Source organism: Eptesicus fuscus, chromosome 3 (genome assembly GCF_027574615.1).
Source record: "Eptesicus fuscus isolate TK198812 chromosome 3, DD_ASM_mEF_20220401, whole genome shotgun sequence".
Classification (NCBI taxonomy): domain Eukaryota; kingdom Metazoa; phylum Chordata; class Mammalia; order Chiroptera; family Vespertilionidae; genus Eptesicus; species Eptesicus fuscus.
In genome coordinates this window covers 99050777-99122865 of record NC_072475.1, presented here as the reverse complement: position 1 = coordinate 99122865, position 72089 = coordinate 99050777, and positions in this window count along the sequence as shown.

Below are 72089 nucleotides of genomic sequence, written 5' to 3'. Positions count from 1 at the left end.
TCACACCCACTGCCATTGCTGGAGCCACAGCTCGCACCCACTGCGGCACTGGCTCCACTCTCACCCGCAGCCAGCACCGGAGTCACTGCTCGCACCTGTTGCTGGCACCTGGCGCAGGTCCTGATCACTTGGTGCCATCAGCGGGTGCAAGCAGCAGCTGCCAGCCCCAATCACCCTTGGGGGCACCTGGCCCACTTGCACCCACTGCTGGCGCTGGCCCCGATCACTCCACACCGTCAGTGGGTGCAAGCGGGGCCGGGGCCCTCAGTGTGTGGGAGCCGCGGCGGCAGGAGTGGGGCTGCAGGCAAACAGGGGACTGAGGGCCACGGTGGGAGGGGCCGGGAGGGGGCGTGGAGGATGGGCCAAGACCCGACCCTGTGCCCACCGTAGTCTCGTGGCCCACAGTTCCTTTCAAGATGCATGAATTCATGCACTGGGCCCCTAGTACTAAAATAAACTCAGCAAGGCCTGTTTGCTAAAATTATTCTTGCTATTCCTTCATCTTCAGAGATAAAACTTCTTCCTTCCACTGGGTATAGGGAAAGCACCTCTACCGGAAGGTTTTAAGACCTGTTTCAAGGAAGAAGGGCAATGAAGGGAGGAAATTAGAGTCACCTTTCTTCTTTTGTTGTTGCTGTTTTTCATTTTTGTTTATTTTTTTTAAACTCTTTCTGTTTAAACTATTCAATCTTCCAAGGCACTATATTTTGGGGTAGCAAGTCCTGAATCCGATCAATAATAGTTATTAAAGCTAAAAATGAGCAAGGTGTATATTTATTGCATATATTTTTCAAGACATCTCTGAAGTCAACTGAATGATTCCTCTGTTGGCAAAGTCTAGCTTGCTTCCCTAGTTTCATGTTTGAATAATTTAGTTTCCATAAATCCTTAAATGAGTACTTCCTATTCAAGCACCCTTTTCATTGAAATAAAATTAAGACTAATTAATTTATAAGGGAAGATTAAAGGTACAAAATATGTAAACTAGAGCTAAGTACCAAATGAGACACAGGATAATGATTGTTTACAAGTGTGTAAAGGTATAAAAAAGACTAAAACACTACTTAACATAGAACAAGATTTTGGTGAAATTAAAAAACTCAAATAATATTGACAGGATCTGGACCATGAATAAGATTTCATGGAGCAGAACTATTTTTGGAAATGAGATTGAAAATTTCCTCTCCTAATTAAAAGACAAGATACAATACAAAAGTTCTCTTGGCAGTCAGAAGGCCCTGAGAGAACTGAGCTAAACAAGTATTAATAGTTGCTTTTGACTTGGCAATAAGTCATTCCTTTTCCTTCTGATCAGGGATTCTGCACACTATTGTTATTCTCAATAGCTCATAAGATCTTTTAATAACCTTTGAGGTACAAGAAAATAATGTCAAATAAAACAGCTCTGTACCATGTACTTGGCTCACTGGGAATGTCCTTGTATACCATTTTTCCAGTGGAGGCTTAGCCACACCAACAATGTTTAACACTCTCCCAACACTATACTTTTGTAGTAGTCAAGAATGGAACTTAGAACTCCTCCATGTGTGAATACCTAATTTAAAAAAGAGTAATTACATTTCTTATGACTCTACAATGGCAAAATAGTAAAATTTTAAAAATGTTTACTGTATTTTATAAAGCAGTTGAACTTTTCTTATACCAAAATCCTTTCTGATGATAACAAACAAGTGACAGAATAATAATTTAAAACAGGATTTTATTTTCTCTGTAATATATGGATTTATGAATCAGTGAATCTTACCATTCATCTTACAGACTATATATCTATGAGGTTATTCCTACTGATCAAAAATCTAGTAGAACTGTCCCAGATGGTTTGGCTCAGTGGATAAAGCATCGGCCTGTGGACTGAAGGGTCCTGGGTTCGATTCCAGTCAAGGGCACCTGCCCGGGTTGCAGGCTCGATCCCCAGTAGGGGGCGTGCAGGAGGCAGCCAATCAATGATTCTCTCTCATCATTGATGTTTCTGTCTCTCCCTCTCCCTTCCTCTCTGAAATCAATAAAAACATATTAAAAAAATCTAGTAAAACTGAGAGAGACAAAATGGCAGCAGAATAGGCAGATGTGTCCTGTGACTTCTCATGGAGCAGATAGAAGAAACAACTAAATCGAATAACATCCACCCAGAATTAAACAGAGCTGGTGAGACCATCTGCAGCCAGAAAGAACAGAAGATGCCTGGAGAATGGTAGGATCAGGGATCTGGGCTGGAGAGAGAGACGCCTGACTACTGGGACGAGAGGGTCAGAAGGAACCTGTGCTGCACCAAGTCTGCATCCCTTGGGGACACACATAACACTCAGCTGTTGAAGGAGGGCCACAGGGCTGCTGGCAGCCAGGGAACCTGCGAGAGGCTGCACCCAGAAAGGCAGCCTGAAGAACTGCCCCAGCTGCGCAGTACCAGGTGGAGAGCAACTCGCAGTGGCGGGACTGTTTTGCCTTTATAGTTTCCTACTTTTACTCGCTAAACCCCGTTCATAGGACCTTTCAATTACAAACACTCACTGAGGCTGCAGTTCAGGTGGAGGTGCAGTTTTGTGGAGGCTGTGGAGAGGAGCATGACAGGGAGAGGTGACCAGGAATCTGGCACTGGAACATTCCGGACCCTCCAACCTAAGCAGCCCTTTTTCTCCTGAGGAGCCAGCCCCTCCCAGCAGCCTCAGGGCAGCACGTGCAGCCGCACCCAGCCTCGAGCTTTGCAGGGGAAACCAAGAATCTGAATAGCCTCAGGGAGTGTGTGGGAGCCGAGGCAGGAGTGGGGCTGCAGGCAAACAGGGGACTGAGGGCCACAGTGGGAGGGGCTGGGAGGGGGCGTGGAGGATGAGCCGAGACCCGTCCCTGTGCCCACCATATTTATTGCATTTATTGCAAAATGCCCCTTAGGGACTGGGTTGAGGGGCATTTTGGTCCCAGAACTAATTAATACAGCAACACCCTGACCTAAAGCCCGTGTCAGAAATAGATGCTTCTGTAAATACGACTGAAAGCAGGCAGACAAACAAAGTGGGCAGATTGGTCCCGCCTGCCTGGGACCGAGGCTGTGGAGACAGACTCAAAGGAGCGGTGGATCCCTGGAAACTTCAACACGGTGCGGACTACCTAACAGGAAACAGAAGTGGCAGACAGTAGAGAGTCCCCAGGGAACATTAAAACTCAGCTGAAGCGAATGACACTTCACATTTTTATTTTTTTATTTTACTTAAAAAATTATTTTATTTTATTATTTTTTTAACCTTTTATTTTTTTTGATTATTTTTCTTCATTCTATTTTTATGTTTTATCATTATTTTACTTTACCTTATTTTTTCTATTTTGCCATCCTTCTCTTCCTCACTTCTCCCTTTTTCATCCTATTTCTCTTCTCCTATTTCTGCTTTAGTTTTTCTCTCTTCTTTCTTTTTACCCCATGTTAAAAATTGATCTGCTTCATTGATGTGTTATTATTATTGTAGTCTCCATTGGTTCACTCATATATCTAATTTCCTCTTCCCTGTTCCAAGTCTATGAACCCTTCTCTTTTCTCTTTCTTCGCTAGTCAATTTTTTATGCTTTTGTTTTCCTCTCCTCTTGCTGTCTTCTTCTCCTAATTGCTTAATTAGTTTCACTCACTAAACTCAAACCTGTCTGCTCTCTCCTCTATTCACCTTTTACAAAAATAGATGAATATATAGATAGATAAATTAAAAACACAAAAATATTTTTTATTTTTTTAATTTATGATTATTTTGTTTTTTACTTTTCTTTTTATCCAATTGTTCTCTTTCTGCTTCTTCTATACTGAACCATGGCCATTCCCTTACTCATTAAATTCCTTTATCTTACTTTCTGGAAATAAGCTCTGCCTCTACAGATTCAGTCCCCCACCCCCACCCCCTTTTTTTTTCTGGGGGTTTGTTTTTTGCATTTTTAGGTTTATTGTTTGTTCTGTGGAGTTTTCTCCCTATATATGTATATTTTCCCCTTATTTTTTCTTCTTTTTCTTTTCTCTCTTACCTTTTTTTTTTTTTCCTTTTCTCAATATAATTTCTGCTCTCTTATCTCTCTCCTAATTCTCTTTTCTCTGGTGGTCACTTTTATTGGGGTTATCGGTATCGTGAATACATTCATGTTTTGTTCCCTCTGTGTCATGTCTTGTCGAGTTGTATTTTGTGCTTTTCAGTCAACATGGTAGAGAGTGAGCCACATTAGCAGACACCCTGAGAAGAGACTCCATCCACAAATGGGACAATAACTCTCAAGACCCAACAATACCAAGAGAACCCAAATATTCCAAGGGGCATCCCTAGAATAACCAGCCCAGAAGACCTGAGAGATTGCACCACTGGGTCCCACAAAACATCTAATATATAAGACAAACTCAAAAAAGTATGGGTGACAGAGAAGTTTGATCTAATACATAGAAACAACCACATAAAAACAGGAAAAATGGAGAGACAAAGAAACCACCCCCATATGAAAGAATAGAAGGAATCACCAGAAAATTAAATGGAGGCAAGCAATTTGTCAGAGAATGTATCAGAGCAATGGTCATGAGGACACTGAAAAGGATGGAATAAAAATTCAACAACATGTGTAAGAATCAAGAGGAAGTGAAGAAGAACTAAGCAAAAATGAAGAATGACATCACTGCAATAAAGAACACAATGGAAAGTATCAACAGTAGAGTAGAAGAAACTGAGGACTACATCTGTGAGTTAGAAGACAGGTAGAAAAAACACCCAAGAAGAGCAGCAACTGGAAAAAAAATAAAAACATAAAAAGCGGGTGAGAGTCTAAGGGAGCTATGGGACAACACGAAACGAAACAACATCTGCATAATAGGGGAGCCAGAAGGAAAGGAAACTGAGCAAGGAATAAAAAATCTGTTTGAAGAAATAATGACAGAAAACTCCCCTGATATCAGGAAGAAAAAACTCACACAAGTCCAAGAAACACACAGAGTCCCAATCAAGATGAACCCAAAAAGACTGACATCAAGACACATCATAATTAAATTGTCAAACACCAATGACAAAGTAAGAATCTTAACCCTTTGCACTCAGATGTCAAGTGTGACTCGACACGGTTAGCAGTAGAATAAAGGAATCGAAAAAAGCAAGTGAGTGCAAAGGGTTAAAGGCTGTCAGAGAGAGACAGAAACTTACCTATAAGGGATCTCCCATTAGACTATCAACTGATTTCTCAACAGAAACACATTAGGCCAGAAGGGAATGGAATGAAATATACAAAGTGATGCAAAGCAAGGGACTGAATCCAAGAATACTATACCCAGCAAGGCTATCATTCAAAATTGAAGGTGAAATCAGGAGCTTCACAGAGAAATAAGGGCTAAGGGAGTTTATTACCATCAATCCAGAAGTATAAGAAATGCTAAAGGGACTGTTATAGAAAGAAGAAATAGGAAGGGAAGAAGGAACACAGGCATGAAGAATAAAAATGGTGACAAACAAGTACCTATCAAAGAACTTAAGCGTAAATGGATTAATACTCCAATCAAAAGACAAAGGGTAGGTAAATGGATTAGGATGAATGACCCATATATCTATTGTCTACAAAGGACTCACACAGAATGATTGGAAATATTTTTCAGGCAAATGGAAATGAAAAAAAGCTGGGGTAGCAATACTTATATCTGACAAATTAGATCTCAAAGTGAAGGACATAACAAGAGATAAGGAAGGCCACTTCATAATACTAAAGGAAGAAATCCAACAAGAAGAAATAACACTGGTAAACATATATGCACCCAACACAGGAGCATCCAAATACAGAAAAAAATCTTCTGGAAGATATCAAGGGTGAGATTGACAGTAATACAATCATAGTAGGGGAATTTAATATGACATTGGTACCACTGGATAAATCCTCTAAAGAAATATCAGCAAGGAAACATCAATACTGAATAACTCAGTAGAGCATATGAAATTAATTGACATCTTCTGAACATCTCACCCCAAAGCTACATAATATATATTCTTCTCAAGTGCACACAGGACATTTTCAAAGATAGATCACATATTGGGACACAGGCAAAGTCTCTTCAAATTCAAGAAGATAGAAATCATATCAAGCATCTTCTCAGATCACAATGGCATAAAACTAGAAATCAACTACAATAAAAACAATGAAAAAAATCAAACACTTAGAGGCTAAATAGCATGCCATTAAACAATGATTGGGTTACCAAAGAGATCAAAGAAGAAATAAAAAGCATCCTGGTAAGAAGTGACAATGAAAACACAACAATCCAAAATCTATGGGCCACAGTGAAAGTAGTCCAAAGAGGGAGGTTCACAGCTCTACAGATCGACCTCAAAAAAACACACAAAAATGGTTATAAATTATCTACCTCTACAACATAAATAATTATAAAGAGAGCAATAAGAAAAGCCCAGTGTAAGCAGAAGGAAGGAAATAAGAAAGATCAGAATGAAAATAAACAACATAGAGACAAAAATAAAAATAAAACAAAACAAAATATCAACAACAAAAAAAGGATGCAAAAGACCAATAAAACCAAGAGCTGGTTCTTTGAAAGGATAAACAAGATTGATGAACCTCTAGCCAGTCTCACCAACAAACAAAGAGAAAGGACCCAAATAAACAAAATCAGAAATGAAAGAGGTGAAGTAACAACTGACCCCACAGAAATACAAAGGATTGTAAAATACTATGAACCACTCTACTCCAACAAACTGGACAACCTAGATGAAATGAACATATTCTTAGAAAAATACAAGCTTCCAAAACTCAATCAGGAAAAATAAAAAACCTGAATAGGCCGATAACCACTGAAGAAATTGAAGCAGTAATCAAAAATCTCCAGCAAACAAATGCCCTGGACTGGATACAGGGGAGTTCTACCAAATATTCAAAGAAGAACTAAAACCTATCCTCCTCAGACTATTCCAAAAAATTCAAGAGGAAGGAACAGTATGGCTTTTTTATACAGCACTAATGAACTCACAGAGAGAGAAACTAAAAAAAAAAAAAAAAAATCTCATTTATCATTGCAGCAAAAAAATTCAGATACTTAGGAATAAACTTAACTAAGGAGGTAAAAGACCTATACTTGGAAAAACTACAGAACTATAGCACATTTTACAATAGTTAAGTTCTGGAAACAGCTCAAGTGCCCATCAATAGATGAGTAGATAAAAAAAGTTGTGCAGCTACTGTGGAAGACAGTATGGAGTTTCTTCAAAAAGTTAAAAATGGAACTCCCATTTGATACTTCTGGGACTGTATCCCAAGAAACCAGAAACACCAATCAGAAAGGATATATGCACCCCTATGTACATAACAGCACAATTTACAATAGCTAAGATTTGGAAACAGTCTAAATGCCCATCAGCAGATGAGTGGATTAGAAAACTGTGGTACATCTACACAATGGAATACTATGCCGCTATAAAAAAGAAGGAACTTTCACCATTTATAACAGTATGGATGGAACTGGAGAGCATTATGCTAAGCGAAATAAGCCAGTCAAAGATAAATATCACATGATCTCACACATATGTGGGATATAATGATCAACATAATTTGATCAACATAAATAGATCTGAGACAAATAGTAAGGGAAGTGGGGGTGGGGGTTAGAGGGCAACCAAAGGACTTATATGCATGCAACCAATGGACACAGACACTGGGGTGGTGGGGGGTCTTGCCCAGGGTGAGAATGGCTCTGGCGGGGGGGGGGGGGGTCAATCAGGGAAAAAGGAGACATAAGTAAAACTTTATACAATAAATAAATAAAATAAAATAGCTATCATAAAAAAAGGCAAGTGCTGGTGAGAATGTGGAGAAAGGGAAACACTTGTGTACTGTTGATGGAAATATAAATTGGTGCAATCACTAATGTAAAACAGAATGGAGGTTCCTCATAAGGTAAATTAGAACTATTATTTAATCCAGCAATTTCACTTTTGGAATTGGAATCTTAAGGAAATGAAAACACTAACTTTAAAAGATAGATGCACCCTCATAGTCATTGCAGCATTGTTTACAATAACCAAAAGAAGGCATGGAAACCATCTACGAGACATCAGCAAGTGAATGGATAAAAAATGTGATATATATAATTTATATATAATAGAATGCTACATAATAATGGATATTATCTTGCCATTTGTGACAACGTTAATGTACCTCAGGGGCATTGTGCCAGGTGAAATAAGTCAGACAGAGAGAGACACATAGGGCGTGAGTTCACTTCTATGTGTAAGCTCAAAAAACAAAACAAATGAACTAACAAAATGAAACAGAAACAGAATCATAGACACAGAGAACAAACTGATGATTGCCAAGAGGGGGTTGGGGTTGGGAATAAGCAAAACAGGTGAAGGGGATTAAGAGATAGAAACACCCAGTTATAAAAATATAAGACACAGGATGTAATGTACAGCATAGAGAGTATAGTCAATATATTCATAGTAACTTTGTACAGGGACAGATGGTTACTAGACTTATTGTGGTAATCACTTTGTAATCTGTATAAATGTCATATCACTGTGTTGTACACCTGAAACTAATATAATAATATATATATATATGTCAACTATATTTTAATAAACAAACAAAAAATATTTTGCAACCATAAGAAGAATTTTGTCTATTAGTCATGAAATTTATATTGTTTCAATTATATGAGGATGAAATCTTTGACAGCTTTCTTAAATAAAGATGCATTTCTACAATGTAAGTTTTTATTGTTTCCTCTTCTCGCTTCTTTAAGAAATAAATATTATTTTCATTCCATTAAGAACTAAGCAGGTATTCTAAGAGGTCACCTAAAAATAAAATTGATACTTAGGGTGGTAAAGACACAATGTAATATACAGGTAAAGTATTAAAGAATTGTATAACTAAAATATATATAATTTTATTAACCAACTAGAGGCTCAGTGCACAAATTCGTGCATGGGTGGGGTCCCTCTGCCTGGTTGGTGATTGGGGCCAATTGGGAGGCTGACTGACTGGGGGGAGGGACCGCGGGAAGTTGTCCGGCCAGCCACAGGAGGTTGGCCAGCTGCGGGAGTTTGGCTATGGGAGTGCACTGACCACCAGGGGGCAGCTGCTGTTTTGAATGTCTGCCCCCTGGTGGTCATTGCGTGTCATAGCAACCGGTAGACTGGTTGTTCTGTCATTTGGTCGCTTCGGCTTTTGTATATATAGATGTCACCCCAATAAATTCATAAAAAAGAAAAAAAAAAGAATTAATAAAAAACATTCATATCTATCATAAAGAACTTTAATTATTCTATTTGCTCTGTTATTAAAATGTAAAAGTCTAAATAAATAAATATAAGCAAAGTCATATTGAGCATCAGCTTCAATGAACCAAATTTCCTCTGAATTTTCCAGATAATTCAGCACCTGTAAAGACATTTTTCCCCAGTTAATAATAGTACAGCACAGTCAGAGTTAATTAAAATGTTGATACTTTCAAATTTTGTGAACATAAAACAAGAAAATGTGAAATGCACCTTTGATGAAAACATAGCCAATTATATTTTTAAAAATTAAGACCATCTTTTAGAAAGCACTCTACATGAAAATAACAGGGCATAGTATAGGGAGCAATGTAATCAATATGGCAATTAAAGGTATACAAAAAATATTAAGAATAATTATTTTTTATTTATATTAGTACTTAATTCTCCAATAATTAATATGTTTTGAGGATTTTTTCAATATGCATGAGTTTTGTTCTTTTTTATTTTTTGAAAGTACATTAAAATGATTTTTGTATACAACTCTTTCATAAACTATCAATATAATAAAATAATATGTTGGTTCATATTAAAATAAAGTCAATATATAGCTGTAATTGTTTTGAAGACTTTGTTGAATGTCAGGCCAGACAAAAAATGTGATTATTTTTGGGTAACTATAGTATTTTTCAGTATTCTCAAGACCAACTTGATGAATGAGTAAAAACCTACCTAAAATAACTGATGTAAAATCATGTTCGTACTTCATTAGCTAGTCATATTTATGAAACAGCCATTAATTCTGAGATTGGTGGCAAATACTATTCAGATCAACTGAAACATTTAGTGGAAAACTTCTTTAAAGAACACAGGTATCCTATCAATTCTCTAAAGTTTTTTAGCATTTCAATCTACAGTTATTTATTTCCTGAAAGTTCTTACAAGTTTACATGAAATTAAAGACACCTCAAGATTAAAAAGTTGTCAATACCTATTCTAGGCTCAAGTATTTTTTCTTGGGATTTTGAAGGTTTTTCTGAAGCAACAAGGTGTAAGCTATAAATCCACTGAGTACATGATCCTTTTCAGCTCCATAGATTTCAGCCATATGACCTATGATTTGCAGTAAATAGAAAACCTTTTCTCTGTCTTGCTTGACTTGTCTTTTCAATTATTATTCTCCAGTAAACATACAATTTCTGGGCCACAGCTTTTATTTGCCATATTTGGACAATTTAAAAAAATAATTTGTTTCTCTGGAAAATACCTATGTGCCCATTTCATTCTATTTTGCTTATTAAAATATTCTTATAAAAGGCCACAGAGAATTCAGGGGCTTATAATTCTCATAAATTTTGGATTCACATGCCACCTCTGTTTCAGAGACTCCCCAGCTCACAGAGGCCCGCTGGCTAGACACTCTTCCCTTTCTCTTCCCCCTCCCAACCTCCCCACCTGCTGTACTTCAGAGGGGAACAATGCATATGTCCTCGAGTCTATGGGCCCATGAAAATAGTTCTTACTTTAACCCTGACAGCTGTAAACTGAGATAACATTCTCAGTAGATTGTTATGAGTTGCTTTTTATTCATAAATCTGCAAATACTAAATTTAAAAAATCTGACTATGGTCTTGACCTCTGAGTGAAAATGTATTGGCCCTGGGGCTTAACCTTTACACAATAGAAATAATTTTACATATGCTAAAGGAAGGACATTTTAAGATAAGTTTCCTCAAGAATAGAAAGAAGAGTAGAAAAAAGAGTATGCCAGCAACAGATTAGAGAAGGAGCTGAAAGTCAAGAGCAGGTAGAATATGATTGAGAAATGGAAATGACAGACTCACTTCAGAGATAATTGCAGGGAGTGCTGTCGTATTTTGAATATATTTGAATCTCAGGTATTTGTTGGAATTCTGAAAATAAGCAGTTTCCAGAGAAGGGGAAGCTGGTAGTTTATTTAAAGTAGCAAAATAGCAAGAGTGGTTAACCTATCAACAGTAACAGACTAACAGAGTGCATGTTGTAGGAATTTGTAGCTAAATATAACAGTATCTAAACATATTGACTATTTGTAGATTTGACTAAGTCAGGGCAGCAAATAAGACCCACTGTTTTTGTACTGTTCAACTAGAACAAAAAGTGGAAAGCAGGGTGATTCCTCTCTAATGAAAGAGGGCCAGATTAATGAAATAAGCATGCATTCCCCTGAGTGGGGATAGAGTGAAGTAAATAGTTTTGATGCCTCTTTGGGAATAGATGTTAATGAACTCTGTGTGTGGAAGATGGGGAATTCAAAATGACTCATAGGTGTTTGGTTTGAGATAATGTGTGCTTGATGATAGACAGATAAGGCAGTAAAATCAAGAGTTCATTGTAAACATTCTAAATTTGAAATGGCAAACAGATATTTATTGGGGATGTCAAATAACATGGCATCTCTAGCTATAAGGAGAGATAAGGATGACAAAGTGTTTTGAGAGTCATCAATAGCAAGATTTAAAGTAATGGGAATGAATGATATCACAGAGGAAGAGCTGAAAGAGAAGTTACATTGACCTTTCAACATGTAAACATAGGATATGGAATAAAATGTATTTGGAGCAGAGACAGGCTTGAAGTGAGCTAGGCAGAGATGGCGTAAAGCAACAGGGAGATTTGTTGTTGTTTTCCAAGAGGGAATAATCAATTGTATCAAACATTTCTGTGAGATTGATAATGAAGCCAAGACATGAAGATCATTGCTGATTTTGATGCTTCAGTGGAGTTTTAGGGAGGGAAACCAGATTTGAAGGATATGAGAAATAAATTATTGCTTAAAAAGTGGGGCAATAGGGTAAAAATATCTCAGTGTGAGGGTTGCAAAAGTTCAGCAGTAATCAGAAGTGATATAAAGTTACATAAAGTTTTTAGATGAGAGATACTAACACATAGTAGCAGGGATGTAATGCAAATATGGGGGATATACTCTGATACTTTGGATTTTTTTTTAATAAAGATACAGCATTAGAGAGTGTGAATTCAGCTGTAGCTTACTGAAAAAGAAATGAATACCTCTTCCAAGCTGCACCTGTCAGAGTGTCACTCCTAAAAGCTGGAAGTGGAATATAAAATAACCACGCATGAGTGCTCTGTATACTGCAATGCCAGTAGTTTTGTTCTGAGTGCCTCTTTTTTGTTTGAGTTAATTTCTCAATAACAAAGATCACCAGGAACACTAAGTTAATGTTAAGCTTTCCTGAAATACTCCACATTGATAATATGCTCTTTTACATTGTGAATCTTCAGTAAACAGACAGAACTACAGGGTTTCCCAATGTATTTGACCATAAAACACTTTTTAAAAGAATATTGCAAGGGACTAATGTTCACAAAAAACAACTGGCAATATTGCCTAGGTCTTGCCTTTATCTCGATTTACTTGGAGGTTCATCTTCATGTTATGCTTCTGGGTTGGCTTCATTCTGATTTTATTTCTGCACTCATCACTTCACCTTCCGCCTATTTCTATCAAACACCATATACCAAACCTGTACTCTTCACTAATTTTACTCTCAACCCCTCTGAAACTTTGGGAAACTCCAAAATCACTCAGAGATTTGCCATTTGAGATGAGAAATTCATTGTCTACCATAAACCCTCTCATTTATGTTCTTGCAAGTATCCCCTCAAAATAGTTATACTAAATTTTGAAAATTTAAGTAATAACAACATTTATATTTTCCTTAGTAAAAAAGAGTTAACATAAAATACACTAGCCTTCTATTTTCGATTTTCTTTAAGCAAAGGCTACACATTCCCTATTATAGAACCTCAAAATGCTCTACTTTGATACCTTCAGAAGCTTAGAATGCCCATAAATATAGTACATGCTCAACACAGATTTCTTTTAACTATGAGATGATGTTTGGCATTGCACTGCATAGTTACTTGTTTCCCTTTTAATAAGGTTTGAATTTAGAATAGCAATTGAATTTCCTTTCAAATACACTATTTTGAAATTCCACTTGCTTACCCACATCTCTTACTAAAAATTCTTAATACTCATGGTGAGGGGAAAAATAATTAAGAACTTCCTAAAATGTACTTCTCAGTACTAATATGTATATCAAACATGTGTTACAATGATACATGTTTTGCATTTCAAACCAGAAACCCTGGCTTATATATATTTCCCATGCGTGCATAGCCTTAATCAAGACAGAACCCATTTGGCTTCATATAGCAATAAAAGCACAGAAATAATTCAGGATTTTGCTAAATAGACCCCTAAATTTATTACATTTTACCTCTTGTTTTGGTGAGGAGAAGCTATTATTTCTGCTGCAAGCTATTGATCTCCCCAGGAATGGAAATGAGCATCTGTTGTAGAACAGAACAGGATGGGAAGTCCTGGAAATGGGAAGGTGGAGAGAAGGAAAAATGGGAACCAACTCTGGGAGCAGAAAAGCTTTCATGCAGAAAGTTCTTCACCCTAATCAGCTATAACTATCTCAAAAGGTTTCAAGAGCTCACTCAATTGGTTAGAAGTTAGTAAATTCAGTTTCTACAGGAAAGGGAAAAAGTGGTGTACATAGCAAATAAGATGTACAGAATTTAAGATAGTAGAGAGTGAAGCAGGAAATGGAGAGGAAAGGGGAGCATGAGAAAAGAGGAGAAAGAAAAGAAAACAATTAATGAGGGAGAGTCATGAGGTTTTATAGACAAGTCTCACCTTAAGACAACTGGGAAAATGGTTGATCACAATCTTAATGGTTGATCACAAGTCTCACCTTAAGACAACTGGGAAAATTACCTGATCACAATCTTAATGGGCATTGAAGATGACTTATGGCTACATGACTAATTTGACTACACTGTAACTATTTGGACTAGACTAAATCATTTTAAGATTATCATATGTTAGTGGGCCACCTAAGACTTATGTGAAGGTGATGATTTACTTTAGGAATAACAGAAAATATTTTCATTTGTTTTAAAAAACTATGATTGAGCATATTAAGAGAAATAAGGATATGTCTCACCCTTGCATTTATGTGCATACATATACACCCATACATATATGTATGTATCCTATCTAATAAAAGAGTAATATGCAAATTAACCATCACTCCACAACAAAGATAGTGGTGCCCATAGTGTCCAGGGCGGAATGCTGGTGGCGTCGCCCCAGCAACGCGAGCATAGCATTCGCGCCCCGGCTGCGTGGAGAAAGGGGAGGGGAGGGGCCTCGGCCCAGAAGCAGAAGCCAAGAGTGTGGGGAGCACCTCAGGAATTCTGGGAATCGTGGTTCTGGTTGTGGACGTGTTGCATGATCTCCTAGACACTCGAGGGACATGAGCCTGGAGCAAGTTACTGTTGTGGGTGGGGGATGGAGGGAAAGCAAAGGTGAGAGACATAAGTCAGAATGTGGAGGAAAAATTAAATGGAAGCTATCCTGCAACTTCTAGGAAATCTCCACAAATGGAGCAAAGAAAAAAAAAAAGAGCTCTATTATTCTGTTAGCACCAAACCAAACTGGGCTGGGATCTCACACAATTTGCTCATATGATTGCAAAGACAGACAGAAACTTCACTCTTTCATGTACCCAGGCAGATACAATGCACGACATACACGTTTTCATGGAAGAGGACTTAACAACACCGTTTGCTATACACCCTTTGGTAAGTCACCTTTTTGGTTGTCATCTGTGTTAGTTAATTGCCATAATCAAGAGTAAAAATTAAAACTTTTATATCTCTATGGCAAGCAGGTCCTTACAACTTGGAGCAAGGCAACTATCTATAATAATAAAAGTGTAATATGAGGGGCAATGAGGCAGGCAGGCAGAGGCAGTTAGGGGTGATCAGGCAGGCAGTCAGAGGCAGTTAGGGGTGATCAGGTAGGCAGGTGAGCAGTTGGGGCAATCAGGCAGGCAGAGTGGTTAGGGGTGATCAGGCAGGCAGAGGCAGATAGGGATGATGAGGCAGGCAAGCAGAGTGGTTAGGGGCAATCAAGCAGGCCAGCAGGCAAGCGGTTAGAAGCCAGCAGTCCTGGATTGTTAGGGGGTGCAAGCAGGGCTGAAGGACCACACCTGCCCCCCATGCATGAATTTTGTGCACCAGGCCTCTAGTATAAATATAAATATGCATACACATGCACATACACACATGCTCATGAAGGTCTCTGAAAGAGTAGTACCCTGTGTATGTAAGTTTTTTTCTTCTTCAAAAAATGTTTAGCTACATTGAAATACTATTGACAAGTATTCTGACACTTGGATTTTTATTCATGTGATTTTTATAGTCTTTGAAGTTAATATTTGCTCTCTTTTTATCTAAAATAGACTGTTTTTTAAAAAGCAATGTGCTCCTTCATTAATATCCAATTCAGTAAGAAAGTGGCTGACTTTGATTTATATGAAACAATATTTCAAAGTGTCAAAATTAACATAGCTCCTTAATTTCTTTAAATTATTCTTTATAGAGAAAATAAAGAATTAAAATCAAAAGATAAGGTTGACTTTGATCTTCAAAGCCAAGCTGAATGCTTGTTGCATGAGACCTTCAGGAAAATATGCACACCTTCTCAGATTACTATTTATAACACTAATCAGGATTTTAGATAAATTAATTGATTGCGATTCAAATGCATAGCTTACATGTTGAGGTTTCATTGGGACAAATAAATGTATATTAAAAAGTATGGTGAAATCTAAAGATTAAAGTTGAAAAACAGAACCTAGTTCTTACTAGCTGTGTTTATATCTTTCTCATGACCTACACACACACACTTACCCATACATATGCACACACAATATAATCACAATATTTCCGACTCATTTTACTCTTTAAATGTAAGATTCACCTAATATTTCATAATAGGTCATTCAGCTGATCTAATTCCTCACTGACATAGTCAAGACTCATTTAATTTCAAGAGTCTGAAACAGTGGAAACAGTCTGAGCAAAATAGAAAAATACATTTGACTCACATAATTGGGAAAGTCAGGAATGAAACTAGTATACAAATATCTGGGACCACTCACTAGCTAAATATCAGGAGTATCTTTCTCATGTTCTCACACTTTCGATTTTCTCGGCACAGAGCTGCATTTCTCTCTTGCTGCTGATGGGCTTTTTTGTTTTTCCCCCTAAATGGGGTAGACAGTGGCTTCTAAAGGCTGATTATTTTCACATCATTATAGTGATTTTCTCTATGCCTCCCCTCCCCCAAATGCCTGGTTAGTGTTTTCATTAAACCACCTGGATCATATGTGTGTGTTTATTTCTGGAGCAGTCACTGTGTCAATGATCATGAGGCCTTCTGAGCCATTCCATGAGCCACTCTGATATAGGTCTCTGTACCAGTAGCCAGAGCATGATCTTATCGGTAGAAAGGCAAAAAGTGAAGACAGTAAAAGAGAACGGACATACATTCATGATCACAGCAATCATTTCTCCTTTTTATGGAATAATATGGTTCTCCAGTGTTTATAACATCTATGTGATCAACTCAGAAACTAAATATTATTGAATAATAGCTGTGAATCACCACAACTATAGCCATCGCACACATACACAATAAGTTACTTCTTATTCTATTTAAGGGCAAACCTGCAAGGTATTTTTCATATTAACTCATGTGATTCACCTCCAAACGTTATGAAAACTATTTTGATTTTACATAATGAGAAAACTAAAATTGTATGTGAACAGCTCAAACAATCTACAAAAATAATATAAAGTGTATTCATTTTTAAGTGTTTGTAGATCATCTGAAGACAGCAAAAGCAGTAGTAGGAAACATGGTGACAGTGTAGCATCAATTTGAATCCTCTGGGGAACTTAAATACTTGCAATGTTGATGTTGGCAATACCAAAAAACAAAAACAGTGATAATGATAATGTAGTCATCATTTTATATATAAAATTAGGTACAACTGAATTTGACCGAATGTGAAATAATGGTAACTTACTAAGACACAATCTGTTTTTTTCTTCTTTTAAGCTAAAGTTATTATTTTAATTTTTTTTAAGTTTTATTGCTTTCAGAGAGAAAGGAAGAGGGAGAGAGAGATAGAAACATCAATGATGAGAGAGAACCATTGAACCTGCCTCCTGCACACCCCTTCTGAGGATTGAGCTTGCAACCCTGTGCCCTTGACAGGAATCAAACCTGGGACCCCTCAGTCCACAGGCCAATGCTCTATCCACTGAGCAAAACCAGCTAGGGCATACTAAGACACATGTTTTCCTCACATAAACAAAGTCTGGGAGAGAAGGCACAGTCCATTTTGGAACAGTTACTTTATAATCATCAGAGATCTATCTATAGTGCTTACTTTATTTTCTGTTGACTAGTATTTTCTATTCAGTAGACATCTGTAACATCCCAGTTATCAGAAAGATGTAGAGAGCATATGAGGTGTGTCCCTCTATCTTTAAAAACAATTTTTGTCAGCACATATCATATAGGCACACCTAGGTACAAAGGAGGCTTTTATATAAAGTCTTTATTCCATTTAGCCATGTATGCCACTAAAAATCTGAGGCTCTCTAATAGATGAAGGGGAAATGGATATTGAATCAGGGAGCTTGGAGTCTCTGCCAAGGACTCGCTCATACTCTCTCTGTAATACATCACTGCTATCACTCTTGGAGCACACCTGTTGTTACCCTGGCCAGGTTTCTTTATGTAGTCAAAGGGTAAAATTCTTACCTATTACATTAAAAATAAGATTTTCCTCTGTGCTTCTCCTTTGTAAATTTGAGCAAATTGTGTCCTCTCTAAATGCTTTGTGAAGACCCACTAAGTTGTACATACTCTTTCTCAAACCTTCCTGTCATATTATATTCATCTATAATAAAAATTATTTTGTACTGTAGTAGATTGTATCAAAAAAAGCAGTTGCTTGTATTATTCCAGAATACACAGCAATCTGTCACCCATTTGTCAAGAAATACAGTCTATTTCCCCTCCCCTTGAAATTGGAAAATTCTTTTGATTGTTTTAATGAATAAATTGCAATGGAAGTGATGCTGCACATCTTCTGAAAATAGGTCACAAATGGTGAGAGTTTCCACTCGACAACTTCTCTTCTGGAATGTTTGGCCTTGTACTCAGTAGCCATGCCATAAGGCAGTCAAGCAGACACATGGAAAGACCATGTATAAGTATCTGGCCATAGCCTTAGCTACTTTTTTCATCCCAGCTAAGTGCTAACATCATCTATTAGGCAGTGAGTGAGCCTTCTGAGTGTTACTGACTCCAGTCTTTGAGCTACCGCAGCTGATACATAGTAAGGCAGAGCAAAGCTATACCAGCTGAACCCAGCCCAAAGTGCACAGTAATGAACAAGGTATATGCGTCATCATTTTAAGCCACTTAGTTTTGGGGTGTGTAGTTATGCAACGTTAGATAACTGAAACATATGTATTGATAAGAATTTTGCAATGTAACTATAAAAATACACCAGTTAAGAACTAATAAAATAAAAGTATGAAGAGTTGTATCATCTAGACATCTAATTTTAAAGATGAAAAAAATTATGGTGAGTTCTCTCAAGCAATTTTCTTAAAGCTAAACAGTCATTTAGCATAGTGTACCCCAAAGTCACTCTCAGGTATTCTAATTATTTCTATGCATAGTTCTTTTTTCATTACCTTGTCAAATCTGAAATATGATTTTGAATTTTGCCATGTCAGATTTATACTGCTAGATATAAGCCATAGCCCAGTGACTCTCAACACTTACTGTATGGCACCATCACCTTTGTTTCCTCTGGAATCCTTAAATCCTCTTCATCATTGCTGGGCTGAGCTATTGAATGAAAAGCTGGGTGCGTGTATCCATATAGCAACTTGACATATAATTCTAATGAGCATATACTGTTTAGACTTATAGGCATAAAGCATGTTCACTGAAGGGATGTTTCTTTATATCAGAAAATTATAGGTAGAAATATCTTATACTTTCAACTCTGTGTCTGTCCTCAGACCTCATTGATTTTACTTATATGAAACAATTGATGGACCAGAATTCTATCACATAACCCCTTTCTATATTATATTTTCCTAATAATATTCTATGCATTAGTCCTTAACTGAATCAATTCTGTTCAACACACTGGCCAAGAACTATGCTTGGCAATTGAATTTCAAAAACAAAAATAATCCACCAGTTTAATGAGGAAGGTTTTCAGAAAGTTGGCAATTTCAGATTGGGATATAGTCAAAGTAGTATCTACAGGCTGCCCTGGTATCACAGAGCAAAGGTCATTATTTCAACCTACAAGCACTTGAAAAAATTCAGAGATGAGAAAATATCTGAGATGACTCAAAGAATCAATCATAAATGTAATCTAAACAAAGAAGTTGGGCATGTTATTTAAGAGGGGATAGTATAGTGTAGGGTCAGTAAACTATGACCCCAGGTTGACCTTTGGCCCACTACCTATTTTCTTAAATAAAGTTTATTTAAATATACTCAGGCCCCATTGTTAGAGCAGAGTTTCACAGTCGCAACAGACTGTATGACCCACAAAGCCAAATATATTTATTATATGGGTCTTCATAAAAAGTTTTCTTATTCATGGTATAGAGTGGAGAATGGTACCTGAAGTACTACAATATATTCAAGAAATTAGAAAAGTTCAATATAAAAATATATATAAAAATTTAAAGCAGAGAAAATGCTTTTCAGTTTGGAATTATCAGTAGGAGACATGAAAAAATGTCTATGTTAGGTTAAGGTGCTTCTGTTTTATCCTTTGTGTCATGGAGAATAAATTATGAGTTTTAAGAAGCAGTGATGTGGCCAGCTTTTAGCAAGATTGCTCTGGATGCACTATAGAGGTATTGAAGACATTCAAGATAACAGACAAGTGACCATTTAAGAAGTGAAATATCTTGATGACCTGAAATAACACAAAGTAAAGTAATGAATTGAAGAATATCTATTAACTCTCTCTTGTAAGTAAAATTAGCAAGATTTGCTGAATGTATCTGTCCATATTTTGAAAAATGTCTGCAAATTTTTGACACTCCTTTCCTTGAATGTAGGCCAGACCTAAGGACTGTTTTCTAGCCAACAGAGTGAGAGATAAGTAATAGTATGTCTTCCAAGGCAGTGTATAAAGACCATAGCTTCCACTCAATTATCTTTGCTCTAAAGGAAGCCAGCCTCTATGTCATAAGAATACTCAAGCAGCCCTAGGACAATTTCATGGAAAGAGGAACTGAGGTCTTTCCCAAAGAGCCAATACCAATTTGCCATCCATGTGAATGAGCCACCTTGGAACTGGATCCAACAGCACAGTGAAAACCTTCAGTTGAATGTAGGCTTGGCCAACATGTTGACTACATACTCATGAGAGATCTTAAGCCAGAATCACTCAGCAGGCTGCTTTCAGATTATTGAATAAAAGATTCTGTGAAAGAAAAATGCTTCTTGTTGGTCTTGGACACAGATTATGAGATTAATTTATTACATAGTAATAGATAATAGACCATCATTGAGTGAAATGGTAAATGCAGGAAGAAAAAAAAAGGGGGGGGGGGAGGGGAGTGCTACTGAAGTATCAGCCATACTGATTTTGAAGAGCCAAGTGAACTTGTCAAGTAGAATTTAGATATTCTCTCTGAGTCTGACACTTGGGGGAGAGGCCAGAGATTAAACCAGAATTCCTTGAAGTACCTATCTGTTCTAATATACACTTTCCAAACTCCCTTCAATTCCATTTTTATTTTAGTGAGGATATCTTCATTTACAGCAAGCCATTTGTCCTTACTCCTTGCTTCTATGTCCATGGGTGTGTAGCATCTCCTGGTTCAACAAATAACTTAGAAAGAAAAAACATTTCTAAGAGAAGAGAACTTGCAAACATAAGACTTCCAGCTTTTTGGCTTATATTCAAACCTCCTTCTAAAGAAACAGGCTCTGAACCAACAAGCAATGTACCTGGAATCAAGAAAAGGTTTCCACTGAGAGCCAAACTACAGACACTATCAGTGAGTCAAGAATTCAAACCCCAGGGTTTAATAATATTTTCCTTAGCTACTCTAAACATATTCAAATGCAGTGTACTCAAGCTGAAATTTGCTTAGATAAGTGCAATAGATAAGGCCACTGAAGTTGGTGAAATCTCCTAATGTATGCATACCAAAACTAGGAAATGCATTCCTAGGCTCAGCTTCCAGCTTCTAGCATAAATATGCCCCTAACACCATACCTTGACACAAAGGATAAAACATAAGTAGCAGATTTGCTCTCTTCCATAGCGAGAACACTGGAATAAAAGTATATAGTTAAATATTTATATATCAACAAGGAACAGCTACAGAAAGTATACTCACTCTAGTTTATAGGAGATTGAATTTGAAAATCATAAGCCAGAAAAGCATGTATCTCAAATGCCATCATGAATTCAAGAAAATATAAATGTCAAATAAGACAATTTTTTAAATTAAGATTTATCATTTTAAGTATTAAAAACACTTAACATATGTAGCTTTTTATATTTAAAATTTCAACAAACATTTAATAAGTAACTAGTATTCATAAACCATCATGTAAGCACTGAGGACATGAGGACACAAAATACTTTTCTTGAGTGACTGATCTCAGCAAATTGAAATGTGTCATCTTTTCCTATTAAGTTAACTAAATTTTTCATTTCCACAAAATTAAACACACACATACACAGGATTTCAAAGAAAAAACATAAATCACTCCTGCCTATGTTAGACATAATGAGTTCTGTGCTCCTTTAACACCCACAAACTATTGTTATCCTGCCAAGTTTAGAATAATAACCATATGCAGCTTCGCATGTCCTTAAAATTTGCTGTATGACTATCTCTCCTTGAACCAGTATAATTTTTTTCTTTTTCTCCAGTCTGATTTTCTCTTCTAAAGATCCAAGAAAATCATTAATGAACTATTAAAAGACCCTTTCATCTCAGATAAAAGGTTAAGCCTACTCTGTGACTTTCAAGGGTGTGGGTGGTGAGCGGGATTTCACTTACTTAATAGACCAAAATTTAGTGTGTCTTTTTAATATTGAATAAAGAATGGAAACTCATTCCTCTACATAGTGGGCAATAGATGTGGTCAGTTAGCCTGACTTTAATTAGTGATGGTCAAAAAAGAACATAGAGATCTTAACATTAAAAAATTAGATGATGCTAATGGAGCTCACTTTATTCTCTGAACTGCCATTGAATTAGAATACCATCATTCCATCTGACTTTGATTTTTCCTATTAAAAACAACAGCAAAATATTCCTAAGGTCCCTGTGAAGCTTTGAAAGGCTATCCCCCAAGCAACTAAGTGGGAGGCTTGCAATTGTCAAGGAGGGGTAGAATTGACCACTCCCTAATCTGTTCAGACAGAACTCCTATGAGGAGAGCAAATCATGAAAAGGACACAATACTCACAGCACATACTCAGCAGGGTGTCTCTCCCTTACAGCCCACCCTCTTCCCCATAACACCCTACAATATACACGTAACACTATATAAAATTTGGGTTGGATTGCAAAGTGGTTTAAAGTCTAAACAGCACATAGCAAAGGCAGTCATCCCTAATGGTCCTCAAACATGCCCAATGGAAAGTTCTTTCCAAGAGATCCACAGAAGACTTGAGTTTTTAAAATGTTTGTATTCTGACAGAATTGTTTTTATGATTGTGTACCCAATTTCCTTTAAAAGACTCTCCTGACATATTTTTTGAAGACTACAGGAAAATGAACAAAGGGTTCTTGTGGTTTATTGAAGAAAAACACATGTAAAGACTCTCAAAGGGAGTTATTATATTTGAAGGATAGTAAGGATTTAAAAACAAAACTTCTATGATAGCCATGTTTTGTCTAAAGACTTTTATTTGCTTTATTCCCAGAAAAAAAAAATAAAGCAAAATATAAGCTACACAACCAATATTTTCTCGGGCATTATAAGTAATAGTTTATTATAATTCCCATTTTGTCTTTGCCCTCCATATTTGCATTATAAATATATACCTTACATTTTCCCCCCATGAAAACAAGAGTTATACTGGTGAAGCTGGTTAATTTTAAAAGTACTTCATGTTCCAGAGAGGTGCTCTGACGTGTCCTCAATTCATGTGAAGAAAGAATAAGTATGTGAAAAAGTTTGTTCTCTGTTTTTAAATACGTTGTCAATACTATATGTTGCAACTCCTGACAAGGACAAAGGGCTGAAGGAGGCTTGCAGGAATTTAGCTCATAATTCAAAGTAGGTATCATTGCATTATGCTATGAGACTGCAAGGTTACAATAGAATTGCATGAGCAATGCTATTTGTTGTCTTAAATCAATAGATAATGCTTTTATTAATTATTTGTTGAGTCTTGCTTTTGGTTTTACATTGAACTTTAGCTTTAAAATGATTTCAAGACCAAAAAACAATACTACACCCTCATTAGGTCATAACTGCTTTCTAACTCAATCTCACGAACATTATTTATATAAGTAGACTCTACTTATTAGTCTCATTAATGATGAAGTAATCATATTTGTTATCCAAAGTTAAACATGACGTACTTTTGGCTTTTTATCAATTTTAAATGAGATTTTTCTAAAAGCATGGCATGTATCTAAACGGTTCTACATGACATAATTTACTGTTTTTTTTCTTTGTGCTACACTCTATTATTTCTATATGCACAACAAATAAATGGAATATTCTGAAATAGAATAAATGACTGAGTAGATGCTCTACAACTAGAATAAAAGAGGGGTATTGGGATGATGCTGATGCCGGTGACCCAAAGACCACACTTTAAGAACTACAGCTCAGGCGACACAAAAGAACTATGGCTCAGGCGATACAACAGCGGCCTGGAACGTGCTCGGCGCAGTTCCCCCGGCGGTCTCCGGCTGAGGGGACGGATCCACTGGCAGCCAAGCACGGACAGATGAGCCCCTATGAGACATGGGGTGGGAGACTCCGCGCTTGCTGACCTCTAGTCCGTCAAGAATCTCAACGCCCCGGAAGCGGCCAGGTGCGCATGCTCGGCGACCGGCCACCTATGCAGACCCAAGGGCCGACGCAGCGACGCCAGACTGCCCACCGCCATGCACCGGGTGCACCGGAACTTCGCCGAGCCGCCGCCCGACGAGTTCTGCAGCAGCCATACTGGAGCTCTGGAAGGATGGCCAGGGGAATTGCTGAGGGGGGATTGACCGGCAGGAATTGGGATCGGGAAGACGGGGCCCCGCTGAGACCCGGGTGCGGGCGGGGTTGCGCGCCTCTGGACTCGGGTGTGGTCACACGCCTCTGGGTATAAGTGAGGCCTCACGTCCCTGGGTCTAGGTGAGGCCACATGCCCCTGGGTCCAGGTGAGGCCGGACTCCGGGTCCGGGTGAGGCCAAGTGCCCCTGGACCCGGATGACGCTGGACCCCATGCCCGGGCGAGGCCAAGCGCCCCTGGGTCTGGGAGAGCCCACACACCCCTGGGTCCAGGCGAGACCATGTGTCCCTGGATCCGGATGAGGCCTCGTGCACCTAGGCCCGGGTGAGCCCAAGTGGCCCTGGGTCTGGGAGAGGCCAAGCGTCTCTGGGTCCAGGTGAGACCATGTGTCCCTGGATCCGGGTGAGGCCTCGTGCACCTAGGCCCGGGTGAGCCCAAGTGGCCCTGGGTCGGGGAGAGGCCAAGCGTCCCTGGGTCCGGGTGAGACCATGTGTCCCTGGATCCGGGTGAGGCCTCGTGCACCTAGGCCCGGGTGAGCCCAAGTGGCCCTGGGTCTGGGAGAGGCCAAGCGTCCCTGGGTCCGGGTGAGACCATGTGTCCCTGGATCCGGGTGAGGCCTCGTGCACCTAGGCCCGGGTGAGCCCAAGTGGCCCTGGGTCTGGGAGAGGCCAAGCGTCCCTGGGTCCGGGTGAGACCATGTGTCCCAGGATCCGGGTGAGGCCTCGTGCACCTAGGCCCGGGTGAGCCCAAGTGGCCCTGGGTCTGGGAGAGGCCAAGCGTCCCTGGGTCCGGGTGAGACCATGCGTCCCTGGATCCGGATGAGGCCTCGTGCACCTAGGCCCGGGTGAGCCCAAGAGGCCCTGGGTCTGGGAGAGGCCAAGCGTCCCTGGGTCCGGGTGAGACCATGTGTCCCTGGATCCGGATGAGGCCTCGTGCACCTAGGCCCGGGTGAGCCCAAGTGGCCCTGGGTCTGGGAGAGGCCAAGCGTCCCTGGGTCCGGGTGAGACCATGCGTCCCTGGATCCGGATGAGGCCTCGTGCGCCTAGGCCCGGGTGAGCCCAAGAGGCCCTGGGTCTGGGAGAGGCCAAGCGTCCCTGGGTCCGGGTGAGACCATGTGTCCCTGGATCCGGGTGAGGCCTTGTGCACCTAGGCCCGGGTGAGCCCAAGTGGCCCTGGGTCTGGGAGAGGCCAAGCGTCCCTGGGTCCGGGTGAGACCATGTGTCCCTGGATCCGGGTGAGGCCTCGTGCACCTAGGCCCGGGTGAGCCCAAGTGGCCCTGGGTCTGGGAGAGGCCAAGCGTCCCTGGGTCCGGGTGAGACCATGTGTCCCTGGATCCGGGTGAGGCCTCGTGCACCTAGGCCCGGGTGAGCCCAAGTTGCCCTGGGTCTGGGAGAGGCCAAGCGTCCCTGGGTCCGGGTGAGACCATGTGTCCCTGGATCCGGGTGAGGCCTCGTGCACCTAGGCCCGGGTGAGCCCAAGTGGCCCTGGGTCTGGGAGAGGCCAAGCATCCCTGGGTCCGGGTGAGACCATGTGTCCCAGGATCCGGGTGAGGCCTCGTGCACCTAGGCCCGGGTGAGCCCAAGTGGCCCTGGGTCTGGGAGAGGCCAAGCGTCCCTGGGTCCGGGTGAGACCATGTGTCCCTGGATCCGGGTGAGGCCTCGTGCACCTAGGCCCGGGTGAGCCCAAGTGGCCCTGGGTCTGGGAGAGGCCAAGCGTCCCTGGGTCCGGGTGAGACCATGTGTCCCTGGATCCGGGTGAGGCCTCGTGCACCTAGGCCCGGGTGAGCCCAAGTGGCCCTGGGTCTGGGAGAGGCCAAGCGTCCCTGGGTCCGGGCGAGACCATGTGTCCCTGGATCCGGGTGAGGCCTCGTGCACCTAGGCCCGGGTGAGCCCAAGAGGCCCTGGGTCTGGGAGAGGCCAAGCGTCCCTGGGTCCGGGTGAGACCATGTGTCCCTGGATCCGGATGAGGCCTCGTGCACCTAGGCCCGGGAGAGCCCAAGTGGCCCTGGGTCTGGGAGTGGCCAAACGTTCCTGGGTCTGGGTGTGACCATGTGTCCCTGGATCCGAGTGAGGCCTCGTGAACCTAGGCCCGGGTGAGGCCACGTGCCCCTGGGTCTGGGAGAGGCCAAGCGTCCCTGGGTCCGGGTGAGACCATGCGTCCCTGGATCCGGATGAGGCCTCGTGCACCTAGGCCTGGGTGAGCCCAAGTGGCCCTGGGTCTGGGAGAGGCCAAGCGTCCCTGGGTCCGGGAGAGACCATGTGTCCCTGGATCCAGGTGAGGCCTTGTGCAACTAAGCCCGGGTGAGGCCACATGCCCCTGGGTCTGGGAGAGGCCAAGTGTCCTTGGGTACGGGTGAAGCCAGATCCTGGGTCCGGGTGAGGCCGTGCGCCCCTGGATCCATCCGGGTGAGGCTGGGTCCCAGGCCCGGGTGAGACCACGCGCCCCTTGGATATGGGTGAGGCCACGTGCCCCTTAGTCCAGGTGACGCCGTGCCCCTGGGATCGGCCGAGACCAAACCAGAGGGAGTCAGACCTCCATTACCACCATTTGTCCACCATCCAGAGCTGAGGGGTCAGTGCTGACATGTACACATAAGGAACTACTGGACATCGAAATTGGGTCTCAAAAGAACTGTTGGTCCAGGGGGAAGCTCGCTACAGATTGATTCATTTGCCTGTCAGCATAAATATTATTGCTCGTCTCACATTCAGTTCTTATTAGTATATATCTAGTGACATTTGATCTCGTTCATCTAGAGGAAATGATGAACAACATAGACTGAGGAACAAGAACAGAACCAGAAGCAAGGAGGCATCGATCGGACTATCGGGCCTCAGAGGGAGGATACGGGAGGGTAGGGGGAGGGTGGGGGGTGGGGGAGAGTTCAACCAAAGGACCTGTATGCATGCATATAAGCCTATCCAACGGTTAAGTTCAACAGGGGAGTGGGGCATGCGTGGGGAGAGGGGTGGGATGGGAATGGGGGGATGAGGACAAATATGTGACACCTTAACAATAAAGAAATTAAAATAAAAAAAAAAAAAAAAAAAAAGAATAAATGAAACTAGAAGAAAGGGTAAAGGATTATCCAAGAGGGCATCATAGGATGAATATGATGTATTGATACACAATTTTACCATTTTAATTTTGTTTCTTAAAGTCTTAGGTGTGGTAGGAGTTGATCAATATGTTTCAAAAATCCTCTGAGGGGAAAGTCTACTATGGAATGACCGGATAAACAAAACCCTAAGAGTTGGTTATTAAAGGAGTTAAAAATGAAAGAAGTGGGAAGACTGGATGAAACCAACAGCACCAGCTGCACTATACTAGGAGTTCCATTGATCCATTTACTCAAATATTTGTCAATTAACAACTATTACAAAGCACTGTACTTTGTGCTTTATGACTTATGAATAAAAAGAGTTATAAAAATAAAAAATGATCAATTATTGTACACTTGTGTTTAAATTTAACTTTAAAACAACCATATAGGTAAATATTGATATTCCATTTTCCCACAGATGCAGAGAAATTAGGTAACCTGCTCTATGTCAAATTCAGAACTCTTACCATTTGCAACAACATGGATGGACCTGGAGAGTATTATGATAAGCGAAATAAGCCAGTCGGAGAAAGATAAATATCACATGACCTCACTCATTTGTGGAATATAATGAACAATATAAACTGATGAACAAAAATAGATCCAGAAACAGAGAAGCATCGAACAGACTGTCCAACTTCAGAGGGAAGGCAGGGGAGGAGGGGCGTGTAAGAGATCAACCAAAGGACTTGTATGCATGCATATAAGCCTAACCAATAGACACAGACACTAGGGGGGTGAGGGCATGTGCTGGGGGGTGGGGTGGCTGGGCAGAGGTCAATGGGGGGAAAAGGAGACATATGTAATGCTATATGTAATATTTTAAACAATAAAGAATTTTAAAAAAATCTTACGTAAAATAATAAATTTTGAATCTGTGAATTGAACAAGTTTCTCTCCAAAAATCCAAGAGGTTAATCAATGAGTGTATAAATGAGGCAAGTTCCCAAATATTGTATAAAGTAACTTTTGTTCCCCAAATTATTTAATAATACCCTGATTACTTTTTAAACACAGATACATTTGTGCATCTAATGATGCATAGATAAAAATTTTATGTAATATCAAATATGTTCACAGTTTAATATTTTCATTTCCTTTACAGAAGATATGAAATCCATGGTAAGAATATCAGATATGCAAATTTATAACTTTTTTATTTATACTATAAAGGAATTTAATATGTAACAACCCCCATTTTGTCTGATGCCTTATTCAGCTACTATTAAAGAAATTCAGATATAATGAAGTTATCTTGGATATAAACCTTGAACTTTCTAAAGACTTTCCTTGCTGTCAATGTTAAACTGTGAGGGTTTGAGTAGGGAAAAATGTTTATGCAACTACTACTGAGTCATAGGTAGGAAAGGGATATCTACCTCTAAGTTATGAACTCTATATTTAATGGGTGTATTGCTGGCCCTTGCTCTGGGTGTAGCTCATCCCTTCTGGTAATTGGTCCTGTCCCAACCCCTGTTGGCAATTGTTTGAGAGTGATTTACCATGTCACTTTGGACAATGGAAAACTCAGGGGAATTGCCTTTGTTCCTCTGTGCCCAGAAATGCCATGACACCTGTCTTTGTTCAGACAACTACAAGAAAATACTACAAACTGGACAGTTCTGGAAGTTGAACACTTAACATTAGGTTGCCAACATGATTGCATAAGGGCCCTTTTCCAGCACACTACTGACTTCTGGCTGTGTACTCACATGGTGGAAGGGACTAGTGAATTTTCTTAGAATGCTCTCATAAGGGTCCTATCCCATTCACGATGGCTCTGTCCTCATGACCTAATCACCTCCTAAAGGTTCCACCTCCTAATACTATCACCTTGGAGGTTAAAGTTCAACATATAAATTGGGGGTGGAGGGAGGCACAAACATTCAGACCATAGCAATACTTTTCTATTCTGTGGCTAATACATCATGACATCATATGGAATTTTCTTCTGAAGCTCATCATCTCCTTAGTCTCCATCTAGAATATGGGACACAGATTGTCCTAAGTTTCTAAACTCCAGAATTAAAAAGGATGTAGTAAGTAATTTCATCCTCCCCTTCAGGCTTAACTTGTGGGTGAATGTGGCTGTTGGGAGGGGAGGTAGGATGTCTACCTCTAACTGCAGAGAACATTCTTCTATCCTTCCCAAAACAAAAGCTATTTTATATCATACAGAGAAGAAGTGAGATATGTTGGTCCTTGTTGGCCTAAGTCACTTTTGTTCTTTTGTCTAATCTGACAACTTATCCCCTGCCCCAAGGAAATGGTGGCTCTAAGAGCCAAATCTAAGAGGGAAAGGTTACAGGATAAAAAGGAGGGTCCTATCTAATAAAGAGGGAATATCCTAATTGACCCTCATGCCATCACAAAGATGGCAGTGCCCACAGCCAATAAGGAGGAAATATGCTAATTGACTGCCCTGCCCTCAAAGATGGTGGTGCCCAGAGACAATAAGGAGGGAACATGCTAATTGACTGCCACGCCCTCAAAGATGGAGGTGCCTACAGCCACAAGATGGCGGCGCCCAGTCCCCTCAACCCCGCCAGAGTCCCCTAGTCCTTTCAGCCCCGCCTGGGGGGGTGGTGGCAAGCGCACAGTGCGGCCGGATCCATCATCAGCCCCCCAGCTGCCCAGGGCCGGCCCGAGGCGCAGGCAAGCCTTGGATGGCAGCTGCCCAGCCTCCCCGGGCTGCCCAAGGCTCAGGTAACCAGGGTCAGCCAAGGCTTGCACTGCCGGCAGTGGCAGCAGCAGAGGTGTGATGGGGCGTCACCTTTCCCTGATCGCCAGGTCGCCTCCCACCCCTGAGGGCTCTTGGACTGTGAGAGGGGGCAGGCCAGGCTGAAGGCCCTAACCCTAACCCACTTCCAGTGCCTGAATTTTCATGCACCGGGCCTCTAGTATAAAAGAAAAAAAATAAATATCTGAAATCAAATTACAGATCTGCTACCATTACTCTGTAGAAACTCAATGCTTATACTCAATTAGTAACAGAGATATTAATGAATTTTAAATACAACCAATTTTAAACTGAAATTACTATATATCCCAGGTACATAGTTGGTCAGTCACCCAATAATTTTAGATATTTACTATTGTATGTACAAAAAAAATTCCTGAATCTGTTTCTACTCTGGGGAATATTTAGGGGACTATGTATACCAATAATATAGAACAGATTATTTTTAATTTTGAAACCAGTATATAAACAAACAGCATTCTTAAAGGAACTAGAGGGTAATGGAAAATAACAAAATTTCAGAGAAATTAAAATATATGTATATTGACTTATTTACCACTTGCACTGTTTACTCTATTTGATGAGATGACTAGGTACATTTTTAATTTGGCTATGACATTTGATTTAATGTAATGATTTAAAAAAGTAAAATGCTGGTGTTTTTTTTTTTTCTATTAATCAGAACTACTACTATATGTCTAAGTTATTGTGACTATTTTAAATGAAGAGCCAAAAAACATCCAAAAATCAAAACAATTTTCTAATTATGTGTTTTATTTTTATTCAATTGTGTTCTACTAAAGGGCCTAATGCTACACAAGCCTTAAATAGGTTATATATCAGAGATTGTCAATCTTGATGATTTAGTCACTTGCATACTATAATTTCTTCATACTTCTTGCTTAATAGTTTGACAAACACATATATTTTTGTTTTATGGAAACTACAACCTTTTTTAGGGGATACAGAATATGTTTTAAAGGCAAAAAGTGGTTTATACCATAATCAATTACACAGCTACAGCTTTAAAATGGTTATTTATAATTTGCTTAGTATGGTTGCCTTGTTTAATGCTTATTTTCATTATTTATTAGATTAATGTTATAAACACAGTATTGATTCTAATGACAATGCTTTTCATAAAGTATATCTAATCATAAAATTGAGCAGTAAAAGTTGAAATATAGAAACTCCTAGATCGGTTTTATTATCTCTTTAGAAACAGATGTGCTTTTCTGCTTCTGATATATAGACACAGGGACAATTTCAATATTAGATGCACTTTCTAGTATTGTCAGACATAATCATTATTAGGAATAATTCCCTATGGGAAATATTTTAATTTTGCACTTTTTAGAAAAATATTTTAATTTAAAATATTTTGTTTAATAAAAATAATTACAACATTTGAGGTTATTTTACCCACTACTCTTATATTAGTGAATGTCAAGACTCAGAGAAATTGAACGACTTGTCCAAAGCATCGTATAGTCAGGACAGTAAGAAGCTAGAAAAATTTCTTGACAAGTGGAATGGGGACACGAACAAGCTAATTAAACAAGGCCAAACAATTTGACCAATTTACAGCCAGCTAGTGAATCACAGTAACTTATCTTCCCTAACCAAAATGGTTTATACCTTTCCTCTCTAACCAGAGAATACATAACTTAAATTGCCTGGTCAGGGAGATAGGTAAGAAAAACCCAGTTAGTGCCATTCATGCCAACTAAACCCTAGGATGGATGAAGTCAGGGGAACAACTAACAAAACACCTAATCAGAGCCAGACAGACCCAAGATAAAGTAAATCAGTGAAGCAGAGCAGAAAATAATTGAAATCTCCTCTATATGCTCATTTTGCTGAATCAACATATTGAAGGACACACCTGGTACACTAATGAATATTTTGTTAAGACCCTCCACTGAGAACTCCCCTAGGATTCCCTCCTGCAGAAGAGAGATAAAAACCCTCAAGATGAAGGATGCCAGTGCAGGCTCTCTTCAGCATGCCCAGGCCTTCTCTTGGGCATGAACTTTTTACTTTCTTCCTCTTAAACTCTAAAGGTCCACACAAGACTTTTAACCAGGGGAGGAGTGGGCACTGGCAGCTCATCGAGGCTAACCCCCTGAACTTGTGTCCAAGGCTCCCTTTTTCTCTGACTTGCCAATGTGCTAACAGCAGACCAGTCTTGGTTCACTTTTTTCCTATAATGTTTCTAGGGAGCCTAATCTTCTCCTACCCCAATCCCTTCCTTTATTTCACTGTCCCCAGCTTTAATAAACTTACCCTCAAAATCACCTGGACTTCTGTTGTGAAACTTTTCCTACACAAAGTCAAAAATCCACACACTACAGGCCTACCTGAGGCAGGCCTACTCCAGGCCTGGTTCCCATCCAGTGACATAATCAACCAACTTCATATTTGTCCACGTTACAAACTTCCTATTATCACTACCTACATAGTCATTTTGAGGCAGTTTTAAAAATTGCTTATTTTAAAGGTAAATTATCATACTATTTCTCTTCCTTTAAATGAATTTTCATTTGTAACCCAATTTTTCTGTGTATCAAATCACCATAAAGTATTATAGCAAACTCATCTGTGTTTGTATGGCCAGTGAGGGCTTCCAAGTACTTATAAAATTTGAATCATCTTCAAAATGTCTGTTGTATAGACCTCCCTCTGTCTGTTTCCACTGTTTACTTAATATTTACCCTCTTAACTCCTTGTCTATATACTGCAGTAGACACCTAATTGGTCTCCCTTTCCAATCAATACTGCACAGTACTGCTAGAGTCATTGCCATTCCCCTGTTGTAAAACATTCATATTCTATTGCTTGGAATTAGTAACTCATTCCTTAGCCTAGCATTTAACCCTCCCCATTTTATGACCCCAACTTATATGTTAACCTCTTCCTCTAAGTCCACTCTCACATGGGGCTGTCTATTTGCTATTCCTCAGGTTTTCCCACTATGTTCTTGGCTCAAGTTTTCTCTTTCATCTGAAATCTTTAATAATAAAAACGTAATACGCTAATTAGACTGGATGTCCTTCTGGATGTCCTTTTGAATGACCTCCTGGACGAAGCTGGGGCTGTGAGGTAAGCATGGGTCCCAGGTGCCTGCTGGCAGCCAGAGTGAAGCCTGGGTCCCAGGTGCCAGAGGGAAACTGGTGCCGGCAGCCGGGGGAAGGAAGTCCTACTCTTGCACAAATTTTGTGCATCAGGCCTCTAGTCTATATTTATAAAAGCCTAAGCGACCATTTGACCAGTAGCTATGACATGCACTGACCACCAGGGGGCAGACACTCAACTAACATGTATGGAAATATGGAACAGCCTGATGAATCTCAGAGGGAAGAGGGGAGGGGAGGGTGGGGAGAGATTAACCAAAGATCTTATATGCATACTAGAGGCCTGGTGCATGGATTCGTGCACCGGTGGGGTCCCTTGGCCTGGCCTGTGGGGATCGGGCCGAAACTGGCAGTCTGACATCCCCTGAGGGGTCCCAGATTGCGAGAGGGCACAGGCCAGGCCAAGGGACCCCACTGGTGCATGAATCTGGGCCTCTAGTGATCAAATAAAATTCATGATTCAGACTAAATCTCACTTTCTTACATGCCAGTGACAGATGTCACTATTCAGAATTCATACCTTCCCCTCTGAGATCCGTCAGTCTGTTCCATGCATCCTTGCCTCTGGACCTATTTTGTTCATCAGTGTGTGTGTGTTTTTTTTCATTATATTCCACATATAAGTGAGATAATGTGATATTTGTCTTTCTCTGACTGGCTTATTTCTCTTAGCACAATAAATCTCTAGATTCATTCATGCTGTTTCAAAAGTTCCTTCTTTTTTACTGCTGTGTAGTATTGCGTTGTATAAATGAACCATAGCTTTTTTATCTGCTCATCCACTGATGGGCATTTGGGCTGTTTTCAGATTTTGGCTATTGTAAATAATGCTGCAATGAACATAGGGGTTCAGACTTGAATTGGTGTTTTGGGATCCTTAGGATATATTCTTGGAAGTGAGATTGCTGAGTCAAAAGGCAGTTCCATTTTTAATTTTATGAGGAAACTCCATACTGTTTTCCACAGTGACTGCACCAGTCTGCATTCCCACCAACAGTGCACTAGGGTTCCCTTTTCTCCACATTCTCACTAACACTTGTTGTTTGTTGATTTATTAATGATAGCCATTCTGGAAGGGGTGATATGATATCTCATTGTGGTATTAATTTGCATTTCTCTGATTAGTGACATTAAGCATTAAATTTTGGTGATTTTTAAATGTTACATTATGCATATTCTTGCCTCCTTAAAATGCTATATCATATAATTTATTTTTTCTTGATGATTCATAGCAAGATTTACTAACATTACTGTATCAGGTTACAATGCCCTCAGGAACCACTAAGGCTTGTTAAATTGCTACAAACTGCATAAGACTCAATTCAGGAAGTTCTTTATCCTCAGACTCTTTATGCCAGCAGACTTATTTTAACAAATTGTCTGGGATGGAATTGTGGGCATGAACTCTCTTCTCCTAAGAATGAACACCAAGGTCTTTGTAGCAGCAGTTTTCTTCTGAGACTTACTGCCCATCCTGGTTGCTAACAGAATGTTTTCTCTATGAAAAATAAGAAACAACTTATTTAAAAATAGGCAAAGAAATTTGGAATTTTGACCTTTAATAGACCCACTTCTCATTGGGATCTGCTCTTATTTTCAGAGAGTAAAGAGAACTTGGACTGAGGACTAACGTTCTCAGGAGTGAGGAATGATCATGTCACAGTGTGGCCCATTCTCTCAGCCCTCCTTCATATGCACAGAAATGGAGTGGAACTGCAGCCCAGTAGTCTAGTTATTATTGCTTCCTTCTCAATAGAAAAGGAAATTGTTTCACCACTGCTTGTTGGTTGGAAGGTCATGGGGCATTAAGTCACTGGAGTCCTCCAGGGAGGTAAAATATAGCAAGGGCAAAATGCAATGTGAGTTGAGGGAACAGGGATTTGATTTCCTATGGGAATTTCCAATTACGTATGTTCCACTCCTCCCCTCCCCTAAGTTATAACTTCTGGATTCAATATTAATCACTGTTCTTTCCTTTGTGTCTTTTCTTATACTTTTCCAAGCAGCCTCAGTTTTTCCAAGTGGATGTCTCTTTCTCCTTTGAAAGTTAATAGATGTATTGATTTAATCTAAGCAATCAGAGTAGTGCAATAATATCTTTGCTCTAGTGTTGTTTTTTTATTGTTTAAAGTATTACATATGTCTCCTTTTTTTCCCCATTGACTTTCCCCCGGCCTCCCTACCCCCTGGCACATGCCCTCACCCTCCCCCTGCCAGTGTCTTGCGACCATTGGGTATGCTTATATGCATGCATACAAGTCCTTCAGTTGATCTCTTACCCTCCCCCCTGCACAACCCTCTGCAGCCTTCCTGCTGTAATTTTACAGTCTGTTTGATCCTTCTCTGTCTCTGTATATATCTTTTTGTTCATCAGGTTATAATGTTCTTTATTATCCATAAATGAGTGAGATCATGTGGTATTTTTCTTTCACTGATTGGCTATTTCACTTAGCATGATGCTCTGCAGTTCCATCCATGCTGCTGCAAATGGTAAGAATTCCTTCTTTTTTATTGCAGCGTAGTATTCCATTGTGTAGATGTACCACAGTTTTCTAATCCACTCATCTCTGATGGGCACTTAGGCTGTTTCCAAATCTTAGCTATTGTAAATTGTGCTGATATGAACATAGGGGTGCATATATACTTTCTGATTGGTGTTTCTGGTTTCTTGAGATGTATTTCTAGAAGTGGTATTACTGGGTCAAATGGCAGTTCCATTTTTAAATTTTTGAGGAAATGCCATAATGTTTTCCACAATGGCTGTACCAGTCTGCATTCCCACCAGCAGTGAAGGAGGGTTCCTTTTTCTCTGAATCCTGGCCAGCACTTGTCCTTTGTTGATTTGTTGATGATAGCCATTCTGACAGGTGTGAGGTGGTACTGCATTGTCGTTTTGATTTGCATCTCTTGAGTGATTACTGACTTTGAGCATGTTTTCATATGTCTCTTGGCTTTCTGCATGTCCCCTTTCAAAAAGTGTCTATTTAGGTCCTTTTCCCATTTTTTTATTGGATTGTTTATTTATTTTGTTAAGATGTATGAGTTCCCTGCAAATTTTGGAGATTACACCCTTATCAGAGATAACATTGGCAAATATGTTCTCCCATGCAGTGGGCTTTCTTGTTGTTTTGTTGATGGCTTCTTTTGCTGTGCAGAAACTTTTTATCTTGATGCAGTCCCATTTGTTTATTTTCTTCTTAGTCTCTCTTGCCCTGGATCTGTGTCTGTAAGATATTGCAATGACATATGTCTGCAATTTTTCTGCCTATGTAGTCTTGTAGGATTTTTATGGTTCCCCGTCTTACATTTAAGTCCTTTAGCTATTTTGAGTTTGTTTTTGTGTATGGTGTAAGTTGGTGATCTAGTTTCATTTTTTTTGCATGTATCTGACCAAATTTCCCAGCACCATTTATTGAAGAGACTGTTTTGACTCCATTGTATACTCTTGCCTCCTTTGTCAAATATTATTGAGCATAATGGATTGGGTCAGTTTCTGACTATTGGTCTATATGTCTGTTCTTGTGCTAGTACCAGGCAGTTTTGAGAACTGTGGCTTGGTAATATAGCTTGATGTCTGGTATTGTGATCCCTCCAACATTGTTCCTTCTCAGAATAGCTGTGGCTACTAGGGGTCTTTTTTTATTCCAAATGAATTTCTGGAGAGTTTATTCTAGATCTTTGAAATATGCCATTGGTATTTTAATAGGTATTGCATTGAATCTATAGATTGCTTTGGGTAGTATGGACATTTCAATTATGTTGATTTTACCAATCCATGAACATGGTATGTTCTTCCATTTATTTATGTCTTTCTCTATCTCTTTTTTCAATGTCCTGTAGTTTTCCGAATACAGGTCTTTTATGTCCTTAGTTAAGTTTATTCCTAGGTATCTTAATTTTTTTTGGTGCAGTGGTAAATGGGAATATTTTCTTCATTTCTATTTCTGTGAGTTCATTATTGGTGTATAAAAAGGCCATAGATTTCTAGGTGTTAATTTTGTATCCTGCTACATTATCAAATTCATTTATTAGGTCCAGTAGTTCTTTGATGGAGTCTTTGGGGTTTTCTATGTATAGTATCATGTCATCTGTGAATAAGAACAATTTGGATACCTTTTATTTCTTCTTCTTGTCTGATTGCTATGGCTAGTACTTCTAGTACTATTTGAAACAGAAGTGGTGAAAGTGGGCATCCTTGTCTTGTTCCTTTTCTTAGGGGAAATGGGTTTAGTTTTTGCACATTGAGTATGATGTTGGCTTTAGGTTTGTCATATAGGGCTTTTATTATGTTGAGGTATGATCCCTCTATTCCCAGTTTGCTGAGAGTTTTTATCAAGAAAGGTTGTTGGATTTTGTCAAATGCTTTTTCTGCATCAATTGATATGATTGTGTGATTTTTGTCTCTCAGTTTGTTTATGTGATGCATCACATTTATTGATTTGCAGATATTGTACCATCCTTGCATCCCCGGGATAAATCCCACTTGGTCATGGTGTATGATCTTTCTAATATATTGCTGTATCCACTTTGCTAGAATTTTTTGAGTATTTTAGCATCTATGTTCATCAAGGATATTGGCCTGTAGTTCTATCTCTTTTTTTGGTGTCTTTATCTGTTTTTTGGATTAGGGTAATGCTGGCTTCATAGAAAGAGCTTGGAAATGTGCCTTCCTCTTGAATTTTTTGCAATAGGCTGAGGAGGATAGATTTTAGTTCTTCTTTGAATACTTGGTAGATCTCCCCTGTAAAGCCATCCAGACCAGGGCTTTTGTTTGCTGGAAGATTTTTGATAGCTGTTTCAATTTCTTCAGTAGTTATCAGCCTATTCAGGTGTTTTGATTCTTCTTGGTTGAGTTTTTGGAGATTGTATTTTTTTTTAAGAATATGTCCATTTCATCTAGGTTGTCCATTTTGTTGGAATAGAATTGTTAACAGTAATTTTTCATGATTTGTATTTTTGTGGGATCGGTTGTTACTTCACCTCTTTCATTTCTGATGTTGTTTATTTGGGTCTTTCCTCTTTGCTTCTTGGTGAGCGTGGCTAGAGGTTCATCAATCTTCTTTATCCTTTCAAAGAACCAGCTCTTGGTTGTATTGTTTTTTTGGTTTCTATATCTTTTTTCTCCACTCTGATCTTTATTATTTCCTTTCTTCTGCTTACACTGGGCTTTTCTTGTTGCTCTCTTTCTAACTCTTTGAGTTGTATGGTTAGATAATTTATTACCATTGTTTCTTGTTTTTTGAGGTAGGCCTGTAGAGCTATGAACTACCCTCTCAAGACTGCTTTCTCTGTGTCCTATAGATTTTGGATTGTTGTGTTTTCATTGTCGTTTGTTGCCATGATGCTTTTTATTTCTTCTTTTATCTCTTTGGTATCCCAGTCATTATTTAATAGCATGCTATTTAGCCTCCAGGTGTTTGATTTTTTTTAATTGTTTTTATTGTAGTTGATTTCTAGTTTTATGCCACTGTGATCTGAGAAGATGCTTGATATGATTTCTATCTTCTTGAATTTGAAGAGACTTTGCCTGTGTCCCAATATATGGTCTATCTTTGAAAATGACCCATATGCACTTGAGAAGAATGTATATTTTGTGGATTTGGGGTAAAATGTTTTGAAGATGTTAATTAAGTCCATCTGATCTAGTGTGTCACTTAAGATTGCTATTTCTTTGCTGATTTTTTGTTTAGAGGATTTTTTCCAGTGTTGTAGTGGGGTATTAAAGTCCCCTACTATGACTGTATTGCTGTCAATCTCTCCCTTGATATCCTCCTGAAGTGTTTTTTTATGTATTTGGGTGCTCCTGTATTGGGTGCATGTATGTTTACTGGAGTTATATCTTCTTGTTGGATAGCTCCCTTTAGTGTTATGAAGTGGCTTTCCTTATCTCTTGTTATGTCCTCCACTTTGAGATCTAATTTGTCAAATATAAGTATTGCTATCCCAGCTTTTATTCATTTCCATTTGCCTGAAATACCTTTTTCCATCCCTTCACCATCAGTATGTGTGAGTCCTTTTTTCTGAGGCGGGTTTCCTGTAGACAGCAGATATATAGGTCGTGTTTTCTTATCCACTCAGCTATCCTGTCTTTTGATTGGAGTATTTTATCCATTTACATTGAAAGTGATTATTGATAGGTACTTATTTGTCGCCATTTTTATTCTTTATTCCTGTGTTTCTTCTTCACTTCCTATTTCTTCTTTTTACAGCAGACCCTTTAGCATTTCTTGCATTGCTGGTTTGGTGGTAATAAACTCCCTTAGTCCTTTTTTGTCTTTGAAGCTCCTGATTTCACGTTCAATTTTGATTGATAGCCTTGCTGGATACTGTATTCTTGGATTCCGACCCTTCCTTTGAATGACTTTGTATATTTCATTCTATTCCCTTCTGGCCTGTTGTGTTTCTTTTGAGAAATCAGTCGCTAGTCTGATGAGGGATCCTTTGTAGGTAACTTTCTGTCTCTCTCTGGTTGCTTTTAACTTTGTCATTGGTGTTTTCCAGTTTAATTATAATGTGCCTTGGCATCAGTCTTTTGGAGTTCATTTTGTTTGGGACTCTGTGAACTTCTTGGACTTGTGTGAGTTTTTTCTTCCCCATATCATGGAAGTTTTCTGTCATTATGTCTTCAAACAGGTTTTCTATTCCTTGCTCAGTTTCCTCTCCTTCTGACAACCCTATTATTTCGAATGTTGTTTTGTTTCATGTTGTCCCAAAGTCCCCTTAGGCTCTCCTTTTGTTTTTTAAGGTGTGTTTTTTCTTCTTTCTAGAAGCTGCTCTGCTTGGGTATTTTTCTTGCCTTATCTTCTAGCTCACTGATGTGGTCCTCTGCTTCTTCTAGTCTACTGTTGATGCTTTCTGTTGAGTTCTTTATTGCAGTAATGTCATTTTTCATTTTTTTCTTGGTTCTTCTTCATTTCTTTTTGGTTCTTACACATATTATTGAATTTCTCTTCCAACCTTTTCAGCAACCTTATAACCATTTCTCTGAATTCTTTCTCTGACATATTGCTTGCCTCCATTTTGTTTACTTCATTTTCTGGTGATGCCTCCTTTTCTTTCGTATGTGGGCTGTTGTTTTTTCTCCCCATGATCTCTCCTCCCAATTGTCTGGTTATGTAGCTCTCTCTATCCTGCATTGACTTAAAGGCACAAAATACAACACAACAAGACACAATGCACAAGGCACTGAACACAAATGTATTCACGATACTAATAACTCCAAATAAAGGTGACCACAAGAGAAAATAGAATTAGGGTATAAGAAAAAAGAGAGAGAGAGTGCAAAAATTATATTGAGGAAAGGAAAAAAAGTAAGAGAGAAAAGAAAGAGAATAAAAAAGAAGGGGGAAAAACTATTTATTTGGGGAAATAACTCAATAGAACAACTAATCCAAAAAAATGCAAACTAACACCCAGGGATGAATTCAAACTACAAACAACTAATAACAAGCGAGGAGAAAAAAAAAAAAAAAAACAGAAGCAAAAAAAAAAAAAGAGAGAGAGAGAGAAACAATTGCACAAACAAATAAAAAAACCAATCTAATCAACAATCAAACAAACAACAATAGGACAGAGAGACAGAAGGGCAAAATCAAACAAAAAAACAAAAACAACAACAAACAAAAAAAGGGAAGAGAGGAAAAACATTGGATAGTAAAGAAAGAGAAGAGAGATGTGTGTATGAACTTGGAGCAGGGGATCAGAAATTAGATATATAAGTCGGATGAATTTTTAACAGGGGGTAAAAAAAAAGGAATAGGGAAAATCTAATGCAGGAATAGGGTAAGAGAAACAGGACAACAAAAGGGGAAAAGTGAGGAAGAGAATGTTGGCATAAAGGTAAAGTTGAGATAGCGTAAAATGATGGTAAAGAAAAAATTAAAATAGAATGTAGAACATTAATACTAAAATAAAATAAAATAAAGAGAAAATAGAATGAAACTTTAAAAAAAGGTAAGATAATAGTAGTAATAATACTGGTTAAAAATAAAAATATAATAATTAAAAAGGTAAAATCAAGTGAGAAAAAATTTAGTTTCTTAAGTAAAATATAAAAAATAAAAATGTGCAGCAGTGAAGGTCATTCACTTCCTCTATTGTTCTGTTTGGCACGGCTGTTTCCTGTCATGTAGTCAGGACAGTATTGAAGTTCCCTGTGTCCTACTGCTCCTCTGTGTCATAAACCACCATCCTGTTTTCAAACAGGCAGTATTTCTTTGTTTTTCAGCCTGCCTTTAGTTGTATTTACACAAAAGTCAATTTGTGATTCAACCCCTGGGTGGCATTGTTTCTGTATTGACATCTGGGGCTATAAGTCCTCTCTACCCAGTATTTAGATTTCGTTTTCCCTGCCGCACTTAATACTGGTTTGGGGGAATGGACTTCCCCAGAGCTGGTTTTCTGATCATTTCTCCCCGCTCTGATCCCCAGGTTCCAGAAAAACAACTTTCCCCTGCAGTCTCTGATAGTGTTTTTAATTGGGTGATCCTATGTACTGGGTTTAGTAATCAAAAGCAAGGATATAAAGAAAATAGAGCCAGAGTAAGCACGCGAACTTGAGACTTTTTCGCCTCGTCACTGCGTGTGACTCTGAGCACATCTCTGCACAGTCTTTTTCCCCTGGCACAGCGCAGCCGGTATACTGGTAGAACTTCCGGCTGCCTTTTTATGCTCAGCCCAGCTACGGATTGATTTCTAGAGTTCCCTTCTGCCAGCAGCCCTGTGGACCCCCTTCCACATTCGCGGACTACACTGGCCCCAACGACCATGGATTTTGTGGGGCACAGACTTCCTCTGAACCTCCAGATCCCACTGCACGCATTTCTCCCTCCAGCCTGGATCGCAGACCTCACCTTTCTCTGGGCGAAATCTGACCTTCCCGTGAGAAGGTGCAGAGCTCATCCGAGTCCACTGTTCGTGCTCCTTGAGACCCGGTGTTTGTGGGATCGCAGCTGGTCCCTGGGTGTTGTGGTTGTAGGGTCCTGGCAGGTATCTGATTCTTCCCGGTTGAAGGTAAGGCTAGGCTTCCAATCACAGCCACTGTCCCCTTCAAAGTGGCGGGGTCTCTGTGGAGAGATTTCAGCAGCCGTGGAGGCTGCCCAGTCAGGGTGGTTCGGTCTGGCAGTCCCCAACAGTCCCTGGGAATAGAGCCGTCCCTCACTCACAAAAGGACACTCCCCTCACGTCCACACACTCTCGTTCTCTCACACACTATCTTGCAGCCTGCCTTCCTGTCAGCAGCCATCTTCGATTCCTCTAGTGTTTTTTAAAAACAAATTTTTTATGTAGGACCTCTTTTCAGAATTTGTCTCATGAACAAAAATTATTTCGGGTGGCATTTGGGAGCACATGAAGCATATGCACAGAGGGGAAGAGGGGATCCTGCTTGTCCTCCTTCTACACTTTCTCCTGGAGCTCTGCTCATGCGTGGCTGCCAGGAGGAAACGTTTTACAGAGAAGTTTTTATGTGGTCATAGGTCTGAGGTCAGGCGCTGCCCCTCTCTGCTTTGCCAAAAATGCTTTCTGTTGAAATGATTACAAGCCCAGAAATCGAAAAATGTGTTCTTGTTCTGCTTTTGTTGCCAACACATAGCTCCTTAAATAAGTCACTAATATTTGAGCCCCAGTTTCGTTCTTCGCTCAATGGAGATAATAACGATGTCTGGCCTCCTGCCTCATGTCACGGATATAAAGATCAAATGAAACTGTAAAAGAAAAACATGAAAATCTCTAAAACACAGAGTATAATAGTGAGAGAGTTTATATAATTACACTATAAATTCTACAGGGAGATACGAGAACAACTACGCTTTGTGCCTATGATTGCTCTCTGAGATGCTGAGAACCTTGGCTGGTCCACAAGGGCAGGAAGAGCAATACTGTACATTTAGTGGCTACTTTTCTGTCCTTGCTACACCACACGCACCTTCTGCATGCCCTTCCGGAAGGCCTCCTCAAGGTGGCTCAGCCAGTTTCTTGTCTGCAGCCATAAAATAAAGCTGTTTATACCTTAAAAGTAATATGTTTATTACTTAATTGCAGTGATGGCTTAATGGGTGTATGCAGATGTCCAAACTCAATATATTAAATATGTGCAGTTTTGTATATAAATTATACCTTATTAAAGCTGTTAAAAAAGAATATTAATATGTTCCAGACCTTATAGTGAAGTGAAAAGCAAAAATGGATGAGATATAAGCCAGATTTTATAAAGATCTAATGTTTAGTGAAGGAGAAACACTCACAGAATTAATTGTAAACTCTCCAGCTCTAGGCTTAGGGTCTATTTTTTTATACCATGAATCCTCAGTCCTGGTCACGGTGCCTGAAACATAATTACCTGTGGAAGGAAGAAAGAAGGGGAAGGGCGGAGGGGGAAGTGGAAGGGGAGGGGATAAATCCCAAGTGTGAGACACACCGTTAAGAGCAGTCCAAGTGCAGTCCAACGGGGAGGGTTGGTTAGAGACTAATTTCTTTGACTCCTTGCTTTAAAAAGGCAGATTTTTCCTGAAGCATGCACTTCAGAGCTCTTTACTTTGTCCAAGGCTGTGTACATCATTTTTTATCAATTGCTTTGTATTTGTTTCCTTTAAGAGGGCCCCAAAGAACCTGGACCCACCTCCCCTTACCAAGGTATATACTGCTTTCACTTGAAAAAAGGGTGGGGTGCATGGGCTAGAAAACCCTATTGCCTGTTGGAATTACTTATGTCCATTGAGAAAGTGCTGTAAGTAGTAGTAGTGTGAACCCTAGTGATGCTTTTTTTTTTTCATATATTCTAGTAAATGAGCTTCACATAGCATTCTTTATTTTTTCTTATAAAATTCACTGTCCTACTCAAAATCACCTTCAGCTGACATATAAGCATCTGCAACCTAAAATACTTTTGTAAAGACCTACTTAAAATGTTTATTTACCATTACTTGGACCTTAACATGCATATCTGAGAAGCTATAGATAAATATAAACTTTTTCATAATGATCAGCAAGATGCAGGTTTAATTTCTAGCCAACTTCTCTGAAGATGAAGCTCTAAATCTGCATCTTTTAGTAAAATTGTGTTTCTGTTAATTTCTTTCCATCTGTTATTTTGGTGATATATAAATATAGTTCTCTCTCAAGCCACCAAGCTTTGAGTTTAAAAGCTGAGGTTATAATCATAGTCTTTCTTCCTTCAGTTCTATTAAAAACTTTTAAAAAATGCTACAATGCAGAATACGTGTGCCTTACATACAGCACTTGCTATTTCTAGCCTAATTTACTTTAATCAGAAATTATATCAGTTAATCATATCAATAGAGTAATTTCTAGCCCAAGTTAAATACTATCATTAATTCTGATATATCTAATAAGTAACTTTGGAAACATTGTTATGTGTATTTAATCCACTTTATTCTAAATATTCTGAAATACATGCTAGTCAAGGTGGAAAAGACACTCAAGGTCATTTAAAAATATATACTTATACCAACTTTTACAAATTTAATTAAAATATTTTTGTAATCTCTAGAAGTATAGGTAACATTTTCACCTAAAAAGGAGGTTATACCCAGACCTTTGTTTCTAATATCATTCTATAATTTAAAAGGAAATGGCTAATTCTAAGACTGGGACTGGAAATATACAAGTTGAGCCTGGAACATTTTATAGGGACAGAAAGTAAAAAGCGCTCAAAAGGCACACATATAGTCACAGAAGAAAGTTGAAAGAATACCACCTGGCCTTAGAATCTCGGGCCTAGATGGTTTGGCTCAGTGGATAGAGCGTCGGCCTGCAGACTGAAGGGTCCCAGGTTCTGTTCCTGTCAAGAGCACATGCCCAGGTTGCGGGTCAGTCCCCAGTAGGGGGAATACAGGAGGCAGCCAATCAACGATTCTCTCTCATCCTTGATGTTTCTATCTTTCTCTCCCTCTTCCTTCTTCTCTGAAATTAATAAAAATATATTAAAAAGAAAAAGAAAGAAAGAATACCACCTGTGCCAAATAAACTCTTTCTCACAAAGCCTATAATTTTTCAACCTAACACCATAAGTGGCAAAGAACCTAATACACACAAACACACACACACACACACACACACACACACACACACACACACACAATGGTAGTATGTCAAAGGAAAAGAGAAACTAATCAAAAGAGCTCTCAAAGGCCAAAACATAAATAATTGCAGCAATATATAAATAGTATTATATTATAATCCAAAATATAAAATATCCATGTCTCCATGTTGGTATAAATATATGATTAAAGAAATTCATAAATAAATGGGGAAGAGTAGACAAATCCCCCTTGCAGGACAATTCCAAATTATTTATGTAGATACTCCACTCTAGGTGGAATATAACTCCCCACTCCTGTAATGTGACTGCACAAAATGACTGCCTTTTAAAGAGTACAGCATAAAAAGGGAGGGAAAGAAGAGTAACTATACATTGGAGAAACTTGACAAAAAAATACTGCATCCAAGTGATCAAAGTTAGCATTCACAATGATAAGTCATGTTGATAGCATACACCTTTGATACGTTGCAATAAGAATGGCACTTTACCTCTGTGGTATGTCTTCCCAAAATAGCTCTTTAATAAATACTTCATGGAAGTCTTAAATTATATTTTTAATAGAATTGTCACTTTTTGTTTCTCTTATTTATAGTTCCTTATTACATACTTTACAGTTTACCTCACTGCAACATGTTTAAGTTACAAAAAAAAAAAATCCATATAAACTAACCAGAATAATAGAAAGATTAAAGATTTGAGATTATAACAGTGGTTGGAAAATAGAAGCTTCTGAAAATAGGAATATTGAAGAAAAAATACTTTAAAGGGATGAAAGATAAAGCGAGGAAGAGACAAAATATCTACATGTACACTGTTATTTATTATTCTATATTCATTATACATATTATAATTATGATCAATATTTGGCAGTCAAAGTGGCCAATAAACACACAAAATTATTCAATTCTATTAGATATCATGGAGTTGCTAACAACAACAAAAAATGTGATATTAATATTTACCCACCAGAACAGCAAAATGAAAAAGTCAGACAAAACCAACTCTTGGTAAGGTCTTGAAACAACTGAGATCCCCCTGTTGGGGAATAGGAAGGTGGTGGGTATAAATTGCTGCAACAACTTTGAAAAACTATTTGCCAATATACAGTATAATGAGGGTGAAGCTATGCATACTTCATGACTGAGCAAATCCACTCATTGGAATACACCCATCAGAAATGCAAACATGAACTCACAAAAAGACATGTTCTAAAGTGTTCAGAGCAACACTATGTTAATAACCAAAACCTGGAAACTGCCCAAGAGAAGAATAAATAAATATATTGTGCTACATTTACACAATGGAATACTGTGCAGCAATGATAATTAACTACCACAATACACAAAATATAAGTTTATTTCACAAACATGTTGAACACAAGAAGATAGATACACAAGATTATACACCATGTGTACTTATAGAAAATACAAAGCAGGTGAAATTAATCCATGTTGTTAGAAGTCAGCAGAAAAGATAGAATCCATCATCATCTTTTTTTTTTCTTTTGATAGATTAAGAGAATAAAGTTTTCAAAGATAAAGTGAATAACCTGGTATTTAAACATGTACTTGCTTATAAAATATGTGCCTTTAATCATAAAATTAGTAAGTGGTAGGATGAGGGGCAGCTTCCAGGAGCAGGTTCCAAGAATATATCCAGTGTGTGAAAATTCCTGTAGCTTTATACTTATGATGTATCTACTTTTCTTTCAGTGTGTCTGTGGTTTGACAATAGCAACAATGACAAAAACTGTTGTCAAGTCATTGACTTGAGTGATTTCCTTGTCTTAAAATATTCAGATATTCTTATGATCACATTTATACTCAGATTATGTTTTCCTAATTTTCATTAACTTTTGAGTATCTGAATAAAAATGTAGGTTAATCCATAAGAAACTATATGTGAAGAGAACTATTTTATATGAATAAATCTATAATAAATTATGATAATAATTAAAATCTATATTTTTATACTTACTCTTTGCCAAATCCCTCACTCCATAACTTCTCCCGTATGTATACCATTTACCCATCTATACATATAAAAGCCTAAGCCCGTGGTCGGCAAACTGCGGCTCGTGAGCCAAATGCAGCTCTTTGTCCCCTTGAGTGTGGCTCTTCCACAAAATACCACAGCCTGGGCGAGTCTATTTTGAAGAAGTGGCGTTAGAAGAAGTTTAAGTTTAAAAAATTTGGCTCTCAAAAGAAATTTCAATCTTTGTACTGTTGATATTTGGCTCTGTTAACTAGTGAGTTTGCTGACCACTGGCCTAAGCGACCGGAACGACCAGAACAACCGGAATGACCCGTCACTATGATGCACACTGATCACCAGGGGGCAGACGCTCAATGCAGGAGCTTCCCTCTGGTGGTCAGTGTGCTCCCACAGACAACCTCCCTTGGCCAGCCAACCTCCTGCAGTCCTTTCTTCTGGCTGGCAGGCCCCAATCGGCCTGCCACCTGCCTGCCGCAGTGATGGCGCAATGGTGAGGGAAGAAGGAGGGGGGAGGCAGGGAACCGCGTGGTGGCAGGTGCCAATGATGGTGATGTCGGCAGCCAGTGTCTGTTCCTTCCGTGCCTGGCCCAGCAACCGTCGCCTCCTCTCCGGCCTGGCCATGATCAGCCTGGCCCTGATTGGCCCTGATCACCAGCCAGGCCTCAGGACCCCACCCATGCACAAATTTCATGCACCAGGCCTCCAGTTTAGAATAATCTTTTAAGAGGTTATAGACTCCAAACGATAATATTTTTCAGGCCTTGTTTTTAAGATCTTTAATACATAAGGAAAGATTTCTCTTTGAAAGTTAAAGACCTGTTTCACATGCCTCTAATCACAGCCTTTTTAATATTAATCCTGTAGAAATAACATTACAAAGTAATTGACTATAGGGGTAGCACTAAAAGATGATAATCAATACTTAAAAACACTTGTGTACTTGTGTATTTCATAAATGTTACAGAAAACTTGAATTCTATTTTCTGGACTCAACAACGAGGCATTTCATAGTAATAAAGATAACCAAACACAAAGGAGTAGACAAGCACTAAAATGAGAAGACCACAGGACTTTCTTGTTATGCATAGCAGTTAAGAGCTTATAAATGAATCTTAGGTAAGTGAACATCAATAGTAAGTTATTACATGATTGTCAGGTAACAGTAAGTGTGCTGAATATTTTATATTCTTTATCTTATTTAAATCTTACAAATATTTTTTTATACTTTAGTACCACTTTTTTTGGGATTTAGGAGGTGGTTTTGTAGATTAAGACAATAAAGATGAAGTGACTGACCTCTGACTTGATATTTAAATATATACACTAAGTGGCCAGATTATTATGATCTCTGAATGCATAATAATCTGGCCACCCAGTGTGTGTGTGTGTGTGTGTGTGTGTGTGTGTGTGTGTGTGTGTGTATTGGATGCCCGGTGCATGAATTCGTGCATGGGTGGGGTCCGGCCAGCCTGGCCAGGGGGAGGGGACATAGGCGGTTGGCTGGCCTGCCTGCTGGTCGAACTCCTGTTTGAGGGGACAATTTGCATATTAGCCTTTTATTATATAGGATATACACTGAGTGGCCAGATTATTATGCATTCAGAGATCATAATAATCTGGCCACTCAGTGTATTTTCTCAATAATTGAATTATAATAAGATTATTTGTTTTGGATACTTAATAAGTCTAGACCTGAGATTGAACAAGTAAACTCAACATAGACAGGTATTCATTAGTCTAATTTCTCAATACAAGCAATTAAATATTTATTAATTAAATATTTATTAGCCTGGAAATATTTCTGTATTATACTGTTCTGATTAAATATACTAAACTTATGTGATAACCATCAATAAAAAATAAACATTGCATATTTCTGTGATTGTTGTTCACTAACAATAAACAAAACAAAACAAAAACATAAGAATCACTACAGATATACTTACTGTGAATATTTTGGTAAACTTCCTTCCAGACATATCCTGAACATTTACTAACACACTGTTCCATATTTGTAATGGCTGCTAAATGGTCCATTATACTGACACATCAAAATTTATTCAACTAGCTCCCTAGTGGTCGAAAGTAGGTCAATTTTTCTTTTTTATTTTACTTTGGGCAGGGTGGGGGGGTGCTCTTACAATTCTGCAATGTAAATATCTCTGTGAGGTTTTATGCAGTCATCTCATGGCACATTTTATTATCCTTTGGCACAGTACATAGAAAACAGTAGAATCTGTAGCTCCAAAGAAAATAAAGTAAGAACTTCTCTCCTCTCCAATCTGACTATAGACCTCCTAGGGGTGTTGTTCTTGCAGCCTGTGAATCCCTGCAGAACTGGCCCTGAGTATGGTCAGTAACTCCAGACAGGTCTCAGCAAGTGCAGCCACACAGGTTGGCCAGGTCCATCCCTTGGGGTGGGGGGGGTAGATTAGATATATAGATGATAGATTAATAGATAAATGATGATAGATAGATAGACAGATGATAGATAGATGCTATAGATAGATAGAGATAGATAGAGAGATAGAGATGGTAGAGATAGGGATATAGAGATATCTATATAAAATATATCTATCTATATATTTTTATATCTATACTAGAGGCCCGGTGGATGAAATTCGTGCATGGGGGGGGGGGGGTGTCCCTCAGCCCAGCCTGCACCCTCTCCAATCTGGGACCTCTCGAGGGATGTCTGACTGCCCATTTAGGCCCGATCCCGGTGGGCAGTTGGACATCCCTCTCACAATCTAGGACTGCTGGCTCCCAACTGCTCGCCTGCCTGCCTTCCTGATTGCCCCTATCCGCTTCTGCCTGACAGCCTGATCACCCCCTAACCACTCCCCTGCCAGCCTTGATTGACACCTAACTGCTCCCCTGCCAGACCAATTGCCCCCAACTGCCCTCCCCTGCTGGCCTGATCGCCCACAACTGCCCTCCCCTGCCAGCCATCTTGTGGCGGCCATCTTGTGTCCACATGAGGGTGGCCATCTTTGACCACATGGGGGCAGCCATCTTGTGTGTTGGAGTGATGGTCAATTTACATATTACCTCTTTATTATATAGGATGTATATATCCTTTGGAGGAGCACCCATGGGCAATTCTTTTACATTGTATATTCAAAAAATTAACCATACTTTCATATTCCAAAAATAGTGTACTAAAGTCATCTGATGTTTTATAATCATGGTGAATGGCCCATTTTTAATGCAAAGCTACAGAATTCATCTAACCTATGGGACAGTTTAGTGACAAAGGAACAAACTGAAAAGCGATCTCAGAACCTCCAGAAAGCACATTTTCTCAGAATCTCTATCAAAACATTTACTATGTAGGTTGCTGTGATGATTTTCCTAACTAATAAAGAGGGATATGCAAATTGATCATCACACCGTCACAAAGATGTTGGTGCCCATAGCCACAGATGGCAGCGCCCGGTACCCTCAGCCCCGCCGGAGTCCCCCAGTCCTTTCAGCCCCACCACGGGGGTGGCAGGCGCATGGTGCAACCAGACCTGCCTTAAGCCCCCCAGCCACCAAGGGCCGGCCCGAGGCACAGGCAAGCCTCAGATGGCAGCTGCCCAGCCTCCTTGAGCTGCCCGAGGCTCAGGTAACCAGGTCAGGCTGAGGCTTGCGCTGCTGGCAGTGGCAGCAGCAGAGGTGTGATGGGGGCATCACCTTCCCCTGATCGCTGGGTCGCCTCCTGTCTATGAGGGATCCTGGACTATGAGAGGGGGCAGGCCGGGCTGTGGGACCCCAGTCCAGTGCATGAATTTTCATGCACCGGGCCTCTAGTATGACATAAAATTCTTAGCTCCATGTCTGATATACTAAAAGACCAATAAATGGTAGCTATTATTATTACATTTTGTCCTACTCCTCCATATATTTTCTTTATCCACTTCCTCAAACTGAAAATTGTGTTCCCAGAAATTTTTGTTTTTGTGTGCATGTGTGTATGTGTGTATGAGTTTCTTCCCATTAAGTCCTATCAGTTCTGCTGTCAATAAACATTGTGACTTTATCTACCCCTTTCCAAATTCATTCCAGCATTCCAATTCAAAGATGCAGCATCTCACATGTGAATTATTCTAATAACTCCACACTGATCTTCCTACATCTAATCAAACCCTCTTTTCTACCTCTATGTTCAGAATGATGTTTTCAAATGCAAATCTGATCATGTATTTTCCTTGCTTAACACTATTCAGTGACTTCTCTTTGCTATAGGATAATGTCCTATGTTCACTATGGCCCCTCTACTCCAACCACAATGGCTTTCTGTCAGATCTGCCTATGCCCCAGTAATCTCCTATTGACAGCCGAGAAAATGCTGTTACTTCTTTCTGGAAGTCTCACCTCCCAACCCAACATCTGTCTATATCACGCCTTTATGTTTCAAATTTGTTTAGAAGATGATCTTGGTTCCGACCCTCCAGTTAGGCCAAGATTCTCTTTTTACAATCCTAAGGCACCTTTTCACAATTGCCATCAATTCATTCCTTATACTTATATTTGCTTTGTCTTTTATCAACTTTCTATGCTCCTCTCCAAGTTCCATCAATTTTAGACCCGTGTCTCCCTGCTGTATCTCCTCACCTAATACAGTTCAGGGCAAGTGGCAAATGCTCAAAACTACCAGATGAATGAGTGAACCTTTAAAAAGTTAGATATTTAGAAGTCAAAGCAGCTTATTTATGCATTGCCATAATATCAATTTCTTCAGAATGGTCTACGATGAAATGATATTTACTTATTTGCAAGAGCTGGAATAACCTAGTACAGAAATATCTATCAATTACATAAACACATACACCATTAGTATATTATGATAGAAGGAAGATTTAAAAACTTGGATATATTGGTCTATTCCGAAATGCTGTATACTCATTTCAACATACCTGGAATGTGATATTTATCAAAATCTCTATAACACAAAATATGTTATATATTTGATGATAAAGACAAATCAAGTGTGTGTGTGTGTGTGTGTGTGTGTGTGTGTGTGTGTGTGTTAAAGTTGTATTAGATTGCTAAGGCTGCCATAGCTAAATACTATAGACTGAGTAGCTTAAACAACAAAAATATTTTCTCAGTTCTCAAAGCTAGAATTCCAAGATCAAGTGTTGACAAGTTGGGTTTCTTCTGAGGCCTCCTGGCTTGCAGACAGCCACCTTCTCACTATGTCCTCACATGGCTTTTTCTCTGTGTTTACAAGTCCCTGGTGTCTCTTCCTCTTCTTATAAGAATACTAGTCATATTAGATTAGGGCCCCACCCTTACAACTTCATTTAACCTTAATCATCTCGTTAAAGGTCTTATTTCCACATATAGTCCCATTGGTGGTTAGGGCTGCAACATATGAATTTGAGTAGTGGGGTTAGGCCTTTAACAAATTCTCTTAACTCAGATTACAAAAAGAAAAAAAAAATCATCTGAGTAACAAAACAGTACTATCAGTTACATGCTATTGAGTACGTGCTATTGACTTCTGTAGTGTTTATAAGGCCCAGCAGAATGCTTTAGTGTGTGTGTGGCTGTGCAATGATAATGACAGACTTCCCTCATTATTATTATACCTGAGTTTCTGCTAACTTTTTTTTAAGAAACCCAGCAAATCAATTTTGTAAATAATTATTACTGTTCTTACATGCAGACTAACCCCTAGGGCCACACAAACTGTGTGCCTTTTTTTTTTTAAATTCTTTCTGTCACCCTCTATTGACCCTTGGAGCTTTGCCATCCTCTTGGATATCCAATGTGAAAGCTGACAAAGTAACAGATGTTAGAGTTAAGTTTAACATTGCGGTTGCCATTCATCTCCTGTAAAACACTGACATTTCTTGTTAAAATTAAAGGCACATTTTTATGTAAAAATTTCACAGTGATTTCACATTTTAAAAAATTAAACATATTTCTTTATTAATTGCTGCTTTCAAGTCTCCTGATAACTAGACTATACATCACATCAAAATGTAATGGTTATTTATTTACTTAATGGAATATTACTGTTTAGAATAACAGATTTCTATCTCTACACTCAGATTTTATATTCCCCTAGTGTTTTCCCAGTTGAATTTCTAATCCTCAATCCTAGACATCTTAACCTTAATCATGTTCATTTCAGTTCTGTGCTCTGAATACAAATAGCTCATTTTGCAACACAAGCATATAAATAATTTTATCTTTTTTTTCTTTTCTAACCAAGTTTCTTAATTTGCACATACACCTTCCACCTATTCCCCTAGTTCAGATTCCTTTTCTGTATGGTTATTAAGTAATTATGAACATGCATTCTATGTTTTAGATCTAACAATATCACTTTCACACCTTTGAAGAAAGAAGGATTCCCCAACTTAGAAGTTATTTTTTTTTTCATTTTTTTATTAAGGTATTATATGTGTATATATTTTACCATTGTCCTCCCCAACCCACCCTCACCCCCCAGTGTTTTGCGTCCATTGGTTATGCTTATATGCATGCATACAAGTCCTTCAGTTGATCTCTTATCTCCCCCACCTCTCCCTAACCTTCCCGCTGTAATTTGACAGTCTGTTTGATGCTTTGCTGTCTCTGTATCTATCTTTTTGTTCATCGGTTTATAATGTTATTTATTATCCATAAATGAGTGAGATCATGTGGTATTTTTCTTTCATTGACCGGCTTATTTCACTTAGCATAATGCTCTCCAGTTCCATCCAGGTTGCTGCAAATGGTAAGAATTCCTTCTTTTTTATGGCAGCATAGTATTCCATTGTGTAGATGTACCATAGTTTTCTGATCCAGTCATCTGCTGACAGGCACCTAGACTGTTTCCAAATCTTAGCTCTTGTAAATTGTGCTGCTATGAACATAGGGGTGCATATATCCTTTCTGATTGGTGCTTCTAGTTTCTTAGGATATATTCCTAGGAGTTGGATTACTGGGTCAAATGAGAGTTCCATTTTCAGTTTTTTGAGGAAACTTCATACTGTTCTCCACAGAGGCTGCAGCAGTCTGCATTCCCACCAGCAGTGCACGAGGTTCCTTTTTCTCTGCATCCTCGACAACAATTGTTGTTTGTTGATTTGTTGATGATAGCCATTCTGACAGGTGTGAGATGGAACCACATTGTCATTTTAATTTGCATCTCTCGGATAATTAGTGACTTTGACCATGTTATCATGTGTCTCTTGGCCTTCCTTCTGTCTTCTTTCGAAAAGATTCTATTTAGGGCCGTTGCCCATTTTTTTATTGGATCATTTGTCTTCCTTTTATTAAGTTGGATAAGGTGCCTGTAGATGTTGGAGATTAAACCTTTATCAGTGATAACATTTGCAAATATGTTCTCCCATGCAGTGGGCTTTCTTGTTGTTTTGTTGAATAGTTTCTTTTGCTGTAAAAAGGTTTCTATTTTGATGTAGTCCCATTTGTTTATTTTCTCTTTACCTTCCATTGCCCTAGGGACAGTATCAGTAAAGAAGTTCTTTCAGAATATGTCTGAGATTTTGCTGCCTGTGGATTCCTCTAGTATTTTTATGGTTTCCCATCTTATGTTTAAGTCCTGTATCCATTTTGAGTTTATTTTTGTGTATGGTGTAAGTTGGTGGTCTAGTTTCATTTTTTTGCATGTATCTGTCCAATTTTCCCAACACCATTTATTAAAGAGACTGTCTTGACTCCATTGTATGTTCATGCCTCCTTTGTCAAATATTAATTGAGCATAGTGGTTTGGGTTGATATCTGGATACTCTATTCTATTCCATTGATCTATATGTCTGTTCTTGTGCCAGTACCAGGCTGTTTTGATAACAGTGGCTTTGTAATACAGCTTGAAATCTGGTATTGAGATCCCTCCTACTTTGTTCTTATTTCTCAGGATTGCTGTGGCTATTCGGGGTCTTTTTTTATTCCAGGTGAATTTTTGGAGGGTTCTTTCTGGGTCTGTGAAATATGCCATTGATATTTTAATGGGGAGTGCATTGAATCTATAGATTGCTTTGGGTAGTATGGACATTTTAATGATGTTGATTCTACCAATCCATGAACACGGTATGTTCTTCCATCTGTTTATGTTTTCCTCTATCTCTTTTTTCAGTGTCCTGTAGTTTTCTGCATATAGGTCTTTTACCTCCTTAGTAAAGTTTATTCCTAGATATCTTAATTTTTTTGGTGCGATGGTAAATGGGATTGCTTTTTTAGTCTCTCTTTCTGTAAGTTCATTATTAGTGTATAGAAAGGCCATAGATTTCTTGGTGTTAATTTTGTATTCTGCTACATTGCCGAATTCATTTATTAAGTCTAATAATTTTTTGATGGAGTCTTTAGGGTTTTTTATGTACAATATCATGTCATCTGCAAATAAGGACAGTTTTACTTCTTCTTTCCCAGTTTGGATGCCTTTTATTTCTTCTTCTTGTCTAATTGCAATGGCTAGTACTTCCAGTACTATGTCAAACAGGAGTGGTGAAAGTGGGCATCCCTGTCTTGTTCCTGTTCTTAGGGGAAATGGTTTTAGTTTTTGCCCCTTGAGTATGATGTTGGCTGTGGGTTTATCATATATAGCTTTTATTATGTTGAGGTATGATCCTTCTATTCCCACCTTGCTGAGAGTTTTTATCAAGAAAGGGTGTTGGATTTAGTCAAATGCTTTTTCTGCATCAATTGATATGACTATGTGATTTTTATCTCTCAATTTGTTTATGTGATGTATCACGTTTATTGACTTGTGGATATTGTACCATCCTTGCATTCCTGGGATAAATCCTACTTGATCATGGTGTATGATCTTTCTGATGTACTGCTCGATCTGATTTGCTAGAATTTTGTTGAGGATTTTGGCATCTGTGTTCATGAGGGATATTGGCCTATAATTCTCTTTCATTGTGTTGTCTTTATCTGGTTTTGGTATTAGGGTAATGCTGGCTTCATAAAAGGAGCTTGGAAGTGTTCCTTCCTCTTGAATTTTTTGGAAGAGTGTGAGGAGGATAGGTTTTAGTTCTTCCTTGAATGTTTGTTAAAACTCTCCTTTGAAGCCATCTGGCCCTGGGCTTTTGTTTGCCAGAGCTTTTTGATGACTGCTTCAATTTCTTCCATAGTTACTGGCCTATTGAGCTGTTTAGATTCTTCCTGATTGAGTTTTGGAAGGTTATGTTTTTCTAGGAATATGTCCATTTCCTCCAGGTTGTCCAGTTTGTTGGAGTATAGTTGTTCGTAGTATTTTGTAATAATCCTTTGTATTTTGGTGGGGTCTGTTGTTATTTCACCTCTTTCCTTTCTGATTTTGTTTATTTGGGTCCTTTCTCTTTGCTTCTTGATGAGCCTGGCTAGAGGTTCATCAATCTTGCTTATCCTTTCAAAGAACCAACTCTTGGTTTTGTTGATCTTTTGTATTGTTTCTTTGGTCTCTATATCATTTATCTCCGCTCTGATCTTTATTATTTCCGTCCTTCTGCTTACACTGGGCTTTTCTTATTGCTCTTTTTCTAAATCTTTGAGTTGTAGGGTTAGGTAATTTATTACCATTGTTTCTTGTTTTTTGCAGTAGGCTTGTAGAGCTATGAACTTCACTCTCAAGACTGCTTTCGCTGTGTCCCATAGATTTTGGATTGTTGTGTTTTCATTGTCATTTGTTGCCATGATGTTTTTTATTTCTTCCTTGATCTCTCTGGTAACCCAGTCATTGTTTAATAGCATGCTGTTTAGTCTCCATGTGTTTGATTTCTTTGGATTGTTTTTATTGTAGTTGATTTCCAGTTTTATGCCACTGTGATCTGAGAAGATGCTTGATATGATTTCTATCTTCTTGAATTTGAAGAGACTTTTGCCTATGTCCCAACATATGGTCTGTCTTTGAAAATGACCCATGTGCACTTGAGAAGAATGCATATTCTGTGGCTTTGGGGTGAAATTTTCTGAAGATGTCAGTTAATTCCATCTGGTCTAGTGAGTCATTTAGGATTGATGTTTCTCTGCTGATTTTTTGTTTAGAGGATTTGTCCAATGGTGATAGTGGGGTATTAAAGACTCCTACTACGATTGTATTGCTGTTAATCTCTCCCTTGCTATCCTCTAGGAGTTGTTTTATGTATTTGGGTGCTCCTGTATTGGGTGCGTATATGTTTACCAGAGTTATTTCTTCTTGTTGGATTGTTCCCTTTAGTATTCTGAAGTGGCCTTCTTTATCTCTTGTTATGTCCTTCACTTTGAGATCTAATTTGTCAGATATAAGTATTGCTACCCCAGCTTTTTTTTCATTTCCATTCGCCTGGAAAACCTTTTTCCATCCCTTCACCCTCAGTCTGTGTGCGTCTTTTTTTCTGAGGTGGGTTTCTTGTAGACAGCAGATATATGGGTTTTGTTTTCTTTTTCTTTTTTTTAATATATATTTTATTGATTTTCTACAGAGAGGATGGGTGAGGGATAGAGAGCTAGAAACATCGATGAGAGAGAAACATCGACCAGCTGCCTCCCGCACACCCCCCACCGGGGTTGTGCTCGCAACCAATGTACATGCCCTTGACCGGGATCGAACCTGGGACCTTTCAGTCCGCAGGCTGACGCTCTATCCACTGAGCCAAACTGGTTTCGGCTGGGTCATGTTTTCTTATCCAATCTGTTACCCTATGTCTTTTGATTGGGGCATTTAATCCATTTACATTTAAAGTCATTATTGATAGGTACTTGTTTGTCACCATTTTATTCTTTACCCCTGTGCTCCTTCTTCGCTTCCTATTTTTTTTTTTTTTTAAAGCAGACCCTTTAGCATTTCTTGCATTGCTGGTTTGGTGGTGATAAATTCCCTTAGTCCTTTTTTTTGTCTTTGAAGCTCCTGATTTCACCTTCAATTTTGATTGATAGCCTTGCTGGATACTGTATTCTTGGATTCAGACCCTTCCTTTGTATGACTTTTTATATTTCATTCCATTCCCTTCTGGTCTGATGAGTTTCTGTTGAGAAATCAGTTGGTAGTCTGATGGGGATTCCTTTGTATGTAACTTCCTGTCTCTCTCTGGCCGCTTTTAAGATTCTTACTTTGTCGTTGGTATTTGCCAATTTAATTATAATGTGCCTTGGTGTTGGTCTTTTGGGGTTCATTTTGCTTGGGACTCTGTGAGCTTCTTGGATTTGTGTGGGGTTTTCTTCCCTATATCAGGGAAGTTTTCTGTCATTGTTTCTTCAAACAGGTTTTCTCTTCCTTGCTCAGTTTCCTTTCCTTCTGGAACCCCTATTATACAGATGTTGTTTTGTTTCATGTTTTCCCAAAGTTCCCTTAGGCTCTCCTCCTGCTTTTTAATTTTTTTTTCTAGAAGCTGCTCTACTTGGGTAATTTTTTCCATCTTGTCTTCTAGCTCACTGATGCAGTCCTCTGCTTCTTCTAGTCTACTCTTGATGCTTTCTATTGAGTTCTTTACAGCTGCGATGTCACTTTTCATTTCTTCTTGGTTCTTCTTCATTTCCTCTTGGTTCTTACTCATATTGTCGAATTTGTCTTCCATTCTTTTCAGCCAACTTATGACCATTTCTCTGAATTCTTTCTCTGATAAGTTGCTTGTCTCTATGTCGTTTACTTCCTTTTCTGATGATGCCTGCTTTTCTTTCATATGCAGGCTGTTTCTTTGTCTCCCCATGGTCTCTCTTCTCAGGATGTCTGGTTATGTAGTTCTCTCTCTCCTGCATTGATTTAAAGGCACAAAATACAACATAACCAGGTACAACACACAAGGCGCTGAACAGAAATGTATTCATGATATTAATAACCTCCAATAAAGGTGACCAACAGAGAAAGGCAAATTAGGGGATAGGAGAGAAAGAAGAAGAGTAAAAAGAAAGAAAAAAAAAAGGAGTGTCAAAATGAAATTGGGAAAAGAAAAGAAAAAAAGTAAGAGAGACAAGAATGAGACTAAGAGAGAAAAGGGGAACCAACTATATATATGGGGAGAAAACCCCAATAGAACAACCACTAATCCCAGCAAATGCCAGCAACAAGTACCTGGAGATTAATACAAACTACAACACCAACTAATATTAAGTGAGGCAAGGGAAAACAGAAGTAAAAGACAAACAAAAACAAAGCAAACAAACAAACAAACAAAAAAGAATAAGCAAAACAATCTCACAAAAAAGCATAAAAATTCCATATAATCAACATTCAAGCAAACAACAAAAAAAAGACAGAGGCAAAAACAATTGTTGGATAGTTAAGACAGCGAAGAGAGAGGTGTGTATGGACTTGGAGCAGGGGATTGAAAATTAGATATATAAGTAGGGTGAATTTTTAGCAGGGAGTAAACAGAAAGAATAGGGAAATTCTAAAGCAGGAAAGGGTTAAGATAAACAGGACACCAAAAGGGGAAAGGTTAGGAAGAGAGTGATGGCATACAGGTAGAGTTGAGATAGGGTAAAACGATGCTAAAGGAAAGATGAAAATAGAATATAGAACACTAATCCCAAAGTAAAATAAAGAGAAAATAAAATGACACTTTTACCCTTTGCACTCGCTAACCCTTTGCTACCGATGCTAACCGTGTCAAGTCACACTCGACATCCGAGTGCAAAAGATTAAAAAAAAAGGGTAAAATAGTAGTAGTAATAATACTGATTGAAAATAAAAATGTAATAATTAAAAAGGTAAAATCAAGTGAGGAAAAAAGAAAAAAAATTAGTTTCTTAAGTAAATGATGCAAAAAATGAAAATAAAAAAATTAAAAATAAATAAAAATAAAAAAGATAAAATGTGCAGTAGTGAAGGTCATTCACTTCCTCTATTGTTCTGTTTGGCACGCCTGTTTTCCAGTCAGGACAGTATTGCAGTTCCCTGCGTTTCACTGCTCCTCAGTGTTGTAAGACAGTCCTGATTTTTAAGCAGGCGGTGTCTTAATTTCTCATATTACTTTATTTTTGATTACACAAGAGTCAATTTGTGATTCAGCCCCTGGGTGGCAGTGTTTCTGGATTGACTTCCGGGTCAATCTATGGCCTCTCTAGCCTACTTTTGCTGTGGCACTCAATATAGGTTTGTGGAGGTGGGCTGCCTCAGAGCTGGCTCTCCAATGGTCACTCCCCACTCTGATCCCCAGGTTCCAGAAAAACAACTTACCCCCTGCAGTCTCCCAGGGTATCCCCAACTGGGTTATCCTATGTATTGGGTTTAGTAATCAGAAGCAGAAAAAGCCCAAGTGTGTGGACAGTGGGTCTGCACGCAAGTCTAAACAGCCTGCACTCCCCTGAATTTCTTAGGTTGTCCCTTCGCGTCAGATCAAAATGGGTTGCTTTCCAGAGATCCCTTCTGTTAGCAGCTCCGAGGACCCCCCTCCACATTCATGGATCACGCCAGCCCCAACAGCCACAGACTTTTCTAGGCACAGACTTACCCAGATGGTCCTCCAGCGTTTCTCTCTCCCGCCGGGACCAGAGACCTCACCTTATCCCAGGCGAAATCTGACCTTTCTGTGGTGAAGTGAAGAGCTCCTTTGAATCCGCATGTTTGTGCTGATTAGAAACCGGTGTTCTGGGGCTCACAGCTGTTCGGTGGTCGCCACAGTTGTGGATTTTCAGGCTTCTGATAAGATCCACTTTACCTTTCAAGATGGCACGGTTTCTGCGTCCGAGCCCGTAGCTCTGAGAGGGGACCCAGCCTCAGTGTGGGCTGCCAGGTCAGGGGAACCCCGTCCAACAGTCCCCCACCTTCTCCTGGAGTTTAGCTGTCCCTTAACTTGCTAACCAACACTCCCCGTGTGACCCTCAGCTGTTCTTTCTTTCTGCTCCGGGACAAGGCTCGGAACATGTCTGTCTATTCTGCCACCATTTTTTTCAGAAGTTATTATTTTACTATTTGAATTTCACAATCACCCTAGCTCTAATTCGACATCTTTTAATGGGCCATTTCTGTTGTTTACCTTTGTAGAAGAAAGTCTATTAATCCATTCCTCTAGGTATAGAAAACCAATATGTGTATTAAAAAACCAATATGAATTTCAGAGATAAGGTGTGGGGACAGGCACTGGGGATAGGGAGTGATTAACCAGGGAACTTATATGCATATATGCACAGCCTACAGACACAGGCAACAGTGTAGTGAAGGCCTGGGAGGGGTGAGTGCTGCGTAGAGGGGGTCAAGGAGAAAACAACAACTAAGGTGACATCTGTAATACTTTTGACAATAAAGATAAATAAAAATAAATAAATAAAATTCAAAAGAATAATATTATCAGAAAACTAATTAATGTATATAAAAGTGTTCAAGTTCATTAGCCATCAATATAATGCTAATTATAGCCACAATGCCATAAATCAAAACAGCACAATGCTTAAAATGAAAAAGGTTAAAAATATTAATTTTGTTAAGGACAAGGAGCAGCCCAATTCTTTTACTGTTTGTCAGATTATATACATTTAAACAACCAATTTGGAAAAGTATTTGATGATTTTAATGGAAGTTATATCCCTAATTGAAATGTGGACATAGGTTTACCAAAAGATATGTATTAGTGTACATAGAAGCACTATTCATAATAGTCCTAAACTATTAATACTTAAATGCTTATTAACCAGAGAATAAGTTATTAAGTTGTTGTATATTCACAAATAAAATGTCACTGGAGCAACAAGAATAAACAATCTACAAGTAAAACAAACAAACAAACAAAAACCACAATAAGATTGTTGCTATTGCTTGTTCCCCTTCCTAGGGTGTGATTGCTCTACTGCTTTCGGGGCCAGAATACTTCTCCTCCCTTATCTCTGCCTCAGAAAACATTCCTCAGAAGTTCAGGATGCCACACGTCTTCCTACCACTTGGTTTTCAAGAGTTGGGAAGGGGATGAGGACAGAACCCCAAAGCCAGCACAGTTTCCAGAGATATGATCTCAGTTTGGGAATCTGTTTGTGACATTGCAGATTTTAGGCAATACATAGCTACTTCTGGAGGTATCAAGTTCCAGTGCTTGGGTGTCCAATCATTTAATACACGAGGACACTCTTAAAATAGAAAACTAATAAATGAGTTCTCACATATCTATATGTTTAAGGTGCATTGTTAAAGATCTACATATTAATCATCATTACATTTATTAATTTTGAGATAAAATTATATTCCATCTATATACTTTTGACAATTTGTGTACATGTGGGAAGAATATATTATGTATTTGGTCAACAGGTCATATCTTCTATGTCTCTGGAAACTTATAAACCCACAATAGTGATTTAGCCCCTCTCCTCACCCACATTTTTATATTTGAAGACCACAACTCACAAACTGGTGGGAGAGATAAGAGAACTGAATTATATGCCCCCTCCCCCGCCCACATCCACCTTGGGCTGTGTAGTTTGGGCCAAATTACTTAACCCGTTAGGTCCTTGAGCTTTGTGAGGGTTTCAATTCAATAAGATAATGTATATGAAAGCACTCTTTGAACTGTCAGACAGGATATAAATGTAAAATATAATGATCTCAAAGGACAAGAGGAAAGGCCTGCATGAGAACTGCATGGGATGGGATCATGAAATACCACCGTGGAAGTATTTTGTAGATGACATCATATACATCTGGGTTTTCTCCTCATTGCCCCAAACTCTCCTCCTGCTGGGACAGTTAAATTACCACTGTCTTTCCTTCTCATGTATGATAATGTCCCTTCTACTAGGGAAAGAAAAATACCCCTCTACCATTTTCTAAGTTCTTGCCTGAGACCCTGTAACAAACAATGGCTGCATAAAAAAAATATTTAATAAGTTTTATGTGACAAGGGAGTGTTTATAAAAAAAACAAAGACCGAAACAAATGGTTAAATCTGAGTATTTTCATAGTGGGTCTGATGAAAAATGAAAAGTCGTGGGAAGATGAGAGGGACAAAGGGTATGAGGTGGGCATAGTAAACTGGGAAAACTTTGAAAGGCCTGTCTCTTCAGATTCCTCTCTGTGTCCCTTACTCTCCAGAGGTAAGGATGCTTCTTTCTTCCACATCTGAGGAGGGCACTCCTTACATGAAGGTTTTCAATTTTCAACCTGGTCAGGGCAAGGTTGAAATATTTAATATGCTAAGTAGCCTATTTTGAGATAGTATGTCCTAAATTCCATCACGTCCAAGAATCACTTACACTATTATCCAATGAAAATCATTTCACCTACATGAGAACACACCACAGTTCTCAATGGTCTGTTTTCTTTGGAATGTAATTGGAACAATAAGTAAAAGGTTTTAAAACAACTTAATTTCCTCTCTTCTACTTGGGAAAATGAACAAAAGGGCAGTTTTCTAACTTATAGGATTATGTCATGCATTGGAATAAATCTATTAATTAATATAAAAATCTCAGTGTTACAAATAATGTATATCTGAAATCTTCCAAGCTCTTTCTTGAATGTACCATATGAAATAGGAAATTTAGGTCACTTAGTATCACAGTTCTAAGTGAATTTACTCAAATATAAAATATACTGTTACTTTAAGCAAAATCAGATTGTATATTAATGGATATAATTTGTGAATGCATCATGGCTATGTGGTTTTCACTTCAGTAAATATTGAGCCAATTTAATGAAATAACCAACAAAAGCGTCATTTATTGCCAATGTGATCAAGGGTGTGTCATGCATGGTGTGACAAATCATTTTGTCACCTGGGCACATGTCTACTAACAGACAGAGCGCAACCAATTCCACTGACTCATTTATTGAGAACATTATGAAACCATCCGCTGGTAACGATTTTTAGTCATCAATGATCTAGGCCAGATTTGAACTGCTGACCTGGAGGTGTAAGATCCCATATCCGGCTTCTCATTACTTGTGGTAAGATTGTTTGGTTGCAAACAGTCTTGTTAAAGAAACCATCTAGAAAGGGAACATATATTGCTTTAGTGTCTTAAAGAACTTTCTTAATATACTGTTTCAAAATGTGTCTGTTTCACTAATTTGCTTCAGTGATTTGCTTCTATTATTAATATTCAGAATTCTGAAAGTAAGTTATGTTTTTTGCAAGAAAGGGATTAAAGGATTGAATCAACCAATCTTACTGGGAAATATAATCGGTATTTCTTTATGATTTAAAGTTTCCTAAAGAAAGAGAGAAGAGAGCAACTTACCAAAATATGCATTTTTACTTAGTCTTATTTACAATTTATTTAAAGCTATCACATCTTCTCTGAATTCAGCAAACTAGAAAACAACTGAACAAAAGAACAATATTTCACAAATCTTATAACATTGACAAACTAAACATTAAATACCTCACAAAAAGGATCAGAAACAAAGGATATGAGTGGATAGATGAAAAATAAATTTATAGCATTTGCCCACCCAATCTGTGTCTCCATCGCAGCAGATTCTCATGACTGGGAAAGGAAATAGGCAATACCCTGGAGCAGTGATTAATTAGATGTAACTTTTAACAAAAGCTGAATAGCTGAACACCTTTGAGAAAGTGTTTTCATAAATCCACTATTAACATCATCATGTTAAATTGTAAAATCATTTCGCCATACGTAAAGATCTTTTCTCACACTTTATAAATTACATCCTGACCCCTCTCTATAGATATGTTACTACTGTTCTTACCACTGGCATGGCTTTCTGAGAAATCCTGCAGAAACACAATTTCTATCCCAAAAGTGTTTGCAGTCTGAGAGATGTTTTTCTCAAATATTAAGTTATATCTAATGTAATTCTTGTAAAAATGTATCCTGCATGGTTTAGTTTAAAAACGAGATCCCATTTAAGTGACTCAGTTAAAAAAGAAATTATGTACTGACATCTCTTTTAAATAGTAAGGGGTCCAAATACATGGTCCATGGCAACTCATTTATTTTTCCAATTCCAGAGCACGTATGTTCCTGAAGCTTCTTATTGTCTACTTTACAAAAACAAAATTTCAATTTTAACTCATCTCATGCCTACCCAATTTGTAGCGGTCCCTAATCTACTCTGACCTTTCAAATCATGGGACTGTGACAAGCCACATAACCTTCACTTCTGGGTCCCTCCTAGAAATGCAGATCATCTGCTACCAATATTTTCTTATTAAAAGAAAGAGAGAGAGAGAGAGAGAGAGAGAGAGAGAGAGAGAGAGAGAGAGAGAGAGAGAAAGAAGCTTTTATAGTTTTTTTTTTTTGTCCACTTTCAGAGCGGGAGAATGTGTGTGTTGGAGAATGTGGGTGTGCAAGGCTGGGTTATGGGTTATGCTGAAGGCAGGAGAATAACTCACACAGTGCTTTCTTTGTCCTGCACATGTGATTGCAACTAGTCAAATATATATATATATATATATATAAATATATATATATATATTCTGCCCAATAACATATCTAAAGAGGATGTACGACTTATAACTGTGAGTATATTGGCCTTTTATTCACATTATCTTTCATGTAATAAAAACATTTCAAACATTACTATGGGCTGTGCAATATGCTACCTGCTTTACAGGCAAAGTTCAATTTATCTACAAAGTAACTGTCAAGTGAGTAATATTTGATGTTACATTTTATTGATGCTGAAAGTGGCATTTAGATTAGTTAATAATTAGCTTGTGATTAAGGAGAAAATAAAATACTGAATTTAAACCAGAGTTTGTCTCTAAAGCCTAAGGTGAAGGCTGGGGAGGAGGCGGGAGCAGGTTGGAGGGGTCAATGGGGGAAAATAAGGAGACATATGTAATATTTTCAACAATAAATAATGAATACTGCCTTATCCTCCATGGCCTTATAGAGGAAAAAACTTAGGGGATGCAGAATCGGATACCCCTAAATATTCATCTTGGTATATTGATTATTTTAAGCAGGTTATTTTTTAAGAAACAAAAGACTGAGCAAGAACATTTGACACCCACCTACCCTCCACCTGCCTAAAGGAATTTAGATAGAAAAACCTGCGCAAAGAAAGGGAGCTGCTCAGCTTGCCATATGCACCTTAGCATGCATAAGTTAAATGTGTCACACAGGGAGGATCCAAGAAAAAGTGTGTTTACTAGATTTCCCTGTTTCTCATTGTTTCTGGCTGGCCCAGCAAAAACTTGTTTACCACAAATGTGCTTATTCTCATCTACCTGTGAAGTCCTAGACTCCTACCTCCCTCTTCTTAATCCAGAATAGCATATAAGCCTCAACTGCCTAATGTGTCCTATGGTCTCATATTTTCATAGAACCCCTACATGTATATAATGTAATCAATTTTTTCTTGTTAATCTGTTTTATGTTAATTTTATTAGTCCAGTCACGGGAACTTAAATGGTAGAAGGAAAATTATTTCTCCACACCTTGCAGAACCCATACAACTTGTTAAGGAATGATCTGATCTCTGGACGAATTAATAATCCTTCAAGCACTAGATAAATTAAGAAGCCATTCTGACATCTTCTGCTTTTCCTCATTCTTATTCTTAACTTGTGTTAATGTAGCATACTCATCATTGTGATATGATATGAATAGTCACTCAATTTATTTTTAAAAAGTCCTAATTCTTTTTAAATTACATTTATTGGGGTAGTATTGGTTAACAACATTATACAACTTTCAGGTTCATTTGTATATCCCATTGTGTCCTCACATCCCAAATCTGGTCTCCTTCTGTCACCACATATTTGACCCCTTTTTCTCTCTTAATTCCCCCCCCCCTCCTTCTCTTTCCCTCTGGTAACCACTACAGAAGCATCTATGAGGTGTTTTTTAATTTATTTCTTTATTGCTTTTTGTTGTATATTTATGTTCATGAAAACATTCAGTCTCTGCCTCAAGATCTCCAAGAAGAGATGGAAAGAAAGCTAAAAATAGGTGTTACAAGTCCAAAGTCCATGTGCCCAATGTTTCAAAAGGCAAAAACTCAAAAGGTCAGAGTTTGGAGTCAAGAATGGTTTATCGATTGAGAAGGAGCCAACTGAGAAGATGGGAGTTCTAGTGGTACCTCAAATCCATTTAAGAAAATATGGAGTTCAGGTTTTTGGCTTGTTTATGTCAAGAGAAGGGGAAATGGGAGGGGCAAGAGGTGATTGGCTCCCACTGAGATCTGGACACCAGAAGGGTCCGAGGAAGATTGTGCTAGTTGCTAGTTGAGTCAGGTCACAATGTTCCTGCAAATCTCTGATAAACAATACATACTTCCTTTATCATCTCAAGGTTCAAACAGAATTTCTCTAATGATTAGTATGTCTATATATAAGACTAACCAGAAGCTGTTAGCCTGAAGGTCATGGGAACAAAGCAGGCTTAAACAAGATAGTCAGAGAGATCAAACATTTTACTCTGTTACATAGGCAGATAATGAAACTGCAACTATAAACTGATATTGCTGGTGGAAGTGGGGTTCTTGTGGTGTCATGAGGAAAAGCATTTTTGGGGACCCACCAAGGAGGATGAGGTCTGGTAATATTTATTAGGGTGCTCAATGCAAAATCAAAAGAGTGCCCCTCATGGGTTCCCAATATCCCACCTCTGTCTGTCCCACCATGTAAAATCAGGGTGAGAACTATGGCCAATGTCCAGAGATCCTGTGCCATAGTAAAGCTTAGTTCATTCCAGCATCTGGCTAGCTTAGTTTGTGTACCTGGCTACAATCCTTCGCTGTGCTGAAGCATCCAGGTTCCCCGTATGGAGGCTGCCTTTGGAGTTTACCCAGCTGTTGGCCACATGGTTATGTAGAGAGAATGTACCAGTGAACAGGACAAGTGTGGGTCACCAAGCAAGCGAGAGAAAGAGCAATGAAGAATAGATCTCCTAGCACAGGGAAATGGCATTCCAGTTCTCACCACGATCCACAGCCACATCTTCTTCCTCTCTCAGTTGGCTCCCTAAATGATACCTGTAGAAATTGTGTTCTTTCACAGGATTGCAAGGAAAGCATTCCAAGAACCCACATACAGAGATTGTGGTGTGGCAAGATTTATTCAGGTAGAAATAGACCCGTGGATTTCCAATGTCCCATCTCCGTCAATTCTGTCATGGAAAAAAGTCCAACACTGTCTTCAGCAAGACCAAACCAAAGGGCAGGATCTAGAGTTTTTGTTTTATTTTTAAGCTTAGTCCTTTTGAGCCTGCATCAGCCAGCTGCTGCAGGCCCTGCTTGGCTGCTAGACCAGAATGGTAGAGAGGGAGAGACAGAGAGAGAGAGAGAGAGAGAGAGAGAGAGAGAGAGAGAGAGAGAGAGAAGTGCATCTTTGTTAAACTAGTTTTATATTATCTTGGGCTTGTGAAGAACCAGAGATTTTTCAAAATATCTGATCAACTTCCCAAACTTTTGTGACTGATGGGTCCATCCCCTAGTCAATGATCCCTTTTCCAGGTCAAACTGACAGGCATCTGTCATCAAGCACCAAGCACCTCCCCCTGTGCCATTTTGACTTCTATTGCACATGTGCTTACCTCTCCCTGCTCCCTCTGACAAGCCAGTCCAGGAGGGGAAAAGGAGGGGTGTTAATCTTTGGTGGGCAAATGCTGTGATACCCTGGAGTGTGAAAAGCTATAACTTCCTGGTGAAGCAAACAGGCTCAGTGTCTGATTCAGCTCCCAAGCCCATTAAGCTCAACAATGTCTGATTTCCTTTGCTTCCTTTCTTAACATCTAGCTAGCTACACTAACAATATGAGGGGGAAATGATGTTTCAGTGGTCATTAATGAGGAGGAAAACAAATTGGGTACTAGTGTCAAGGTGTAACACTTGGTTGCCAGGAAGAACTTAAGTAATGTCAACACAATTCCCCACTACAGGCTATGATATTAACAATAAGTCAGATCTAAATTAGAGTCAAGAGATTTTATATTGCTGCTACTATAAATCTGACCCTATCAGCAAATGCGTACTTTGTTTTGGCAAAAGAAGAACCCTTGACCTAGTATAGAATTCTATAGATCAGGCTGGGGTTTCGAAGTGGAGGTGAAGCTGAACAAACCTCATTAACTGCTTTGAGGAAATGACAGTGACAGCTGACAGGAATAAGGCAGGATGATATCACCCACTTGGACTTCATTAAAAATCTTCATATTTTGTATCAAAGACTTGCCTTTGAGGTAAATAAAGTACTCTTTTGGTGGGAGAAAACAATAATAAAAATGTTAGCAATTTTCTCGGTCACCAAGAGCAATCAGAGGTAAATCAATAAAAATTGACAGATTCCAAAAGGAAATGTTTAAGTGATATTTAAACTGAATTTTCTCAATATTCTCAATGTAGTCTGTCAAAAATTTTAACTTATCTTTAAAAATTATCTCCTTTTTAACTGGCATCCATGAGAGAGTACATAATATTAGGGTGAACATAAGGATTTAGGTAACTTTGAAATTTTGAAATCTGTTAAATAAGCCAAAAATATTTATAATACAGAAAATTACTTCTCTCTTATCCCATTTCTATAACTCTCCCTGTCATAAAAATATTGTTTTCAAGCTCATTGTCTTTTCATAAAAGTGTAAATTAGGTACAGAGAAAAACATTAAATTTGAATTTCCTTCATTTTAGTTGGGGAAGGTGATCCAAGCCAGTAATGGAGTTTAAACATCTTTTCTTTGGTATTCAAAAGCGCAGCAAGTTGTTTTCAGGCAGTATAATGCTGAAAAACAAGATTTTAATGATAAAACCAAGGAACAAAGATAAGCTACTCTTGTCTGTGTCAGTAGGTAAATAGCACTAATCTGTCTTCATTACTGCTATGCCTGCGGTATTACCAGGTGGGAGGATGTGTAATATCTTTTACCGTGATATAAGAGCTAAATACCTTGCAGAAATTTAAAGGCAGAATTATCTTTGATCAACAAAATGTGGTAATCATTTTAGTATTAAATTACCTTTGAAAGATTTTGGCAACTTTCTGTTAAAATGTGAAGACCTTTCACTTTTCCTTATTGTCATTATTTCTATAGGTTGTAAAGTTTGTTCAATTGTAATACTTAGCACAAGCTTTTTCTCAGTCAAGAAAGAAAACTTCAAAAAAATAAATAAATAAATAACCATAGTAGGTAGATTAGTTTTTTTTTTTTGTAATCATCCAAAGAGATAATACTTAATCTAAAATGTAAGTAGGAAGAAAGCAACAAGAAAAGCCTAGAGTGAGCAGAAGGAAGGAGAGATAAAGATCAGAGCAGAAATAAATGACATAGAGACCAAAACAAACAAACAAACAAACAAACAAAAACAAAAATACAAAAGATCAATGAAACCAAGAGCTGGTTCTTTGAAAGGATAAACAAGATTGATAAACCTATAGCCAGGCTCACCAAGAAGCAAAGAGAGAGGACCCAAATAAACAACATCAGAAATGAAAGAGGCAAAATAACATCAGACCCCACAGAAATACAAAAGATTGTTAAAAAATGCTATGAACAACTCTATTCCAATAAACTAGACAACCTGGAGGAAATGGACATAACCTAGAAATATACAGCCTTTCAAACTCAATCTGGAAGAATTTAAAAATCTCAATAGGCCAATAACTATGAAAGAAATTGAAGCAGTCATCAAAAAGCTTCCAGCAAACAATAGCCTTGGGCCAGATGGCTTCACAGGAGAGTTTTACCAAATATTCAAGGAAGAACTAAAACCTATCCTCCTCAGTCTATTCCAAAAAATTCAAGAGGAAGGAACACTTCCAAGCTCATTCTTTGTAGCCAGCATCACCCTAATACCAAAGCCAGATAAAGACAACACAATGAAAGAGAATTACAGGCCAATATCCCTCATGAACATAGATGCCAAAATCCTCAACAAAATTCTAACAAATTGGATCCAGCAGTACATCAGAAAGATCATACACCATGACCAAGTAGGATTTATCCCAGGAATGCAAGGATGGTACAATATCCACAAATCAATAAATGCGATACATCACATAAACAAATTGAGAGATAAAAATCACATAGTCATACCAATTGATGCAGAAAGAGCATTTGACTAAATCCAACACCCTTTCTTGATAAAAACTCTCATCAAGGTGGGAATAGAAGGATCATACCACAACATAATAAAAGCCATATATGAAAAACCCACAGCCAACATCATACTCAATGGGCAAAAAATAAAACCTTTTCCCCTAAGAACAGGAACAAGACAGGGATGCCCACTTTCACCACTCCTTTTCAACATAGTACTGGAAGTACTAGCCATTGCGATCAGATAAGAAGAAGAAATAAAAGGCATCCAAATTAGAAAAGAAGTAAAACTGTCCTTATTTACAGATGACATGATACTGCACATAAAAAACCCTAAAGACTCTATAAAAAAATTAGTAGACTTTACCTAAATGAATTTGGCAATGTAGCAGGATACAAAATTAATGCCAAAAAATTTATGGCATTTGTATACACCCATAGTGAACTTACAGAAAGAGAGACTAAAAAAAAATCTCATTTACCATCGTACCAAAAAAATTAAGATACCTAGGAATAAACCCAACTAAGGAGGTAAAAGACTTATACTCAGAAAACTACAGAACACTGAAAAAAGAGATAGGGAAAAACATAAACAGATGGAAGAACATACCATGTTCATGGATTGGTAGAATCAACATCATTAAAATGTCCGTACTACCCAAAGCAATCTATAGATTCAATGCACTCCCCATTAAAATATCAATGGCATATTTCACAGACCTAGAATAAACTCTCCAAAAATTCATCTAGAATAATAAAAGACCCCGAATAGCTGTAGCAATCCTGAGAAAGAA